The 57,831-nt window shown below is 39.6% G+C and overlaps 1 protein-coding gene across 1 annotated transcript; it reads right to left on the bottom strand.

Annotated features, from left to right (window-relative positions):
- Window positions 1-13,305: 13,305 nt before the first annotated feature.
- Window positions 13,306-36,957, bottom strand: LOC126473325 (ADP-ribosylation factor-like protein 3). The gene is made up of 4 exons (XM_050100310.1): window positions 36,803-36,957; window positions 25,890-26,150; window positions 19,678-19,914; window positions 13,306-14,693 (listed from the first exon to the last, which is right to left on the bottom strand). Exons 1-4 carry the CDS (start codon window positions 36,803-36,805, stop codon window positions 14,652-14,654), a joined length of 543 nt encoding a protein of 180 aa, XP_049956267.1. The 5' UTR covers window positions 36,806-36,957; the 3' UTR covers window positions 13,306-14,651.
- Between the last annotated feature and the right edge of the window lie 20,874 nt (window positions 36,958-57,831).

Genomic DNA, 57,831 nt, shown 5'->3' with positions numbered 1-57,831 from the left:
CAGATGTATGGCAACATATTGTTCAAATTGAAGCATTCTTATGTTTGTGAAAGTGAAATATTGGAACTTCATAACATAAATGATGAAATCGAGCTGTCCATTAAATTATCTCAGGCCAAGGCTGACAAGTGCATGGTAGCAGAAGTAAAGTACATGGTAAAAGACGTGATGGTCGCTACTGGAAAACACTGAAAGACACAGTACAAGATCCCAGGTGTGGAATTCATATTCAAAGCACACCTGTACTGGTAATACCACACAACTTTTTTTTCCAGTTGTTAATTAGTGATACTCTGCTGCAGAATGACATGAAGCATAGGTACGTGGAGGAATTAGAAACCTTTCCTAAGAAGTTTTACATATTATTAATCCAAACATGAATTTTTGTATTCAGAATTAGACTACATTCCTTTTTATTTGGATACACTGTGTCTGATTCATGTAATTTTTTGCATGTGGGATGTCAGGTCCCCATCACACATGCATATGAAACCTTGGTCACCCAATCAAGGAACAAAATATTGCATTATGCATAAAATGAACACTTCTAGAACCGTGATAAAAGGGCATACTACCCACCTCTGCAAAATATAAGGACAATAACTCCTGATTCTATGCACAGGCCAATTTCAATACTACCTGTGCCTTTTGCTTTCAGTAATACTGTAGCAGTCCTACAACTGGAGGAACAAGGAGACCAGAGCTTTCATTTATATTAGTTATTGCGCTGTATGTGTTTGTTGAACTGTTGCATAATTCTGATGGCAGAAGTTTACGTATAGTATTATTTATGTGTAAACTAGAAAAATGTATGTCACTGGTAGAAGTGACTGTTATAGCGTCAACTATGGTATTCTGAATAATTAAGTTAGGTGATCCTGGCCAGGGCCCGTTTGAGAACGTATATCCACACAAGCAACTTATTATTTTACACCCCCTTTGCCCCACTACTTCTTTGTACATTTTCACCCGTGTTAGTTTTCGCTATTGATTGTAAAACATATTGTACACAAATCTTGCAATGGGGCAACCCTCTCAGCTTGGTGCCACAAATGGCCACTACTAATTTTAATGCTTTCTCTATAGAAATCTTATAATTGTGGCACCCTCACAGCTTGGCAACCCCAGAGGTGGCTTGTGTCACTTGGTCCTTAAACCAGTCCTCCTCCTTGACATATTTTTTCTCTCTTCACAGCTTTAGATTTTCGTTATAATTAACTGCAAAGATACATAAAGCCAGAGTCGTAAAGTGTCCCCCCCCCCCCCCTCTCTCTCTTTTGATGGATTAATAGAACGTTTTAAAAATTACCTTATTTTACATTGTTAGCCATCTTCAACAGAAGACACAAATTGTTTATAATCCACAATTTGCGCTATTCTGATGCTGTATTGTTCATCTTTGACATGCTAGTGTACAAGGTGTCACAAATTCATCCTAGTAAAAAATAGGTGAATTCCGCACATTTATTTACAAATATATGCTGACTTCCAGATTATCCTATGTCAGAGACCATATTTACCAGATTAGTATGATTTGAAATTCTAAAATTTCTCATAATCTTTCACTGATTATGTCAAGGCTTGTGTCTTTCATAATTATTGTGCATTTTTAAACATTTGTGAGCCCCATGCAAAATTTGAACTATACTGTGTATTGTTAACTAAATTTCTTTTTATAATATTTTCACAACATTATCCTTGTCCAAAAACAATCTCTTTATAATTTTACTGTATATTTACGTGAAAAAAGTTATATTTCTGAGAATCTTTGGACATTTACAAATGTTTTGTGTAATGTATTCTACAGTAAATTGTGTGCAACAGTTGTGCATTCTGTAAACTGTGACAGCAACGTCATTTTAGAAAATCATTTCCACCTCAGGTACTTATATCATTAGTGTAATGTTTCCATGTTTTTCTGCTCATTGACCTGTTTTTTTTTAAGTCATTGTTTGAAATTTAACGATCCGTAACTTTGGCTCTTACAAATTCAACCACTGTGTTGCAATATTGTGTTTTGCACATATCATATCTGTCATATTGCATCCCATTTAGGTTCCCACTTCAGCAGTAGTTAATACTGTCAATATGTAATAGCAATGTTTTCAACACAGTTAAATGAGCTTGGTAGCGAGCATAACCTCTTCAAAGGTTTCAAGAAATACAGTTATCTTTAAGCAATCTGTAAACTTTATCACAGTTTTTTTCTCTTGTTATTTCCACCAACCAATTGCTTGAATGTTGTAGTACCAGGTATTAAAGAGAAATTGCAGTCAGCATAGTATAACAGTTCCTTAAAATAAAGCAATGACAGTGGGGCTGCTTTGAAGTTACAGTATTTAGTGTTCTGGTAAACACTGTCCCAGTCAGATTGCAGCCCCACTGTGAATGCTGTTTTCAGGCATAAGATGGGTTAGTTGCTGTTCATATGCAGCTGGAAGTCACTCTGACTGCTGACAAGCGATTGGAAGCTGCTTCGAATGTGGCTGTTGGGCAAAATACTATGAATTATGTACAGAAGACACCATAAGTATCTCAAGTACTATGCTCTCACATGGATACAACACTGAAGCGCCAAAGAAACTGGTATAGGCATGCATATTCATATACAGAGATATGTAAACAGGCAGAATACCACACTGCAGTCGACAATGCCTATATAAGACAACAAGTGTTACTCCTGCAGTTGTTAAGTCTGTTACTGCTGTTACAATGGCAGGTTTTCAAGATTTAAGTGAGTTTGAATGTGGTGGTGTAGTCAGCGCAGGAGCGATGGGACACAGTGTCTCCGAAGTAGCGATGAAGTGGGGGGTTTCTCCATATGACCATTTGACGAGTGTACCAAAAAGATCAGGAATCCAGTAAAACATTAAATCTCTGACATCGCCGTAGCTGGAAAAAGATTGTGCAAGAACAGGGCCAACAACAACTGAATAGAATCGTTCATTATGACAGGAGTGCAACCCTTCTGCAAATTGCTGCAGATTTCAATGCTGGGCCATCAACAAGTGTCAGCGTGTGAACCATTCAATGAAACATCATCAATAAGGGGTTTCGGCGCTGAAGGCCCACTTGTGTACTCTCGATGACTGCGCGACACAAAGCTTAATGCTTCGCCTGGACCCATTAGCACCGGCATTGGACAGTTGATGACTAGAAATATGTTGCCTGGTTGGACGAATCTCGTTTCAAATTGTATCGAGCAGATGGACGTGTACGAGTGTGGAGACAAGCTCATGAATCCATGGACCCCGCATATCAGCAGGGGGCTGTTCAAGTTGGTGGAAGCTCTGTAATGGTGTGGAGCATGTGCTGTTGGAGTGATATGGGACCCCTGATATATCTAGATACTCTGACTGGTGACACATACGTAAGCATCCTGTCTGATCACCTGCATCCATTCATGTCCATTGTGCACTCCAGCGGACTTGGGCTCTTCCAGCAGAACCACACAAGTCCCGAATTGCTACAGAGTGTCTCCAGGAACACTGTTTTGAGTTTAAACACTTCTGCTGTCCACCAAACACGAACGTTATTGAGCATATTTGGGATGCCTTGCACCGTGCCGTTCAGAATAGATCTGCACCCCCTCAAACTCTACATATTTATGGACAATCCCGTAAGGATTCATGGTGTCAGTTTTCTCCAGCACTACTTCAGACATTAGTCGAGTCCACGCCACGTCATGTTGTGGCGCTTCTGCGTGTTCTTAGGCCCTACATAATATTAGACAGGTGTACCAGTTTCTTTGGCTCTTCAGTGTATTTCCTCTGTAGCAAGTACAGGGTCTATAACTGATCATCCATTTGACCATGACTGGTGTGTTAGTGGTAGGTCTAGGGACCCTTTACAGTGAAGGCAGGACCCAATGAGAACATGATACATTACTCCTATCCTCCTAACAATGGTATCTAAGGTACTGTTTTGCACTGAAACTGAGCCAGACACACTTCACTACTTGGAAAGCCTGTTGTGACCTCTGTCATGAGGAAGCAAGTGCAGAAGCATAGGGATATGTTTACTATGGTGAGTAATGGCTCCCCTTAGCCAATTGTGTCCTGTGTATGGCTGGGGTCTCATTCAACATGTTGAAGATTGTTCTGGCAGCCACTGAGGGAGCAGGGTGCAACTGACTGCAGATTGATAAGTGGAACCACAGATACCTGACATCTGGGATCTTAGGATCATTCCAATGACTGGAAGGGAGGGTTGAGGAGACCAGCCTCCTTCGTACTATTGGCATTTCAAATGTATGGTGAGTAATGGCTCCCCTTAGGCAATTGTGTCCTGTGTATGGATGGAGGCTCATTCAACATGTTGAAGATTGTTCTGGCAGCCATTGAGAGAGCCGGGTGCAACTGACTGCAGATTGATAAGTGGAACCACAGATACCTGACATCTGGGATCTGAGGATCATTCCAATGACTGGGAGGGAGGATTGATGAGACCAGCCTTCTTCATAAATTTACAACAAAGCTCACAGTATGTAGCATAGCTCTCAAAACTGACTGGGTACCCCTGTTTCAGACCTGAGCAGAAAGCTCGAATCAGAGACTTGAAAGGTTATGTGACAAGCAGGTTGTGACTTCCTGGACTGATGTCATAGGGCTGAGAATTGTAGGCATTGTAGGGTCACCCTAAATGGATCAGGGCTGCACTACACAACAGAAGTTGCTACCCAGGTGGCTGACTATGTGTACAGCATATACAAGGGCGTTTATTTTAGGTGACTCTCCATGCATTACAGATCATGATAGCTTTAAGAGACTGCAAAGTATTAACACAGGATTCAATGAAAAACAGTTAAAATCGTAGTGATCAACTGATGAAACATTCACAACAGAGAACCAGAGTTTGAAGCAGTCATAAACAGTAGTGTAGTTCACACAACACTTGGTACAGAAAAATTGCTAAAACCTAAACTGACAGCAGTGAGAGTTTTGGGCAATATATAAGCATATATTTAAGGGATAGGCTAACGGGAAGTGGTGCATTTGTCACAGCAGACAAGTTACTCAAATCCATGAGGGCAGAATGGAAACCTGCGTGTGAAAGTGTTTAGCCAACACTCACTATCCACAAGGGTGGGCATAAACTTGTAATTGCACCTTTCTATTGTCCACTAGGATCACTCCTACTTGTAATCAAAAAATTTGGAGAAAATCTCAATCCACTATTCCATATGTTCCCCAATCATACTGACATTATTGGATGAGACCTTAACAATCCAACAACCAACTGGTATACTCACAGATTCCTAAGTGGTGGACATGACAAGACATTCTGTAAAACATTACTAAAATTTTCTGAAAATTATCTAGAACAGATATTCCGGGACTCTAATGATGGTAATATATTGAACCTAATAACAATAAGCAGACCTGACCTCTTTGAAAATGTTATCAGGGATCATGGGGTAGTTGTGACAACAATAATTAGTAAATGAGGGCAATATGCAAATCCTTTAATGACTTACATAGAAGAATCTTATCAAAAGACCTCTCACGAAATCTAAAGTAATTCTAGTTATAAGTAAAGCCTGTCAGTGGCACCAAAGTTAGTGCCCAGATACTCACGAAAAAGACAAGAACTGAAATTAAGTGTAGCAAAGCAAAAGAAAAAGTGTTAAACTCTTATTTTCAATCCTTTACTAAGGAAGATACAGATAAACTACCACAGTTTACATTTCACACTACTGCAAAGATGAGTGCTACAGATATCAGTGACACTGAGAAGCAGCCAAAATGAAACAAGGTTCCTGGGTGACGGGATCCCTATCAGATTCTATACAGAATTTGCAGCAGAGTTAGCTCACATTTTAACCACAATTACTGTAGATCCATTAAATAAAAAACTGGACCCAGTGACTGGAAAGAAACTTAGTTCGCAGTGGTCTAGAGGAAGAAATGATACAAAAAACTACTGTCCAGTCTCACTGACTTACATCTGTTGGATTCCATAAACATTGAGCATGTGAAAATGCAAATTGTGCTTTGCTCACGATATCCTGAAAGCCTTGAATCAAGCTGGATGTATTATTTTTTAAGTTCTGAGAAATATTTGACTCAATTTCACACCAATGTATACTAACATAAGTATGATTATGTGGGGCATCAAACAAAATCTGCGATTGGCTTGAGTTGGTTGGTTGGTTTCTGGGATTAAAGGGACCAGACTGCTACGGTCATCGGTCCCTTTTTCCAAAAAACTAAAACCACCCACAGATAATAAAAAACGAACAACAGAAAAGATGGCAGACGGCACAGGACAAGAAATACTTAGAGATCAGACAAAACAAATTAAAATCACACAGAGTGTGACGGTGGTTGGCCGACCATAGAGATAAAAAAGGAAAATCCAACCACCGACAACACATTAAAAAACACAGTTTAAAATCGGAGGCCAAAGGCCAGAATCAACACAATAAAACATAAACACTCAGTTTAAATGATAAAAATGATAATGATTAAATGATAAAAAAACCCTGCCCGAATAAAACGCAAAACTAAGTCCACCAAGGCAGAGTCATCTGTTAAAAGGGCAGGGAGCATGTCAGGCAGTGCGAACGTCTGCCTGAGCACAGCTAAAAGTGGACAGTCCAATAAAATGTGGACCACAGTGACATAAAGGTGGGTCCTCACATCGCAATAGGTGGCTGTGCGTCATCCATGTGTGCCCAACGCGCAGCTGGCAGAGTACAACAGACTCCTTGCGAGAAACCCGCAAGGAGGAGCGCCACACACCTGTAGCCTCCTTGATGGCCCAAAGTTTGTTTCGTGAAGGCAGTGTCCCAAAGTTCCAGAATTTTGCCGTGTAAGAACAATCGCAAATCAGTCTCCGGGAGGCCAATGTCCAGAGATGGTGTACTGGTGGCCTCTTTCGCCAGGCGTCAACATTTTCATTGCCGGGTATCCCAACATGGCCTGGGGTCCACACAAAGACCACAGAGCGGCCGCAACGGGCATGAGTATGCAGGGACTCCTGGATAGCCATCACCAGACGAGAACGAGGGAAACACTGGTCGAGAGCTCGTAAACCGCTCAGGGAATCGCTACAGATAACGAAGGACTCACCTGAGCAGGAGCGGATATACTCTAGGGCTCGAAAGATGGCGACCAGCTCAACAGTGTAAACGCTGCAGCCAGCCGGCAAGGAACGTTGTTTGGAATGGTCCCCTACAGTTAGCGCATAACCGACACGACCAGCAACCATCGAGCCGTCAGTGTAAACAATGCCAGAGGCTTGATACGTTGCGAGGATGGAAAGAAAGCGGCGGCAGAAGGCCTCCGGAGGGACTGAGTCCTTCGGGCCCTGTGCCAATTCCAGCTGAAGGCGAGGGTGAGGCACACACCACGGGGTGTACGCAGAGGTGCCCAGAAAGGAGGTGGAAGAGGTAAAGCCCCAAGTCCGGAGAGAAGCTCTCGGATGCGGACCGCGATCGTACATCCAGCCCTGGGCCGACGTCCTGGAAGATTGACATGCGACTGTGGGAATAGTAGCCGATAGTTAGGATGCCCGGGCAAGCTGAAAACATGGGCACCATAAGCAGCCAGCAAACGTTGGCGCTGTAACCGCAGTGGAGGGACACCTGCCTCCACTAGTATGCTGTCCACAGGGCTGGTACGGAAAGCACCAGTGGCAAGGCGTATCCCGCTGTAGAGGATTGGGTCCAGCACCCGCAATGCAGATGGGGATGCTGAGCCATAAGCCAGGCTCCCATAACCCAGACGGGACTGGATTAACGCCTGGTAGAGCCGTAACAGGGTAGATTGGTCGGCGCCCCAGCGGGTGTGGCTCAAGCATCGCAGAGCATTTAGATGCCGCCAACACATCTGTTTAAGCTGCCGAATATGAGGCAGCCAAGTCAACCGGGCATCAAAAACCACCCCCAAAAACCTATGTGACTCCACCACAGCAAGAAGTTCGCCATCAAGGTAAAGCCGTGGCTCTGGATGAACAGTGCGTCGCCGGCAGAAATGCATAATGCAGGTCTTCGCTGCCGAAAACTGAAAGCCATGTGCTACAGCCCAAGACTGTGCCTTGCGAATAGTGCCCTGCAGCTGACGTTCAGCAGCTGCAATGCCATTTGAGCTGTAGTAAAGGCAGAAGTCGTCAGCATACAAGGACGCTAAGACAGGCGTTCCCACCGCCGCAGCGAGGCCGTTAATTGCTATTAAAAACAGGCAGACACTTAAAACATATCCCTGTGGCACCCCGTTCTCCTGTGCACGGGAGGAACTATGTGAGGCTGCGACTTGCACGTGGAGGGTATGATGCGACAGAAAATTTCGGATGAAAATATCGGCAGTGGACCCTGAAGACCCCATCCATGAAGCATGGAAAGGATGTGATGACGCCATGTCGTGTCGTACGCCTTCCGCATGTCGAAAAAGACAGCGACCAGGTGCTGACGGCGGGCAAAACCAGTACGGATGGCGGACTCAAGGCTCACCAGATTGTCGGCGGCGGAGCGGCCTTTACAGAACCCACCCTGAGATGGAGCCAGTAGGCCCCTCGACTCGAGTACCCAACTCAACTGCCGGCTCACCATCCGCTCAAGCACCTTGCAAAGAACGGTGAGGCTAATGGGGTGGTAACTGTCCACCTCCAAAGGGTTCTTGCCCGGCTTCAAAACGGGGATGACAATGCTTTCCCGCCATTGCGACGGAAACTCACCCTCGACCCAGAGACGGTTGTAAAGGTCGAGGATGCGTCGCTTGCAGTCCACTGAAAGGTGTTTCAGCATCTGACAGTGGATGCGATCTGGCCCAGGAGCAGTATCAGGGCAAGCTGCTAGGGCACTGTGAAATTCCCACTCACTGAATAGAACATTGTACGATTCTGGATGGTGGGTGCGAAACGAAAGGCTCCGATGTTCCATCCGCTCTTTAATGGAGCGGAAGGCCATGGGGTAATTCGCAGAAGCGGAACTCAGAGCAAAATTCTCTGACAAGCGGTTTGCAATGCCGTCGGAGTCAGTAGAAACTGCTCCATTCAGTGAGAGCGCTGAGACACTGACAGGGGTTCGATAGCCATAGAGGCGTCGAATCTTGGCCCAGACCTCCAATGGAGAGACATGGAGGCCAATGGTGGAAACATACCGCTCCCAACACTCCTGCTTGCGTTGGCGGATAAGGCGGTGGGCCCGCGCACATAGCCGTTTGAAGGCGATGAGGTTTTCTATGGATGGATGTTGCTTGTGACGCTGGAGCACCTACCGGCGATCTTTAATCGCTTCAGCGATCTCAGGCGACCACCACGGCACAGTCCTCCGCCGAGGGGACCCAGAAGAACAGGTAATGGCAGATTCTGCGGCAGTAACGATGCTGGTGGTGACTGAATGAACCACCGCATCAATGTCGTCATCAGCGAGAGGCTCAATAGCAGCAATGGAGGAGAACAAGCCCCAGTCAGCCTTATTCATAGCCCATCTGCTGGGGCGCCCAGAAGAGTGACGCCGTGGCAGTGACAGAAAGATCAGAAAGTGGTCACTACCACATAGATCGTCATGCACACTCCACTGGACAGACAGTAAGAGGTTAGGGCTGCAGATCGAAAGGTCCATGGCGGAGTATGTGCCATGCGCCACACTGAAGTGTGTGAAGGCACCACCATTTAAAATCGAAAGATCGAGCTGCGCCAATAAGTGCTCAATGGTGGCGCCTCGACCTGTTGCCACTGACCCACCCCACAGAGGGTTATGGGCGTTGAAGTCACCCAGCAACAAGAAAGGTGGCGGCAATTGGGCTATCAGCGCAGCCAGGACATGCTGTGCGACATTACCATCTGGTGGAAGGTAAAGACTGCAGATGGTAACAGCCTGTGGCGTCCACACCCGAACAGCGACAGCCTCTAAAGCTCTTTGTAGAGGGACAGACTCGCTGTGAAGAGAGTTAAGGACATAGATGCAGACGCCACCAGACACCCTTTCATAAGCTGCCCGGTTCTTATAACAACCCCGATAGCCACGGAGAGCGGGGGTTCGCATTGCGGGAAACCAAGTTTCCTGAAGAGCAATGCAGAAGAAAGGGTGAAGGCTGATAAGTTGTTGGAGCTCAGCTAGATGGTGGAAAAAACAGCTACAGTTCCACTGGAGGATGAATTGTCCATGGCTGAGAAAGGCGTGAAGGGACTGGGAAGGCAGATTACGCAGCTGGGTCACCTGCTGCCTCCAATTGAGTGCCTGTGCTAGTACTATCAATGGTGTCTGAGGGACCGGCGAGATCGAGGTCTTCAGCAGACGCCAGAATCTCGACCTCATCCTCAGACGCGGAGCTTGTAGGAAGCGGTGGGACGGGTGCCACCGCACTGTCGTGATTTTTACGAACCTTTTTCTTTTTCTGTGTCTCTCTCTGTGCCTTTGGTGGTTCCGGCTGGGAGGGCTTCCCTGGTTCAGTCTCAGGGACGGACGACGGCCGTGAGGCCCTACGACCAGCAACCGGTAGGTGTTTGAGCCGTTTGCGGGTGTCCGCTTTTAAACCCGTCGGAACTTGCGAAGGGAGATCCCCAAGGGACCCCCTCCTGGTGAGAGAAGCCGAAGAAGTCTTACGCTTCTCCGGCTGGGAAGGGGGAACTGATATCCCTGATGGTTGGGGGGCGTTGCTCCTGAAGTAGATGGAGCAGGAGCAACAGTGAGTGAAGTGCCCCCCCCCCCCCCCCCACCATCGAGGGGGCAGGTGTGGGTCTCTGGCTCTGAGAGCTAATGATGTGTGGCACAGTTATGGGAACTGTAACAGGAGCGACAGTGGCGGCCTAAGTGGTCGTCATGCGTACTGGATGCAGTCGTTCAAACTTATGCTTAGCCTCAGTGTAGGTCAGCCTATCCAGGGTCTTGTATTCCATTATTTTCCGCTCCTTCTGGAGAATCTTACAGTCTGACGAGCAAGGAGGATGGTGCTCCCTGCAGTTGACACAGATGGGAGGCAGGGTACATGGAGTATCAGGATGGGATGGTCGACCACAATCGTGACAGATGAGAGTGGAAGTACAGCGAGAAGACATATGGTCGAACTTCCAACACTTGAAGCACCGCATCGGGGGAGGGATATAGGGTTTGACATCACAACGGTAGACCATTACCTTGACCTTCTCAGGTAATGTGTCACCCTCGAAGGCCACGGTGAAGGCACCGGTGGCAACTCGATGATCCCTCGGACCCCGGTGGACGTGCCTGACGAAATGGACACCTCGTTGCTCTAAGTTGGCGCGCAGCTCGTCATCGGGCTGTAAAAGAAGATCTCTGTGAAAAATAATGCCCTGGACCATATTTAAGCTTTTATGCGGGGTGATAGTAACAGGAACATCCCCCAGCTTCGTACAAGCGAGCAAGGCTCGTGACTGGGCAGAGGATACTGTTTTTATTAAGACTGACCCTGAGCGCATTTTGGACAAGCCCTCCACCTTCCCGAACTTGTCCTCTAAATGTTCTACAAAGGACTGAGGCTTCACAGACACAAACGATTCCCCGTCAGCTCTGGTACAGACGAGATACCGGGGCGAATACCTTTCACTGTCATTCATAGCCTTTCGTTCCTCCCATGGTGTGGCCAGGGAGGGGAACGGTTTGGGGTCATACACATTAGCCTTAAAGTGAGCTTTGGAACGCTTAGAGACTGCTGACGGCTGGCCGCCAGCGAGAGATAATGTACCACACTTCATTGCGGGTCATCCGCCCTGATGCCACCTACTCCGACCAAGGGCCCTCCCCACGGGCGCCACCCAGCCGCAGCAATAGCCACCTGGCAGGATGGCCATTGCCGGGAGTCCTGATGCCCCAGGGAGACGGGCATCTATTCCTTGGCATATGTGGGGAGTTGATGGCACAGGCATCAGTAGAGCAATCCCTGTGTTGTCAAGGGGCTACAACCAACAGGGTACATGGCAGCCCCACCACAACGGACTGGCTACCGTGCTGGATGTTAGGTGACATGTGGTCCATGGTCATCGTCAGTGCAGAAAGTGGCACTGCACAGCACAAGGTAGAAACTGCACGCAGGAACGTATCCATGCCCAAGAGATGGAGAGAGGGCATGACTGCAATGCAACGACGAATAAGCTGGCGAAAGTTCTCAATGCAAAATGGACACAATGCACCAAGTAAGGCGCCCTTCCCCAATTGGCTCGCTCTTCGGAAGAATTTAGAAAGATGGAGGTCAAACCCGAGAGGGGACCATCACATAAGGCCGAAACGTTTGAGACTCCTTTTAGTCACCTCTTACGACAGGCAGGAATACCGCAGGCCTATTCTTACCCCCGAACCCGCAGGGGGGTGGCTTGAGTTGATTGGGTAAGAAGGGCGCAGTATGTTATCTCGTATTGAGAGTTGTTGACAGAAGTAAAACCAACTTCATGCAAGCCCTATGGAATTGTGTTGAGACTCTTGTAGTTCATGTTGTATGTTAATGATCCGGCAGACTATATTCATAGTAACCTCAGACTTTTTGTCAATGATGCTGTTATCTATAATGAAGTACTGCAGAAATATTCAGTCAGATCAAAGTCATCCAAGAGTGGCAAATTGCTTTAGATGTACAGAAATTTAAAGTTATGCACTTCACAAAACAAAAAAATTTGTATCCTTTGACTAAAATTCTGATAAGTCACAGAGCTCAGCTTTAGGTAAGCAAGGTGGCAGATTTTGATTCGTTGGCAAGACAGCTGGAAAATGCAGTCATTCTACAAGGGAGACTACCTAAAAATCATTTGTGCATCTTATCTTAGAGTATTACCCAGAGCACGATAGACCGAGACCAATTACCTGTAGGACCAATAGCACCTACTGAATGTAAACACAGAACAGTGCCACGAATGGTCACAGGTTTGTATGACTTACAGAAGGAGGTCACAGAAACATTTAAAAAATGTGAATTGGAAGACTCTTGGTAATAAGACATAAATTATCTTGTAAAAGCCAGTTTACAAACTTTCAAGAATAGGTATTAAGAATCTAGAAAAGTTATTCAGCCCTCTATGTATCACTCATATTGGGATCATGAAAATGAGATTGTACAAATTAAAAAAGCTACAGAGGCATGTAAGCAACCACTCTTGTTGCACCACTGAAACTGGATTTATCTCTGTTCTGAACATACCTTTTCATACTATATGTTCACTAACAACAGTCTCAGGTAAGGAAAGTATACTACCAGCCCTCCTAATTGTTACATATAAAGATGCTCAGGACTTTCACAACTTCATCACTACTGATATTACCCTGGCGTTCACCAAAAATTATTTAAGTAAACCTAAGTCTGAATTGTTCCATTAGAACAAAAAATTATGTAAGAATGATAATGAGAACAGATATTCAGCAAAACCGCTTTATTACATCACATGTTCATATATAAATATTTGTATATCATATGAGATCATAGAGCTACTTTACATTTTTACTCATGAGAAAATAAAAAACAATATCACAAGCAGTTTTGGACGGATGACTAGATAGTTTCGTGCTCTAACAACTGCATTGTAAAGCAAATTTCATTCAGGAAAAAGATGCAAGGCACTGACAATATTTCAGCAATAAGCATTTGTCATGTAATACTAGTTTACAGAAGACTGTAAACTGAGATTCTTCACATAAAATGGAAACATTCATAAAAATTAAAACTTCTTAAAAACTCTAATATGTGCAAGTCATAATGATATAGATTCATTAAAAATATCTCTGGATAAAACTATAATGCTCAATAATTTTATCACTTGCTCTTTGATTGAAGACATTTGACCTAATCGTTAAACTACATAAATGTATTTTGTGACGAATAATTCATTAATCATGTGCTCTGACTTTCAAGAATTATCTCACTAAAATTTTAAATAATCAATGTAATGGATATGCTTTGAAGTTTGATTTTTTTTCCTCTCTTATTGTGAGGCACCTAGTCAGTTAAGTGTATTCCGAGTTTAAAACTTGAAAGCATCAGGAGCTATCTTACACAATTAATGAGAACCTCCAATTTAAAATGGCAGACAAGGAAATCTGCATTACATCCACTGAATATGGAACTGTAATTACAAGGAGGACTATTACAATGTCATGAGAGGAGTGGTACACTAGATTAAAATTATGGTTCCCTTTGAAACTAGCACATTATTCAACTTTCACATAGTATGAAATTATTTCTCAGCTTTACTGAACCCACACATAGTGCATTGCAACATAAGATTTGTTCAAGTATAATACTAAGCACAAAAATTTGAAAAGTGAAGTCAACTATTCATCGCATGTCTAATGTTGGTCGATTTACATATTTTAAGCATTTCAATATTTTCGTTACATAACTGACACCCCCCCGGTACAATCATTTTGAAAACAGATCTACAGTTTCTATCAAAATTAAATTATAACTTCCCATTACAACAATGCGCTCTTTTATATCTCAGCACATAACACTACATAATGCCATTTCTTTAACCCTTGCTGAAAAACACAAAAATAAAATTCATTACGGGTACCAACAACTGGCTTACAACTAAAAGAAGGCACCTAAAACCTTTAATGGTCCACAACTCTTGGAACACTAAAACAATTAATCAAAAGTGAGATCTCAATTGCACTGAAGACTCATTCTCATGTGGCTGTTGTACTGACTCAATATTAAAACTGAGTATCAGTGTACCTGATGGATACATTTTAACTGGCAAAATTATTTCCTTTTGATGTTCTTACACACCCAATCCATTCCATCCTGAAAAGAAAAAAGGAGAGTAAGTGCAAAAACATAGTTCCTGGTGATAAAAATGCTTGGTAACCAATACAAATTAAACTGGAGTTTAAACAAAAGTAAATACAGTATGACATGATTTTTTTTCTAAAACTGATTTCAGAAAACCATGAATGTGTCATATATTTATGAGCAATGAACTGAAGCAACCAGCCCTTATTCATGCTATAAAATTTGTGTGTCTGCATATTTTCATGTCAATCTATGGAAGGTGCACATTCAAGTTATTTCATAAAACACATATGTCTAAGGCTGGGTGTACACCTGGCCGTAGGTGGCACAGACAGTGCAGAGCAGAGTGACCTAGTTCTCTGCAGTACGTGCTTTCTAACGGTGAAGTGTCCTACCATATAATCCTGAGCACCAACACTGACTGTGCTAGGGTGTGGCAGTGCTGCAGTTTCCTGTCTCTTGAATGGTGCAGTTGACTTGCTCTACAGCTAGCTGCTTTGACGTTGGATGAATTGATAGGACACGAGTCATCTTGGTTCCATGAAGAAAACACTCAAAGACTAAACAAGCGAAAGAAATACACTACTCACTTATAACAGCTGTGTTTCCTTGTAACTTAATAATGGCCACAATAAATCAAACAGTGCTCGTAAATAACATTAAAAGAAATTTAAATTAATACTGTCATTTTCTGCTACTTGCAACATGCCACAACACGATTCGTACAGGGCTGATGAAATAATTTTTAAAGCTGTTTTTTGCTACAAAGGCATGCATCCTAGCTGCAGTCCGCGTATGCTGCAATGGGCACAGCTGGATTTTAGGCTTTTCTCGAAGTTCTTCATTGTTTCTTTCTCCTTCCAATAACAGCAAATTTAATGACATGCAGTTGAGAAGTACACATGCACCCTTTACCAAGTTGTCTACAGTGTCTACTTTAACTTTGACTCCTGAATAATCTAAACTGATTTGCCAGCAATCCAAAAGCACACTCAACCATTTGTCATGTTCGCAACAATCTATAATTGAAAATGTTGTTGCCCTGGTCTTCAAAACTTGCGGCTTTGTGAAAGATTGCATTAAATCCTTAAACAATGGAAAAGACTCATACCCTCTAGAACAGGGCCAGCCACAGCGTGCCAAACTTCACACCATGTGTGGGCCAAGCCCAAAGCTGTCACACTGCTTTGCTCGGTCCTTCTCATAAGTACACAGAAAAGTGTGACATTTCATTCAGCATTGCAGTGTTGTATTGTTTGCTTGGCACAACACTCCGAGTTCACTATTTGCTCATGGCAAGAAGGACATTCACATGTCCAGTGGTTGTTTGCACAAAAAGAGGCAGCCTAATGATCTATCATTGCAATCCTTTAAAATAAATGGGAATGACAAAGGAGAGGGAGGAGAATCCTCAATTTGCGTAAGAGACAGGTTTGCGCATTTGCTATGAAATGACATTACAATATCATGCAGAAAGAATTTCAAGATTTAATTTATAATGAAAATGTGAAAATTACAATGATCAACAGATATATTCATTGTTTTGAACATCAAAAAGTACTTTGTGCTAAATTTGCATGCCTGGAGGGCGTGAAGAAATTGGCGGTATGAACAGTAAAATTTCTGAAGTCACACGCATTATTTCATTGTCATTTGATTTCAATGGAAATGAATAAAGAGTTTGGAGTCTTCAAATATTACTGTAAAGTATGTTGGTTAAGTTAAGGGGCATGCCTTGAATAATTTTTCGATTTAAAACTGTATATTATTGAATTAATGAAGGAAAAAGGAATGCATTAACGAAAATTAGAACATCTGGAATGGCTTGCAGATTTTAAGTGGATTGACCTCACACTGACTACAGTAAAACATTGCAAGGTAATTTCTTTTCGATTTGATGGTGATACATTTAAAAAAGAAAATCACATTGTAGAAGGGGCAGATTCTGGCAAAGACAGTCCAGTTCCCTAAGCTCACTTGCATTAAAGAAAATGTGTGGTTTGAAGACTTGGCTCTAAGCACTATGGGTCTTAACATCTGAGGTCATCAGTCCCCTAGACTTACAGCTACTTAAACCTAACTAACTTAAGGACATCACACACATCCACGCCTGAGGCAGGATTCAAATCTGTGACCGTTGCGCAGTTCCAGACTGAAGCGCTTGGAACCATTCGGTCGCAGCGGCCGGCGTTTGAAGAATTCATTGTGGCTCTGAAAGAGGTACAAGGATGGTTTTCTAAAGGTTTTGAGGACAATCTTACATCTTTTTTTCTCGAGTTGTTTTTTAGACCACTTGCCATTTCAGTTGAAAGTGCCCCTGTGCATATGCAGGTATAAATGATTGACCTGTAAGGTAATTCCAGTTTTAATAACAAATATTTTTATGTTAAAATTGTCCAGCATGTCTACATTACTATCCTTATGTAAAATTTCCACGTTTCAGTATTTGAAGTCACGATATTGGGGTGAAAGACTTTTTTTTCAATTGTGAAACTACATCAGTTACCATAATGTGGCAGCTTGACTGCAAAAATTTGTGAAATTGTCTTCGTCTGTCCATATGTCGACAGTTTGTACAACATAAAAATTAATTATGTCTTCAGCATGCCAAAAATAATTAAATAATATTAAAAATTTATTTTGTTTGTGATCTATATTGTTGAGAAATGTGAAATATAAAACCAAGTCATATGCAGCTGCCATTTAAATGTGGTGTGTTCACAGTTTTCCCCTCTTCCCCCTTCTTGTGCTCAGACAGTGTGATTTGGTGGTGGGGAAAATGTGAAGCTAGTCTGAGCACTTTGGCACTAGCCAAATTCTTGGCTTCCCCTGCCCTAGAACAAAAAACCAGTGAGTGCAAATTACAACTGTATAGTGAGGCTCCTTTACAGACCAGCAGCTGCCCGTACATGTTGCACGTAAGGGCCTACGGTAGCTGTATTGGCTGTCTGTGCCCCAGTATGTGCTGTGTCGTACTGTGCTGCCCTGCCCTACTGTGTGCTGACCTAGCTTCCTGCTCTGCATCAATACTATATGCCCAGGTTAATACTTGTTCTCAACACTGGCATTTTCTTCTTTCTTTTGAGGCATAGTACCTTACCTATTTAGATGGGACATTACAACAGTGGACAGACATGCAGTACGAGTCATGTGCAGGACTGGTGGAGTCAGATGCTTGAGTATGCATATGCAATCTGGTACAGGTCACAAGCTGACTGACATTCTCTGAGCTGCAGTCAAAATACTGTCATTTTTATTAGCAATTCTGTTTGTTTAATTTTCAAATTGTCTATTAATTAGTACTATTATTGCGCTTAGTTATGAGAGTGAATGAAGATGTGAATGTGAAATAATGTTTTATGTAAAGTTATTATGCTGTACACTGAAGTAATTGGTCATGTGAGGAATGTTCGAGAACAATGTTTGCGTTACTCAATCGTACCGAGGAATTTGTTATAAATTATTTTGTCAGATTATGGTACTGGGGAAATGAGATTATGATGTTGGTATAGTAGTATTCTTAAAAGGGAGTTAATTTTATATTTGTGGGTTTTCAAACTTTATTTATGGTAATTTACTGTCCTGATTCAGTGACACATTTTGATCAGTTCTGTATATATGTGCAGGACTGAGTGGAATTGAAGCTGCTTTCCGAGTGGCTGCACTGTTTCTCTGCCAATCAGAAATAAGCATATTCTTGTGTATTTTGGGGAACTATAAACTTCTTTTGTGGAGAGAGATGAATAGAGTCGGGGCTTGAATCTTATTGTGATCAGACCTACTGATATGTGCTCTGATGAAAATTATTAATATTGTGACATTGTGGTACCAAAATGTTTGAGAAGTGCTGTCAAGTGTTGAAGAGAGTTTGATTTAATGCACAGAGTGAAATTCAGAAGCTTTTGATGACATTTTAAATAATTAAATTCATGTGTGTTGCTCACTTGCGAACATGAACATTTTGTTACATGAGATTGATTATAGCAACCTTTGAGTGAGCTATTCTAAAAGAAACAATCTGTTTGTAAACTTTCTGGGAAATATCATTAATAATTACCATAAACTGGCTACAGTTATGAATTATGTGTGCTTTTCAGACTTTGTACAGCTTAGAATAAGGCTTGGTAGTAACTGGTGTACGCAAGCTTACTGTAATAGAGTGAAATGTTACGCACATAAATAGTTTCATTTAACTATTCCTTCCACTGACAAAACGATTTTTAGTGCGACTTGTGGTTACAAGGTGTAAAGCTGCTTTTTTCCTATAGCCTTTTCTGGCTGAGAACTGCGATTCAGTAACTTTAAGGAGGCATGCATTTGGGAAGAGATTCACCACAAAGTGAGTGGAACTTTGAAAATGCTCTACTCCGCCACACTTTCCATATGTACAGTTACTGAAATATTATGCAATTTACTTGTTTACTAATCATATGTATGCATCTGTTTTGTATTCTCTAATTTATAAAATTAAGTTTATCTATGAACAACATAATACTTTGTGAATGTATAAAGCTGTTTTGTAGCTTGTTGTTTCTAAAATTAAGTTTATTTACAAACAACTTAATACTGCGCAAAATTGAATGCAACCTGTCAGTAAACGTTGTGCAAGTTGATAATGTGAAACAAAACTGGTTGTGGCATCCTGTTCCAATCAGACAAAAGTTACTCCATAGAAATCTCACTTCTAAAAGATGTGCAGACCGTGATTATGATGCATTTTATTAAAATTTTGGCAGCCACACTTCTGAAAAAGGTGCTGAAAATGTGAGAGCTGAGAACAAATATCAGACCTGCTATTTGTTCATAGTAACAATCTAGATGTGCACTTTCCATACACAGACATGAAAACACCTGAAACCTGTAAAGGGTAATAAAATAAATTTGATAACATTAATAAGTGGTTGCTGCAATTCCTTGCTCAGTAAATAGAATATTGACTGAAAGACGCAGATACTGGCCTTGAGCACAAAGAGATGGAAAAACATCATATGCACACCTTTATCCCCTCGCCAGTAGTGGCAGAGCAAGCTTGAATCTGCCAAGGACGATCTTTAATAGTATGCAGTCCTAAGCCTTCAGCAATTTCTGATGCTGGTAATGCATGGAGGAGATCTTGCTTATTGGCATAGACAAGTAATGGTACACCACAAAGCTTTTCTTCCATCAGCAGCTCTTCTAATTCCTGTCCAGTTTCTTCTAGGCGTTTACGATCGGCACTGTCAATGACATATATCTGGAGAGTAGAAAGGTATTAATAATGGTATGTGTTTTTACCAAGTAACAAAGCAGTCAAGTGATAAACAAAATCTTAATATTTTAATAAAGCAATGCCACAGTGCTCTTTCTATTTTGTGCAAGAGGGAACTAGATGTCAACTAATTGTGCACTCCTGGATCTTTACTATAAAGCCAGAGAGAATGGATCTACAATAACTACTGGGAGAAGTAAGGTTCACTACTGATTTTAAAATTGCTATTAAGATGTCTTCTTTCCAGTTGTTAGAAAATACGAGGCTATTCCAAAAGACAGACACAGTTTAATTAATTTGCATTTCACATCATATGAAAAGAACATGAACAGTCTACATACCAAAGGAAAGAGCAAGGTCAAAGATTTGTTTTGTTAACCACTAGCTGCGTAAATGCCTGCAAGAGCTGTGATAGTTGTGTAAACTAGGGTATTCGTGGCAATAGGTAGCTGTGAACAAGAGGCTATAATGCCGCAGGAAGTTTTCTGTGTTCTTAAGTTTGCAAGAAGTGAGTTGGCAGTTGCAGTGGAGTGGGCATTTTTTTCTCCGATTCGGTACTGAACCACCAACTAGGAAATGCATAAGCCATTGATTTAAGCAATTTCAACAAAGCTCTGCAAAGGAAAAAGTCCTGGCTGACAAGGGTGTCTCAGAGTATAACATCAGCTGAATACAAGACAGTTTTGTTCGTAGTCCGTGTAAGTCAATCAATAGAGCTAGTATGGAACTAGGAATACATCAACCAACTGTATGGTGAGTTGTAAAACAGTGTTTACAATACTGTACAAGCCCTATTGCTTACAACTGGGGTACGCCCTCCCTGAGAATGACAAAGAATAGCGTACTAAATTTTGTGGTGATGCTTAAAAAGATGGAGGCTCACACATTAATACTGTCAAGGAGCTGTTTATGTCCCACCTTTACCAACAACACTAGCCAACCCATGGAACCGTGTCACTGTTGCTGGTGAACTCAGTAACATGAGACATTCTTCTTTGCATGGTGGACGAGTCTGGTTACCGCTTAGATATTTGCCCGGCTGCAAAGGCGGAGGGGGGAGGGCGGCATTGAATATTTATAACCTGTGGTTTGTGGGATTTTTTCTTTTTTCTAAAACTTCCTCTTTTGACTGGTATGTGCACTGTTCGTGTACAATTTACACATAATGAAATACAAATCAATTAAACTGGGTCAATCTTTTTCAATAACCCTGAATGCTGGTTAGTCAAATTTAGTAAAACTTCTAAAGGAGAAGTCTCTTTGAATGTTTTTGCATACAATTTGAGCACGGAGAAGCTCACTTAGAGATAAGGAGTGGTTATATTCCTCAGTACCCCTGGAACTGAAATCCCAATCGCAAACACCCCTCTCATGCATCACTTGATATTAATGGGCACCTCAATCCTGGCTGCAGTCAGCCATAATAGCCATATGAAGTCTACAATTGTTCATGCAATACCTCCTGGTGTTGTTACGAGACACCTCAGAACTTTTACAGGTTTTTTTTGTATTCATGAATGGCACCTGGACATTCTCCAATCAGCTTACCATATTGACTTGCGGATGTGAATCCACTGATGGAATTAACAAACTATGTCACCCCTCTTCTTATTATCTTTAGTTGTTCTTCACAAAGTTGAAAAGGTTGAGAACCGCTGCTGCAGAGCATGCTCAGCAGCCAAGGCAGACAGTAAGAAAATGAAACATCTACAGTTGTCCTTATGGTGCCATTTTTTGTGTAGCTACCAGTTTTGGCACTTGAATGCACTATCTTCTGGCTTTAGTTGACGTCAAAGGGGTTATCACGATTCATATATACGATGCATCAGTGGCCAACAACTGGTTTACGCGGACTACCTGTAACTGTGATGTCTGTAGTAGTCTGCGTAAACCAGGTGTTCAATTGTGAAAACCCCTTCAGCATCAACGTAGGCCGAGAATGTTGCATTGAAGTGCTGAAACTGGTAGCTACACAATAAATGACGTCATAACGGCGGCTGTAGGTGTTTCATTTTCTTGAAATAGTGAACAGCCATACTTCCCCACACCTCCAGGCACAAGGACGGACATACAAAAAGGCAGATAGTTGCTCTGCGTCCATTCATGTACTCACTGTTTACTGGTAAATATTACCAAATAAAAAGCCATGTTGTGAACACATTAGTTGGTACACGGAATGTTTAGTTTCAAGTATTATCCTGCCTTTGATGTTATACAATTTGCCTGGGGTGGGGTTGGAGTTTAAGTGGTAGAGGGTGGATGCCTGGAGCAGGTCTTACAGTGGGACTGGTTGGAACAATAGTAGCAGTATGAAATTTGGGGTAGAGAGATAATGGTGTGAGAATGTCATATCGGTTGACAAGAGTGTTATGGAGGTAAGACAGGCAGCTAAAAACAAAAGTGGGATAGATGATCATATTTCAAGGCTTAACTCAAGAAAGTCATAGCCTTGGCAATGTAATGGTCTGAACCATTTGACACCCAAGTGGCAAACAGGGTGCCTCTGAGGTTTTTTAATATCTTCATCTCTCTCTCTCTCCCCTCCCCCCTTTTTGATTTTTTTATTTTCCTTTTTAATTCTTCACAGTACTTTGGATTCTCCTACTCATTCCTCTTCGCTTCAGTCCATCTTCAATTCACATTCTGTTCTGTCATCTCTGGACTGAAGCTGACATAGTGATTACCAACATACTATATTTGACCATCTACTTTCTTGGACACCCCTCTTCATTCACCTTTGTCTCCTCTTGTCCTAACAACAGGTGGGTCCCTCTCAACCTCTAGTCTATGCGACAAACTTCAGTCCCAAACTTCACATATCTATCCAATTTTTGTCCCTGAGGAACGAACTGTGAGGTTTATTCAAAAGTGAAGGTCATTTCTTTAAATTTATATGCTGGCAACATGGAACAAAACTGCACAATTCAGCACCATCTACTGATTGTTTACAAAGAGTCAGAATTCACTGTAATGATTCAGTATTCATTTGACTGTGGATGAACGCAGAAAACAATGGCCTCAAAAATAATTGGTGCTGTAAGTCACTTCTTGTGTCCAAAAGGATCTACAGCTGTTCAAATTATTCAAGAGTTGTACCTAGTTTAGGGACCTCCAATTTGGAATGGCGGAAAGGTTAGATAGTGGTGGCAAGACTTTAAAAATCGCCATATAAATGCGAATGATAAACAGCAGAATGGTAGGCATAACATCCAGATCCCTAAAATTGTGCAGTAAGTGGACAAAAAACGGTGATATAATTGATATCGACATTACAGCTTGCGTTTTGTGGCAAAATACTCGCTAAACTGCATCTCCATCCTAAATCAGCAGCACTGGAAACTGTTGTCCACAATAATCCTCCTCCATGATAATGTGCAGTCACATACTGCTTCACTGCCTGTACCACTGTAACACAGATTTCCATTGGGTAATTTTTGATCATTCATTCTACAGCCCCAGCCTTGTGGCTAGCAACTATTACCTCTTTCTGCACCTCACACAATTGCTCAGTGGACAATGGTTTGAAGATGATGATATCAAGACCACCATTGACAACAAGCTTAATTCCCACATAGGGACTTTGATGCAGACGCTATTACAACACATGGAAAGTGTTAAGAAGTGAATGACGATCATGCAGACATACACATTAGCTTTGTACGTAACTAAAACTACCAATAAGAGCTATTTCTAATGAATATATCTACTTTGGTACTGGACACTTCTTACCTTTCATGTATGCCTCATAACAGTTACAAAAGGTAGGAACAGAAACTTTAAAACTATTACCAATACTTCAGTTTCTGACGATAACTACTTGTAGAAAATTATTTGGTCATGTTCAAATAAGGTGAGAACAGGAGTGGGAGTAAAGGCAGGCTGATGACAGGAGCAAGGTCAACATTGTGTGAGCAGACACAGATCTGTTGGAGGCAAAGTTTCTGTCTGCACAGTTTAGAGAAACTAATGTTATGGAGAAGAACTCATATATCATGGTTGTAAACCAGCTGTAACAATCAACTGCTCATGTTAGGCAGCACACTACATAAGTGGATGATCCAATTGAGTTCCATCAGTTCAAAGTTCTCATTAATATAGAGCTACAAATTCACATCATCAATAAAGCGCATGCAATCTATGAACTAACTCCATTCTCTTGATAAGATATTCTTGCTCTGCCTCAAAATTACTGCAGCCCATCTCCCAAAATGAAGTCTTTGTCCTCCAACAAACACAATGCTACTTGTTTTGCCTCATACTTCTGCTCTGGAATAACTCTTCTCACACTGACTACAAAAGCCTCCAGCAAACACCACCATTGGTTCTCAGCTGTCAAATCTCATCTTGCTAACCTGCTCAAACTGTCAGGCCTAAAAACTCACATGCACAACCTAAGAAAATCCAGAACCCCAACAGATCCATACCACAATCATCAATCCGTTCTCAGAAAATCACACTTGTGCATCAATCTTGCTGAGGCATTTGTAGATCACTATTACCCTCCCCACCTTGATCAAAATGGGATCTCATGTAATAGTCTGTCAGTTTATGTAATAATTTTTTGTTTATTTCATTTATGCAGCTTCTCATATGGTCTCACAAGGATAAGTGGAAATCGGAAGTGGTCACTGGAAATCTAACTGACGATTTCTGCAACAGGACCCATCTATACTAATCACCACCACTGGCATCAAGAACTACCTTCCCCAAAAATGAATCACACATGACAGGAACACAGCATTCCACTATCCCAAATCATCATTCCCCTGGGATGATTCCTCTGCACGAGATTTGAAGGATATGGCCGAACACTTGGCACTCATCATGAAATGACTCTAGAAATTTTGATGCCTGAGGTACCAGCAAGGACAGTAATAATTTATATGTGGGTAGCAGTCCTGTTCCTTTTCAGGAGAGGGGGTATTTACAAAAGTAAGAACCACATCCTCAAAACTGGAAATACCAATGAATGATGTATGTGAGCCCAGGGACTGGTCCAACTTCATGTACCATATTTGAGTTTTCCCCTGAGCTACATTCCACTTCAAAAGCTTTTGCTACATATCATCACGGTCCAGAGAGGTAGTCTGACTCCGAATAACGACAGCTACTTTCAGAGGCATTGAGAAGTTGAGACTCGAAAGACCAATTGACGACAGCAAACTGTCATAATGATTTGGAAGAGGGGAAATAAAAGCACACACGAAGAAGGCTTGAATAATAATAATAATAATAATATGGTGTGAATAGGTAATTCACCATTCCACCTCACAAAGTTTCTCTTAGAATGAAGCAGTCTTCTTATGGAAGAGCTAAATACACAGGAAGTAAGTACTATACAATTCTGATTTCATGCTTGGTAATGGAAATAAGAACAAAGAAAAATCAAGAAATCTACTAGCATAATTTGTTGATCTACAGAATGCCAACACTTGCCTTTAGCCTTCAGTTAACACTGTAAGAATCATAATCACAAAAGATATATATTATGTGACTGTTCATTGTTCACTATACTAAGCAAATCTCAATTCCACCATCTGTTATACGTCTAAGCCACTCAATGAGACACTGTAAGGACAGATATTCCTTTCTTATGTAAAAATCATGGATCAATACACAGGAATTTGTGTGCAGTGTAAATGCTGGAAGACTTCCATAAAGAATGACAGCCTGCAGAGAAATCATACAGCTATGTGTCAGTACTCTGCTATGAGAAATATATTTCATTAAATGTTCAGGACTTTTATTGATTAACTCCCAAGTATGTGTGTTTTCTTACAATAGGAGGGTGTACATCTGGAAGGAACACTGCACTGGTAAGGATAATTTGCTGACGAAAATTTAGCTGAAATTTTAGGCTGAAGTCAATTGCATATTGTGAATGTACATACACTTGTAAGTCTGCACATGCACATTTATATTTCATAGTTTATGTATAAATATCTAAATATGTTACTCACCAAAACATCTGTATTTTCAAAGTAGTTTCGCCAATATGGCCTAATCTTTCGTTGTCCACCAATGTCCCAAACATTTAACTTAAAGCCTTCTGACTGAACGCTCTTTATGTTGAAACCTTGTGTTGGAGTGATGTGTGATATATCTTCAGATGCAAGTTTTTTGAGTAGTGTTGTTTTTCCAGCATTATCAAGGCCTAACAACAATAAGCGGAGTTCCTTCTCAGGAGAGGACTTGAGCTTCCGAAGAATTGAAAGCAAACCCTATATGCAACATGAAAAAACATAACGTATGAATTGTCTGTTCATACTTCATGTGATAAAAAAAAGTAATATAGCTTATCCGACATTACCTATGTGGAAAGGTATTCTGTGAAGCTACTCACGTATTTTATAATAATTTACACTATTTAGTAAGCAATCATACACACACTTACAACAAGTTCAACTAACAAATTTTTGACTCTTTGCTAATTACAGTTCGGCAGTCAATAACCTGCCTTTTCCACTTAACATAACTTCCACATTTGGCAATGCCTTATGCACATAAATATCATCAATTTGCACCCTAGTACAGATTTCGAAAAACTTCCACATATAGGTCTCCTACGGGAGAGTGAGAGAATGGTTGTACCAAATTGGTAATGCATCAGTAAAAATCCTCTCTGCCTTTATGTGACTTAAATTACAAATAATATTACCTACTACTACTACTACTACTACTACTAATAATAATAATAATAATAATAATAATAATACCTGTATTTGTAAGTGACATTAAATTAATATGCTGTTATACTTTAGAGAGCTGCAACCCCAGCTACTGATTTTATTCAGGAAATAACCTATTGTATAAAAATAATTCATCATGTTAACCATACCCTCAATGCCTATTAGTATGCCACATACAGTATTGTGGAGCATGTATTTTACCCTGTGTGAGAGTATGCAATCTAATTTCAGCAAGATTGTTCACTGATCTATACCCGTAAATGTATTATGGCTTTGCATCTTGAGCAAGGTAAAATCAAACTATTTGTTTAGTATGTAAAGACATGCAACTTGAACATCACAGAGGATATCTGAACCAAGACAAAGCAGCTTATTAAGTTCAACTGCACATGTTACTAGCCAAGGTCAGTGAATGTCCTCTGATATTGTATACTCCACACGTGGGCAATTTTCGCACAGAATAGGGTCTGCCACACTGGCTGTAGCTGGGTACAATGCAAACTTTCAGTTTCCAACCCAGCCATGATAAGCAACAATGGTGCAATTCAAACAAAAGCAAAAGGTAGAACACTAGATCACTTGTCATCCATTCATGAGTAGAATACTTTGGTAGAATGAGAAAAAGGAATCTCCTGTCAAGCAGATGAGCATCAATCCTTGTGGTCACATTCGTAATGCACTACACGCAGCACTAGCAGAGATCAACTTGTGCATATGGGTAAGCTGATTAAGCAATGGGCATGAGATACATTGTGCAATAATATACAATTTTCTCTTATATGATACCATTATTGAAGCATCTTCAGTGTTTGCTTGTTTTTAGACAACACTCTAAATGGAGAGATCATAGTATTAAAAATGTGGAGTGTGGTCTTCTTAAATAATACTATACTTTGTTTTTTGTTCAGTTGCACACACTGTTAGCAAGCCAAAGTTTCATAGTAAGGAATTTTAAAAAAATCATTTGCTGAATCTTTGGCTGTTATCTGTGGCTAATCAGGTATACTTTTTCATTTATTTTTATATACATCAAGTTTTTAAACTGTGTCTTCAAATTAGTTGCCAGCTTGTTTGTGCCAGAATAATACTTATTTTCAGCAACCTAGAAAGGAATGAAAAGTCTCAATGAAAACCTTTCTTGTATCCTGGCTACTTCAGTAATTTTTATTTTCACACCAAAACCACCATTCTCAAGTAAATGCACTGGTTATAAATGCACAACAGCGAAGAACACAAAAGGAATTTGTTCATTAAACTCAATATAATGCCACAACTTATTTTTTACTACAGCTGCTTCACAGAACATATTATCTTGCAGCTTATGCTGTACTGTCCTAAAACATTATTCAACATATTAACAAAGACTGGAAGTATGTCATTTATCTATATGCTAGTACTTCTGAAACATAACAAACCAGTGCAGTGGGCATTTAAGTGCAAAATAAGCTGAAGCAGAATTTCATCAATAAAATAGAAATACGAAGAGTCTATCTTAGTTTAAAATCCATCTTTGCACTGTGAAATATTACACACATTTTAGTTTAAAGTCAGTACACAAATAATTCAAACTATACACACACACGGCTTCCTACACACAAAATAATGTTTTTGGGGTATGGAGTAAGTTACTATTAGGACTATAGGGTGGAAGGGAGATGAAAATAATAATAGAAATGTCAATATTGTTGTAGAGTCCAGTTTTAGGTATTGCTAAGCTGATGGATGATAGGACATTTACATGCAAAATTATTCAAGTAGAATGAAAACAAGTTTGTAGAAGCTTCTAGAAATTTACAGTAACAAACAGAACTGTAACTAACAACACTGGCAATTATAAATGAAAGTTGGAGAGGTTGAAAGCTAATATTTTATGGGGCATGTAATTGGTGGACCTAGCGAGGTCTGAGAAAATCATCATCAGAAAAGTTCATACAGTTCATAATGGGATAAAGAGGAATATTTGATACAAGTCATCAGAAACATACGACAAACATCATAAATAATATGGTGGCTATAATGTGATAGCAGTGGTGATTTTTTCAAACAGAAAGCTACATGTCAGTCTGTCACCACAATCAGGCTTTTTTATTACTTTCACATTCATTGATTTACCAACTCACAGCCAAACTGTCACCTTCCAAACTAACCTAGACCTCAGGCTAAGCTACAGATCAGTCCGTCACAACCACGTATCTTTGCTTTCACATTCGTCGGCTTCACCAACTAACAGCAAAACTGTGAATATATGCATTACATCACAGCAGCCATTAACATTATGTCAATAGTCAAAACTGAGATAACTTATGTTCTGTTTTCCTCTTGACCCTTATAACGTACAGTAAGAATTTTGTTGAGTACAATCCAGACAAGATGCTTATCAAGAGTAACAACAATTACATGGGCATAAAATCTGTAAGTGTCAGAATATTCATTCCAAGTAGGGTGTGAATCCTGGCATAAGTGAAATATATCTAAATATTGCATTACATATCTGTTTGAATTTCTGAGGATAACTGATATTATAGAATATATAATTATATTAGGATATATTCAAACATCAATGAGTGGAGACACGCAAGTTCGCACCAGTTTACAGAAAATTTTGCCGCAACAACACATTATTAAGCTAGAATCCCAAAAGTATCAGCTCTGTGTAGCTTTCAGAAAATTTCAGATTACATACTTAATTTTTTGTCAGCCAAATCATGATAAACCCATTTTGCACGAAGCTTTCCTATTCTTTTTTATACACACACAAAGCCTCACAATTACATGTGACTTTATTTTAGTATGCTACAACACAATTAAACATTTGAAACTCCAGGACGGAAACAAAATTAAATTTGATACATTACATAAAGCAACAAAGATAATGGAAAACTTTTGTGATAAAACAACAACTTATTTTGTGAAGAAGCCTGAAATATCTGTCGCTTTCTTTTAAATAAAACGATTTTTAGTAAAATCTGTACAAGTTTAATTTCTGTTAGCCTACTTATGATTTTTACTTTTTTTTTCTTTCTGCAACTGTAATTTCATGGAATGTCCAATATCCCTGCAAAAGTGATCCACAGATGAATAAACTACTACTACTACTGCTGCTACACAAATAATGAGAAGTGGACAGCCGCAAGCCCAATAAATTAAAAAGAAATTTCACTTTGGAAGAATTTGTGAAATATAGACAGGAAAGAAGCACACAATCTGCCAGATGTAAATTAAAAATTTAATGTATATTGGAATGTATATATTCCAAGAAAAAAAAAGTAAAAACAAATCAGGGAGACTAGGAACTCAGATGGACTTAAGTATGCTGTCGTCAAACAATCTCACACAAGGGAGATACAGCAACAGTAAAGGACTACTGATCAATCTCATAACTTATAAAAACTCACTGTTGAAAATATTGTAAGCAATCTCTCAGGTTTTCTTTGCAAATTTTACTGATAGTGCACTTCTGGATTTTATGCATAAAATGGCTGAACATCTGGAAGCTCACCATCAAACACATTAAGTAGCAAACAGTTGGTATTTTTTAAAATTCTGCCCCATGAACAAGCAACTTTCAGATTAATAAATAATGTATGGCAATCAATTATGGTACATTATGTTAGTCTTATTCCCTGGATCAGATGTGGAAGGGTCTCTGGGATGTGTGAAGAATTCGAAGATGTAGACTTGATTGAAGTGTAATACAATAAAACGACATAACATTACAAAATGTCATTGTATTACAGTGTCAATGCTCATAAAATAAATTTTAAGAAGGTTTCTGATGATACTCTTTAATGGAGTAGGGGGGGTTGCCACGAAGTTCTTTAAGTGTTAAAGTCTACCACACTACTTAATTGCCATTCAATATGTTTTGGCAAGATACTCAGCAGGCCTACATGTGTACCCATTTACCCGATTCCTTTCTGCACTAATGTTAACAACCTGAAGTCTTTGTAGAAGATGTTTTGACCCTTGTGTTACATTTACACTTTGGTATTCCAAAAATACTATCCCTATAAGTTGAGTTTCCCATAAAAAATGATTCCATAACCTGTAAGTAATGGAAATGAGCATTACAAACTAGTTCATCCACTGTTTAAATCAGCTATAGCAATAACCACGGGTACTGCGAACATAGCTGAATTACAGCACATCACTGCTTCTCTGCAGGAGGTTTTCCAATTAAGGTAATCTATCAGCAGTCTCAAAACTTAACACTTTTTCCTTCTTGTATATACACTATTTGGCAAAAATGAAAGTTGTGAGTCCACCTGTCTCCTTTGACCCATAACTAAATATATGATGATGAGAATAATACCTTTCCAAAACAAATATTAACCCAAAGATCAAGAACATAAAATTCTCTCTCTCTTTTTAAGGAACACCACTGGCATCATAAATTTTGGATCACCTACATAGATCAGATGAAGACCACAATAGCAGTAACCCCCTCACAACTTAAAAACCAAGTACCGCAAATTTCATTTGTTGTATAGTTCACAAGAAGCCCTCCATACCATGGACACACAAATAGCTCCAAAACCACAAATTTCACTAGCCTATATGGCAGTTAAAATGAAGCCAGTAGCACCAAAACACAACACATTCAAATCTTCAACTCCATTACACATCATCCAAACCTTCACTTATCCTGTCTATCTAAAATGAAGTCCACAGTACAATGAGCCAGGAAGTTCCAAACCAAAACTCATGTACACAACAAATATAAAAAATGTAACCTAATCAACCACAGTTTACCCACAATACCTACCTACCATAATCCAACACAATTACCAAATACTAACAAGAAAAACCCTGAAATTCATGAAAATTTGCATCACAACCAATTTTGGCATACACAAACAATTATAAACATGAACACACATACCGTACATATTAAAATACTTACCAACTACAGGCACCATTACATATACCTGGGTTAGTCAAATACACACGTACACACATGTACACCCCCCCAACCACACCCCCCCCCCCCCAAAAAAAAAAAAAAAATCCCTCAAACACCAAAAAACAAAAGAAAACAAAACTGTTCACAATCATTCCAAATAACTGTAGGAACTTGAACATAGGGAACATATCTTTGCCCATTGGCCTTCTCATAAATGTATAACCGAGCAAGGTAGCGCAGTGGCTAGCACACTGGACTCGCATTTGGGAGGACGTCGGGTCAATCCCGCGTCCGGCCAATCTGATTTAGGTTTTCTGTGATTTCGCTAAATCGCTCCAGGCAAAATTGGGGATGGTTCCTTTGAAAGGGCACGGCCGACTTCCTTCCCCGTCCTTCCCTAATCCAATAAGACCGATGGTCTCCTGCCCCAAACAACACAACCCTTATAAATTTATGTTCATGCCATGACTGACAAAAAGAAATAAACAATATTATATCTCCAACCATAAAATACACGAGGCATTACTAATTCCAAACACGCATATGAATCCAGTAGCCACAATACCCAAAGTCAGAATAACTGATTAGCAAACTGGCACTAACTCCTCCAATGCAAATGCACATTTTATCCTTTTGATACATCCAGGTCCCAACTTTAAATGACTCACTAAATTACCTAACAAGCAACGGAAACATACAACACAAGTGAGGAGCGTTAAATACTACAACACGCCATATCTACAAAAATAACCCAAATCAAAAACACCACACCACAACAGAGTACAACACACTTACATCAAGGGTCAAAGTGGATGGGTGGAATCACAACTTTCAGCTGACACTACTATTTTCAAAGCTTGTATAGTTCTTTGTAAGAACTACATTTTAAGTACTGATGCTTGTCAAAATTCATTCCCCTTGCTTTGAACAATTTGATAATGATTCTCAATTAAGTCTATAACCTATCTGAAGTGTCAAAAGTGTAACATGTTTTACTTCTTGTATTTCATTCTAGGAGTAAGCTATTTTTCTGGCTTGTGGAGTTAGTTCTGTGAAAAATCTGCATTTTATACACCATGGCTTGTCAAAATTCAGTCCCTTTTGTCTTGAACCAACTGCTGATTTTCCAAATATTTTACTAGCTGCCATTTCGGTAAGGGGATTTATTTTTATTCCCATACTTGTATAATCAGCAAAAGGGGCAAAACCTTCATATTAAATGACAAAACTTTCATATTCTGACAGAGCAGTTGGAATATCATTTATGTATATTTGAAACAGTAGAGTATTCAAAATAGAACCATGGAAGAGTATGTCTAAATATGTCAAACGCTTAAATGCTTATACTTAAGTGACTGACATGGACCCTATACACACTGGTATCTGCACACAGGATAAAAATCATGACCAACTGAGTCTACTGTTCCATTATATTTAACTTTTGTGTGAGGACATTATACACTACTGGCCATTAAAATTGCTACACCATGAAGATGACATGCTACAGACATGAAATTTAACCAACAGAAAGAAGATGCTGTGATATGCAAATGATTAGCTTTTCAGAGCATTCACACAAGGTTGGCGCCGGTGGCGACACCTACAACGTACTAACATGAGGAAAGTTTCCAACCGATTTTTCACACACAAACGGCAGTTGACCGGTGTTGCCTGGTGAAACGTTGTTGTGATGCCTCGCCTAAAGAGGAGATATGCGTGCCAACACGTTTCCGACTTTGATAAAGGTCAGATTGTAGCCTATCGCGATTGGGGTTTATCGTATCACGACATTGCTGCTCGGTTGGTCGAGATCCAATGACTGTTAGCAGAACATGGAATCGGTGAGTTCATGAGGGTAATACGGAACACAGTGCTGGATCCCAACGGCCTCTTATCACTAGCAGTCGAGATGATAGGCATCTTATCTGCATGGCTGTAACGGATTGTGCAGCCACATCTCGATCCCTGAGTCAATAGATGGGTACGTTTGCAAGACAACAACCATCTGCAGCAACAGTTCGACATTTGCTGCAGCATGGACTATCAGCTCGGAGACCATGGCTGCGGTTACCCTTGATGCTGCCTCACAGACAGGAGTGCCTGCGATGGTGTACTCAATGACGAACATGGGTGAATAAATGGCAAAAGTCATTTCTTCAGATGGATCCAGGTTCTGTTTACAGCATCATGATGGTCGCATCCGTGTTTGTCAACATCGCGGTGAACGCACATTGGAAGCGTGTATTCGTCATCGCCATACTGGCATATCACCTGGCGTGATGGTATGGGGTGCCATTGGTTACACGTCTCTGTAACCTCTTGTTCGCACTGACGGCACACTGAACAGTGGACGTTACATTTCACATGTGTTACGACCCATGGCTCTACCCTTCATTCAATCCCTTCAAAACTCTACAATTCAGCAGAATAACGCACGACCGCATGTTGCAGGTCCTGTACGGGTATTTCTGGATACAGAAAATGTTCAACTGCTGCCCTGTCCAGCACATTCTCCATATGTCTCACCAACTGCAAACGTCTGGTCAATGGTGGCCAAGCAACTGGCTCGTCACAATACGCCAGTCTTGATGAACTGTGGTATCGTGTTGAAGCTGCATGGGCAACTGTACCTGTACATGCCATCCAAGCTCTGACTCAATGCCCAAGCGTATCAAGGCCGTTATTACTGCCAGAGGTGGTTGTTCTGGGTACTAATTTCTCAGGATCTATGCACCCAAACTGTGTGAAAATGTAATCACATGTCAGTTCTAGTATAATATATGTGTCCAATGAATACCCATTTATCTTCTGCATTTCTTCTTGGTGTAGCAATTTTAATGGCCAGTAGTGTAGTTTACAAATCAGAAATTACTCCAAAAGATAAGGATTCTTGGTTTATTGGGTTTTTCTGCACTACACGCCTTTACAAAAGAACTGGCATGGTGAGGGGCACTGGTAATCCTTTACTAATATCTTGTATTCTTTATTGTGGACCTGCATGACAACAGCATGTTTAACTCTTCATGAGAAAGCACTACTGAGAAAAGATTCATTTCTTAAGTAACTCAACATGTCACTAAGTTCGGCTGAAAAACATTTTGTTATTTGACTGCTTGAAAATTTATTCTTAAAGGAGATTATTATAATGAAAACTACTTCTGGAGATAGAGGGCTAACTTGATTTTTACCAGACTTGTTTAGGTAGGCTTTCCTTAGAAACTGTACGCTATCTACCAAGGAAGTGTACAAACCAACTTACCAGCTAATGACAAAGATGTGTCTGCAACTTTGGGACACTGTATTCATCTTCTGCCTTTACTGACATTTCACTTTTCTGATTTCTTTTTTCTGTTACATTTTTGATTATGTTCTGAATATTTATTTACTTACTGGAAACAAAGTCTTCTTCATAATACACTTAATATTTAAAAAATGAATTCATTTGAGCATACAAACATCAGCTTTTGATATTGTGAGCCACAGTACCCTCATTATGATGGTTATATAACATTATGAAGGAGTCAACACAGCAGATTACTTCAATTTACATTATGCAAAATTTTGTCCTCCTTGCAGATGTCAGAAGTACAAAACTAAAAAGCAGTAATAGTCCTCTTACAGAATGAGCAGCCCCTGAAATATCTGATATCAACTGTGTCAAGGTAAATAGTGAAGTGTTATACCATGAAGAGACTAATACACACAGTGCAACACTTCTCATACGATACCAGACTGTCTAACTTACCTATTCAAACAATGAAATAAAAGAAACATTTCTTTTACTGAGCTCAGTTTAGGGACTATTAACAGATCATTCATTACCTCATCTATAAATCCATTGCCCAAGACTTAATGAAGCATCTCAGTCCAGTTATATTTGCAATATCCATGACAACAACTACAGGTGATTAAAAAGGAAGAAATCAATGAACACTCCACATATATTTCTAGTCACTAGTTAGATACAGAATTACTATTTGGGGAAACTTAACTGACGGAGACACCAGTTTAGGAATACAGAAGAATGTTACAAGAATCCTACCTTGTGTCAAAAATCTTGCAGATTTCTCTTTAAATAGCTTAGCATTTTGACAATTGTTCTGTAATCTTTTGGAAAAATGTCGTTTCATCAGTGGAGGAGAAGCAGGAGGAGGAGGAGGAGGAGGAGGAGGAGGAGGAGATTAGGGTTTAACATCCCATCAATAACTAGCCATTAGAGGTAGCATATGCTCAGATTAGAGAAGGATGTGGAGGGAAATAGGCTGTACCCTTCCAAAGGAACCATCCCAGCATTTGTTTGGGGCGATTTAAAGAAATCACAGAAAACGATAATCAGGGTGCGGGTTTGAACCATTATCCTCCTGAATTCGGGTCCAGTGTGCTTAATCACTGTGCCTCTGCACTCGGAGGAGATCAGTGATTGACATATAGTGAACTTACTCTTATTTCATACACATAGTTGGTTGTGACTGCAACATAAAATGTGACCGTGTCTGGGAAAAAAAGTTTCATAATAAATGGTACTTTTAGGACGAAAGAAAATCTCTAGAAAGACTTTGAGAGTTTAACTTTAGTACAGAGAGAAGTCACATAAATGAAATCCACGATCTCCCAGAGCATATGCAATGTCTTGAGTAATATAGTGGAGTTAAAGAGTGAATTACTTATCACCTACAAGCAACAGCTTCAATCCACTTAGATAGGCCTGATGAAATCAGAAAGTGGAGGAAGCATGAGAAATGAGGATTAAAACATTAAGCAATAAAATCTATGTAAAACTTCAGTGTCGTGTAAACATTTGATAACTGTATGGACACATCTCATATGTAGTCCGCAAAAATAAAGTCAGTAGAAGAAATTAGCGCTCTGTTAACAGCTAGGTAGGTCTGCTTTGTGGCGGAGCACAATCTCGGTTGACAAGGGCAGAAGAATTAGCTATGGTCTTACTGTAAAAACCATATCGCCATTAGTCTGCAAATCAAAGAAATCCAACTGGCTGAGCGTGAGTGTAGTACGTCAGACACTGCGCTACCTTTATCGAAGATCAAAAAATTGGGCTACTAAGGTCCATTATTATGCGTCCTTAACAAAAAATGTCGAGCAGAACATTCACATTACCGCTATCACGAATCCTGTTGCCTCTATTACACAAAACAATACACATAAATGGGTAACAACTAATAACACGTACTAACTTCGTTTCGCGCTGTAAAAACTAAAACATTATATTTTCATATGGCTACGAAAAATATGATAATGTGGTACCATAACGAATACTTGCCATTTGTTTTTCTTTTATAATAATTTGTTAATATATTACATTTCCTTCTCCCACTCGCATAAATAAACACAGCTCTGGCGAAAACAAATTCTTCCCGGCGCTACAGTTGATAATCACAAGTGTAAACAACTAAGATAATATTCTCAACTACGATAATAATCGTGTCTACCCCGAAGTGGTATATCTTTGGTTTTTGTACATACATCGTTGGTATAGTCTTGGTTACGGATCCCGTCAAAGTTGGGCGGGCCATTTGAAGTAACGCACGAATTTCCATTGGTGACTACTGCTGTTAGCACTACCACCGCCACTGACCTTTTTGAGATACAGACCACACTGATTCAATAATATTCAAATCTGGTGGCAGCGTTATTTCATTGCAGTATAAACATGCTTTGTAATTTTCATTCATATAATTTGGAACATTATCATTTTGGAAAGCACAATCCATTGCTTACACTTATTCGTCTTTCGTCATTGATGAACATGGTGAACTAACTATCTATGTAAGCGTAGGACCTAGTGGACACCATGTCATGACTGCGAAAACACTTACAAATAAAGAGAGTGAGTGATGAGAGTAGTACCTCATGACTTTAAATCTGTAACACTAGAAGAAAAGAATCCTTCATTAGGTATCATTGAAGTTTCACACGTTTCAGAAAGGTGTGCAGCATGCATATTACATGCACTACACAACATAAAATGTCTGACACACAACCAGGCCAGCAGATGTTCGAGTATTCTAAAAGATTAGTATGTTCACTCTTCCTATTAACTTTAAATATTATGCTATTTACTATTCTCCAAAAGGCTACCAATCATGAATACACACAAAAAAATCATATCAGCTAGCATTTAAACCTGTTTTGTTACATAACATTTTCATACATATTATGAAAATGGAGTATGAAACATTAAACTAACTAGATAGCTACAAAATTTTCAACATGCTTCACAGTGACAAGTTCACTGCTTGTGTTCTATATTTTCCCAGTATTCTCTTGCATAAAGTTCTACAGGAAAAAACAAAGTAATCAGAGGCCTACTGAATCAAATTATATTTTTCAGGTGGTTTGTAATCCAGGTTTTATGCTACTTTTATCATCAAAGCTTTTTGTTTGCATTCATATGACTTTGGAGACAGTGGTAGTATCCTTACTACAAATATTTTCATTCCATAATTTCCATCACTCAGTCCGTGCTGACTGTGACTGACTGACTGTCACAATAAATGGAAATTTGTGCCAGATTCAGATTTGAAGCTGGATTTCCTCTTTACTGCAGGCAACTTAACCAATTGACCAATTATGTCACCCAAGAATGTATTACAATGTGTTATAAGAGGCGACGGAACATTATGTCTCTTAAGAACTGAACATTTGGTGGATCCACACCTGATGGAAACAATGGAGAGAAGGGCAGCGACACAAAATGTTATTGGTAGATCCTTGCAAAAATGCTGAATCTGTAACGTGGTGAATATTTCACATCAAATACAACTCATCTGAAATTTAATTAGAGTGTGAAACTACCAATACAGTTGTATTAAGGTCACTGTGATATTAAATGTGGCTTGTTGATGTATGTGATGTTAGTTGCAAGTATAAATTTGTTCAAACCAAGAATGTCAATTACCTTATTCAGATTCCTCAGTTAGATTCAGTGTTATTTAGTTTCTATCAAACAAGATAGTCCAACCCACAGCACTGGAGTTACCCTATTGCTGCTAGACAGAGTCACTGCCATCACCCAAAACTGATGTACAAAGTGTGGATCAGTGGAAGGGACTGATCATTCCTCAATCTCTGCCCACTTGCGTGCTGGTGCTTCTTCACAATTGTCATTGGGAAACGACCAGAATGAAAGCTATAGCCACACTTCATGCTTCTTGGAAAGGGACTGATGTCAATCAAAAGTGTCATCAGAGGAGCACTTGGGCTTCAGTTTTCCAAGGCATAAATGTGGTTTGCTGTGGTGAATACATTGTTAGATTTTGCTTTTGGTATCTTTGTTTGTCCTAGCTGGATAAGGTTGTTGATGCAAGTCTTTGTAATTTAGAACCTCTCATACTTGTCAGCTATAGTTTGTCACATCATTTCCCTGGATTCTACATAAAAAACAGTGGTCACCACATTATTAATGCTCTTTTTCCATCCACAGTCCAATAGTTCAAGATGCAGATGCACTGCAAGATTCCACATCAGAGCTTGCTGTTTTTGAATAGTACACATGGTATTATGCTGGGAGACTGAAAGTTTGTGGAAATCCTCCCTGAGTACTCTTATCACACTATTCCTAATCTGGAACATGTGACAGATCAAGACCTCATCCAGTGCTACCATGTACACTATAATCTGGGTCTGCACATTTGGGTTCATATGTCTGCTGTTGTATTTTAGCCTTTCAGCTTCTGCTTGTTAGTGGCCTATGATGAAGGTGGAGATCTTTGATGCTTCTGTGGAATGACTTGCCTATTTGTTCCACTGCAATGTCACCATGCCTTGAACTCTACTAGCATTTACTATCTTGACGCCACTGTAAGCTTGCAGAATGTGACACAAACTGTTGAAGACCAACATGGACAGGACCTCTCTTCATATGTCATTCTTAAGCCATGTATTTCAGCTGAACGTCATAGACAACTCCATCGTAGTCACCAGTTCAAGAATATAAGGATCACTGATGTTATCCCTGCTGGACACTGAGAAGAAGGTTTAGACACACCCTTATCTAATGGATTATCCACAGTTGACTAGAACACCTTTCTAGCTCCTCCATTCACATGCACATAAAACATATTCTAGTCGGAGAGCAAAATTACAGAGCCACTACAGATGGTGGAAGTGTTTCAGCTTCAGGCTGCATTTACAGTGACATTGCACCCAATATGAAATGTGAAAATCACATTCAATTAGGTTAGCACACCAGAGAAGTATTCCAAGCAGATTACACCAAGGTAATAGAAGAACACTGCAAGCAGCTGCTCACTTATGTATGTGTCACTGTACATTTAAAATGCCACTTATATTATGCTGACCAGTTATAATTTATCTGTTACTGATCATCATAGACATTACATGGTCTTTTGTTGCTCACTTATTTGACAGTACTTGGCTATAAATACCGACCCACCTCAGTTGTTTCTCGTGCAGCTCTTAGATCATATAATGATGGCCTGGCACTATTAGCTCTTTATCCTCCATTCTGAGAAACTGCCTGTGTTTGAATCTTACAGATACCCCATATTGATGGAATACCTGAAGAGTCTGGTGTGTTAACTCTGTCTTGAGTTTGAAATATTAACCAGCAACATTACTGCACATCTTATACCACTGGTTATTCAGTATATGCTGTATGTAACAGCACATCATAATTAGTCTCAAGCCTCCACACCATAGTGTAAGGTGAGTTCTGAAATCAATGTGCAGTAATTGTTAGTGTCGTAAGTTGTCATGAGGACATGTTTTGTTTTGTACTGTATGTGTAATGAATAAAGATGTATTTGATAGCATATCTAGTTGTTTATTATTGATCTTCGCAGTACTACATACTTTCACAAGTCTATTCAACTTAGTATTTTGAACAATGTATTCTGTCAAACCTCTGTAATTTGTCTGGAATTATTTATTGGCTGAAAATAGCACTTACACATTTCTCAGATCCACTTTGTCTTGTCCACAGTCTTGTCTAAGTAGGAAAATATGTTGAGTTTAGAGCCATTTGTGCAAATCTCTATGCATTTAGCCCTCATACATCTTTAAGCAGTGTAATTTTACTGCACTCAGTCCTCGAGCTTCAGTCAGATCAAATACAACAAAGAGAAAACTTCTCAAACTTTAAAGATTCGTGCACTGTTGTGGAAAAAACCACATCATGTACAACATTTAGTAGTAGATGTCTTCTACAACTTTCTCTTCTGTAGCATTTTTGTACGTAGTTGTGATGTTATAACAATGTTACATAGTAGTGATGACACATCTAAAAAAATCATGGGACAGCGAAAAGCAGCCTCGTTACAACCTTATAGGCAGATTGAAATGTGACTTTTATTGATTTACTTAATTCCAGAAATCTTATACTGTGTTTCCACAAAGACATGGGACTGATGAGAACAAAATGTTAAATACAGAAAAAAGCATTTTTTCATAAAAATATAATGTTTCCAACAACAGAAAATGTCTAGTGTTTGCAAACATAAAGTATCATTTACCCTAAGCAGGTAAATAAATGAAAATAGACATTAAAATTCAGCACATATGTTGTGGCAAAATTAACAGCAGCTGTGTGATAAAGAAATGACAAAACACATTGTGGCTATGTTAATACACAAAGGTATATACACACATCAAAAAAAGTTTTGCATCACCCAGAACTCCTGAAGATAGACAATGACTGTGGATATTGTATCACAGACACAGTCTCTTTGACTGTTCAGAGATGTCACTAAACCTGCCCAACGATGTAAACAACCGTGCATGAGCAGTGCCTATTAGAGGGAGTCCAACAGCCGATCAGTTCCAGTCATTCCACCAGGAAGGAGGTACACGGCTTGTGTTGTCTGCAGTTCAACTATGCCTAGACAGTTAGTACCATGGTTCGATCACATCCACATTGTTACTTTGTGCCAGGAAGGGCTCTCAACAAGGGCAGTGTCCAGGCGTCTCGGAGTGAACCAAAGTGATGATGTTCAGACACAGAGGGGATACAGAGAGACAGGAACTGTCAATGACATGCCTCGCTCAGGCCATCAAAAGGCTACTGCAGTGGATGACTGCTACCTAGGGATTATGGCCAAGAGGAACCCTGACAGCAATGCCACATTGTTGAGTAATGCTTTTCGTGCAGCCACAGGACGTTGTGTTATGACTCAAACTGTGTGAAATAGGCTGCATGATGTGCAGCTTCACTCCCAACATCCATGGTGAGGTCCATTTTTGCAACCACAACACCAGGCAAGTACAAATGGGCCCAACAACATGCCAAATGGGCCGCTCAGGATTGGCATAACGTTCTCTTCGCCGATGAGTATCACATGTGCCTTCAATCAGACAATCGTTGGAGATGTGTTTATAGGCAACCCGGTCAGGCTGAACGCCTTAGACACAATGTCCAGCGAGTGCAGCAAGGCGGAGGTTCCGTGCTGTTTTGGGAACGCTGCTGGTGGTCCTGGAATGTGCCGTAGCAGCTGTACAATACGTCAATGCCATCCTCAGACCAATAGTGCAACCATACAGGCAGCATATTGGCGAGGCATTCATCTTCATGCCCCCCCCCCCCCCCCCCCCTTCATGCATACCTTATGAATGACTTCCCTCTGAATAATGACATCGCTCAACTAGGGTGGCAAGCATGTTCTCCAGACATGAACCCTATCGAACATGCCTGGGATAGACTGAAAAGGGCTGTTTATGGATGATGTGACCTACCAACCACTCTGAGGGATCTACACTGGATCGCCGTTGAGGAGTGGGACAATCTGAATCAGCAATGCCTTGATGAACTTGTGGATAGTATGCCACGATGAATACAGGCATGCATCAATGCAACAGGACGTGCTACTGGGCATTAGAGGTACTGGAGTGTACAGCAATCTAGACCACCATTCTTGAAGGTCTTGCTGTATGGTGGTACAACATGCAGTGTGTAGTTTTCATGAGCAATAGAAAGGGCACAAATGATGTTTATGTTGATCTCTATTCCAATTTTCTGTACAGGTTCTGCAACTCTTAGAACCAAGGTGATGCAAAACTTTTTTGATGTGTGCACCATACATGCTAATACATCCATACTGAATTGAACTGAATTTTATTTGATATGGTAGGATTCCATGGTGTACAGTACATGGGTGTGTAATATGTAAAATAGGACAAGTGAAAAACAAAACAAAAATGTCATAATGCTAGACACAAACACTAGTGCAGCCAAAAAGAAAAAAAGCTTTTTTCATCCACTTTCAAGTAAATGACAAACATAGAAATGGTGCACTAAGCTGTAGAACACAATCTGAGGATGGGCACATGCCGCACCCATGGTGCTACCTGTAGCACATTGAGAACAGGCCGCGACAAGATACACAATGTCACTGTCAGTTCCAGACCAAAACAGGTGTTAGCAGGCCAATGACTTGTCTCAGATATAGGAGCTAAAGCACATCCCACCATAGGTCAGCTGGGATCACAACCCTGGGCGACAGCCCATCCCCAACTAAAGGAACAACACCATAAAACACCAAAAGGTGGTGACAGAGGGCAAAACAGTTGCGCAGAGGATCAGAAGCCCTGCCCAGAGGCCTGTCTGGCCAACCATGCTGAACTAGGTGAAACAAGATCAGCAGTAACAGTAGCTGTGATCTGGGAGCCGATAACATGTGAATTTGATTTATTTATTTACACATCAAGTTCCATAGGACCAAATTGAGGAGCAAATCTCCAAGTTTATGGAACGTGTCAGTACTTGAAATTACAACATAAAAGTAATAACAGATAAAAATAAATCTTCATGAACCCAAAGAAAGTCCGTCCATAAGTTTAAGTAAATGCAATCAAAAATACAATAAGAATCAGCTTTAGTTTTCGAGGAACTCCTCGACAAAATAGAAGGAGTGACCCATCAGGAAACTCTTCAGTTTTGATTTGAAAGTGTGTGGATCACTGCTAAGATTTTTTAATTTGAGTGGTCACTTATTGAAAATGAATGCAGCAGTATACTGCACACCTTTCTGCACAAGAGTTAAGGAAGTCCAATCCAAATGCAGGTTTGATTTCTGCCAAGTATTAACTGAGTGAAAACTGCTTATTCTTGGGAATAAGTTAATATTGTTAACAAGAAATGACAGTAAGGAATATGTATATATATATTGAGAGGCCAATGTCAATATACCCAGACTTGTGAAAAGGGGTCGGCAAGAGGTTCGTGAACTTACACCACTTGTTGCCCGAACCTCCCATTTCTGAGCCAAAAATATCATTTTAGAATGGGAAGAGTTACCCCAAAATATAATACCAGAAGACATAAGTGAATGAAAATGACCAGAGTAGACTAATTTCCATGTCGAACGATCACTCACTTCTGATACCGTTCGAATAGTAAAAATGGCAGTATTAAGTCTTTGAACAAGATCCTGAGTGTGGGCTTTCCATAACAGCTTAATATCTATCTGAACACCTAGGAATTTGAACTGTTAAATTTCACTAATAATATACCTGTTCTGTGAAATTAAAACGTTAGGTTTTGTTGAATTGTGTGTTAGAAATTGTAAAAACTGAGTCTTACTGTGATTTAGTGTTAGTTCATTTTCTACAAGCCAAGAACTTCGGTCATGTACCGCACTTTTTGAAACCAAGCCAGTGTTGTACACAACATCCTTTACTACCAAGCTAGTGTCATCAGCAAACAGAAATATTTTAGAGTTACCCTTAATACTACAGGGCATATAATTCATATAAATAAGGAGTGGCCCCAACACTGATCCCTGGGGCACCCTCCACTTGACAGTACCCCACTCAGACCCAACATAACAGCCGTTATTAACATTGTGAATAATGAATCTTTCACTGTACGTTGCACCTCAACATCTAAGTGAGAAAAAGGAGCTCATCTGATCAAAACTAGGATCCGGCCACATCAGAAGCTGAGGCAGTGCACCGGCATTGGCATGCCGCACGGTCTGTCAAAAATGTGTCTCACAGTTGGGTGTGTGCTCAGTAATGAGTTGGAACTTAGACCCATACAAGAAGACATGAAACTTTTTGAGGGTGTAGATGATAGCAAACACTTCCTTTTCAACTTGGGAGAAGCACTGCTGAGTGGAGTTGAGCATTTTTGAGGCATAAGCTATTGGATGTTCGAACCATCCCCACAGTGATGTGTGAGAATGGCCCAAGGTCATACTGGAGGCCATCTGTAGCCAAGACAAAGTGGTGGCCATGATGGAAGGTAGCCAAACAAGGAGCAGAATATAATTTACCTTTCAAAAGCATGAACGTGCACTCGCAGGCTGGCATCCACTGACAAAGAGAGTCCTTCTAGAGCAATTTGTGGAGAGGATGGGCCACACCTGGAATGAATTTGTGATAGTGGCAATTTTCCTTAAAAATGTTTGGAGTTCTTTGACATTTGAAGGGCAAGGCAGAGCTGTGATAGTGACAACATCATGATGTAAAGGCTTTACACCTCCCTGAGAAACCTCAAACCCCAAATACGTAAAGGACAGGTGATAAAACTGGGACTTGGTCAAGTTGCATTTCAACCCTGCACTTGCAGGATCTTGAACAAGGAGTGTAAGTTGCATAAATACTCTTCCATGGATGAATCCATCACAGTGATATCATCAAGGCAGTTGATGAACAACAGAACAGACATCATCAGTTGTTCCAGAAAATGCTAAAATATCATGCGGGCACTTGCCACACCAAACAGGAGATGCTGATATGGGTACAAGCCAAAGAGGATATTAACCACAAGGAGCCTCATCCAACGGAAACCGTAAATAGGCTCCAGATAAATCAGTTTTAGAGAAAAACTGGACCCCTGTGAGTCTGACCAACGACTTGTCCTGATGGGGCAAAGGGTAGGTGTCAATTATAAATTGAGCATTAACGGAAAGTTTAAAGTCACCATAGAGGCAAAGCTGACAGTTCAGTTTTTTAACAATCACAAGGGTAGTGGACTGTTCATTTGATGTAATATGCTGTATGACCCACAACAATGTCTGCCTGCCCAATTCTGATTTCACTTGTATGTGCAAAGCCATGGGAATAAGGTGCACACGGGTAAAGAATGGCTACACTGTAGTTTGCATGATAATGCAGGCAATAAAATTAATGGCACAACCTAACACACAAAAAAAGAGATGAGAACTTAGAACACAGATGATCTAACTGCTGGTAAGGGACCTGACAGGAAACGAGATGCACCGGATCCACAATGGAAAAACCAAAAACATTGAAAGCATCCAGACCAAACAAATTGTCAGCGCCAACATCATCCAGTACCAGAAATGATAAGGACTGAATCACAGATTTATACACTGTTCAAGCTGTAAATTGCCTCAAAACTGGAATATATTGCTTGTTGCAACTCACCAAACGTTGAGTAACTGGAGGCAATGCTGGATATCCCAAGTACACACAGGTTAGTGAGGTTAGCAATATCAAAGCTGCACCAGAGTCCACATGTAGTTTGACCTCCTTGTCCACCACCTGCACTTCAATAAACAGTTTTTTTGTTATTTGTTAACATTGGAGGCATACAATTAACATCCATATCTGCAGGAGAAGGCTGGGAATGACACACAGATGCTGTAGGTACTTTTTCCTACAGTTGTTGCAAGTCACCCAGCACTTAGGGCATGCAGCCGTGTATTGTTGCACAAAACAGTATGGACAAGATGGGAGCACCGAGCACTGCTGCTGCTACGGTTGTTGTTTGACATGTTGCTGTCCGGCACGGTGTGGAGGCCATGTTCGTACAGCTGCCATGTCATCCTCCTCCTGGGAACTAACTGATATGTGATGACCAGGAACAGGAATCACTGCACCAACACCAATCCTCAATCTGATCACCAGCAGCACGAGATACATCAAAAGATTGAGCAATATTCAACACTTCAGCCAAAGATGGATTCTTGCACTGTAGTGTTGATGCACTTACCTGTCCAGAGCCAACTGAATGATAGCAGCACAGACCATAGAATCAGCATAGAAATCCTGATGAGCTTCTATTACAAACTGTCATTTGTGACTGAGCCGATGGAGTTTGGCCGCCCAAGCCTGGTAACAATGGTAGGGCTGTTTATAACAACAATAGAACTCAACAAGCAGTGCACTGCCATATGTGCACTTACTGTGATAATTGGACAACACATTTCATGAAATGAAAGCGATGCTGGTTCTTGGAGCAGTGCTAACTGATTATTTCCTGTTGAATGAGCATGAGTCTATCCGCTCCCATGCTTGCCCTCAAATGTCATAGTTATCCAATTTTCAAATCAGTATTTCATGGTCACTGGTGTTGAATGTTTTGGAGAGATCCAGAAATGTTTCAGATACAACTTTTTTTCCATCTAAGAACTGTATAATATATTCTGTCAGACTCACAGTTGCTGTTTCTGTGGATTTACCATTTCCAAAACCATGTTGTAATGGTACAAAGTGTTATGTTTGTCCACACAACCAACTAACGAATTATACACAAGCATTTACAGGATTCCTGAGAAACCTAATATCAGTGAAGGTGGCCTGTAATTTTTGGAGTCATCCTCATCCCCTTTATTGATCACTACTCCACTCTGCTATCTTGCTATCATCAGTTTTTCTGGAAAAATCCCATCTCTGCAAGTGCTGTTCACTATATCTAGCAATGGTGTAATTATTTGCTCACTTACTAGCATTAATATGTGATTCAGTGTTTCATCACCACGAGCTGATATCTAGGACTGCAGTTTCTGTACATTTGTCCTCAGTTTGTGTTCAAAGACTGGTTTCAAAAACATGGTTCTGCCCAATTTTTTGATACCTTAGTAAACCTCTTTTCTGAACTATTTCTTTCCAATTTTAAATTCTCTACCACATTTATATGGTTATTATTGAGTATGTTTGCTATTTCTCTAACATATCTAATTCCCATGTTGTAAAATTTAAAATTTTCACAGCAAATCAACTATTCAAAAAAAATTTGGGATTGCAGCCGGTCGTCATAAAATTCATTCCATGATGTTTTGGCTGGATAACTGCCAGCCATCTTTAGGTGAGCCAAATGAGGACTGACGAAGACGTTCTCTGCTCCGTCTTATATAGTGCACTGATGGTACTGCCACGCATGTGTTGAAGTCTCGGAGACAGAAGGACCACACCGCTCAGCAGCAGTGCCCTCGCTGGTGGATCTGCAAGACTCAGCTGCCATTAGTATTGTCAGTGGCTGCAGCTATCGAAGTCTTCTGGTGTCTTCGTCTCAAGCAAATTACGATGACGGGGTTCATGTGTTATTCAGTTGGTAACCAGTGTCACGGTTCATTAGATTTTCCGCAATGTGTATTTCAATGGATTCTTTGATAATGGAGTCCCAAAAGGTTGTTGCTGTAGCAAAAATCGAAGATTTGTCATACTCCACTGGATGTCTGTTGGAAATACAATGTTCTGCTACTGCAGACTTATTGGGTTGAAGTAGGCGAGTTCAACATTGATGTTCTGTACAACACTCTTCCACTGTAAGTGTTGTCTGTCCTATATAGGCCATACCACATTGACACAGTATTTTACAAATTCCCGCCTTCCGCACTAACAAATCATCCTTCACCAATCTGAACAGATCTGAAATCTTAGAAGGTGGATGAAAAACCACTTTCACATGAAAATTATTAAGAATCCTCGCTATTTTGAAGGAAACATTTCCAACGAAGGGAAGAAAAGCTAGGGACTTGGTTGGTGTGTTCTCTTCTTTATCCCCTTCCCAGTTCCTGGCTTTAGTTGAGAAGGCCCTATTAATTTGCCAGGTTGAGTATCCATTGTCTCTGAGCACCATCCTTAAATGTGCAAGTTCCTTAGGCAAATTCTCTGCATCCTACACTGTATGTGTCCTGTGAACAAGGGTTTTAAGAACACTCATGGTTTGGGATGGGTGGTGGCAACTTGAAGAATGCAAGTACAAATCAGTGTGAGTGGGATTACGATAAACAGAATATCCCACCAAGCCATCACTCTTCTGTCTCTATGACTTCAACACATGTGTGGCAGTACCATCAGCGCACTATATAATACGGAGCAGAGAATGTCTTCATCAGTCCTCATTCTGCTCACCTGAAGATGGCTGGCAGTTGTCCAGCCAGAACATCATGGAATGAAGTTTACGATGACCAGCTGCAATCCTGAAATCTCTTTGAACAATCACTGTATTGTCTATTTTCATTGATCTGATTTCTATTTCTTTGTTTGGTCCATCTTTTTCCTTTCTTTCACTATTAACTGCATTCCAAGGGGCCTTCATTTATTATTGTCTTTTTTAGTTCATTATGGTGGTGTTAATTGCTCTTGCTTTTGTCTCTTTTATTATTTTTCTGCACTTGTTTTGTAATATTTTGTAGTTTTCAGCTTCACCCATCCATCTCAGAGTCTGGAGCTTCCTACACAGCTCTATTATTTCTCTCTTAATCCACTGAGTTTGATGCTGGAGGTTTTCTTATCTCTTTACTCTAGGGAATGATGCATTAAAATGGTAGTTAATTATTGTAATAAATGAACCATACTTCTCACTTACATTCTGCACCTGTAGAGTTTCATTCCAGATTTCTCTACTTAATACTGTTCTAAAGATGATTTTTGCTCATTAATGACCCCGAATTCTTTGTTTGTTGGTTTTGATTCGGATGTTATGCCGTTACTTCTGCAGTAGCAGATCAGCTGTCCATGACAATGAAACATTTCTGTTTGTACTACATGCGACTCATAGAACCCAAACAAATTCTGGTCGTATATAAAGGCCGTTAGCAGCACCAAAGTTAGTGTCCAGTCCCTAGTGAAAGAGACAGGAATTGAAATCAAGGGTAGCAAAGAAAAAGCTGAAATGCTTAACTCTGTTTTCAAATGTTCCTTTACAAAGGAAAACCCCAGAGAATTGCCTCAATTTAATCCTCATACCACTGAAAAGGTTAATGATATAAGTATTAGTGGCAGTGATGTTCAGAAACAGCTGAAACTATTAAAATTGGGCAAAACTCCACGCCCCGATGGAATCCCTGTCAGATTCTATACTGAATTCGTGGCTGAGTTAGCCCCTCTTCTAACTACATTCTATTGTAGATTCCTCGAACAAACATCTGTACCCAGTTCTTGGAAAAAGGCACAGGTCACACCCACCTACAGGAAGGGTAGTAGAAGTGATCCACAAAACTACTGACCAATATCCTTGACATCAATTTGTTGTAGAATCTTAGAATACATTCCGAGCTCAAATATAATGAAATATCCTGAACAGAATGCCAACCTGCATGGATTTTGAAAACATCTATCATGTAAAAACCAACTCACACTTTTTTTGCATGACATACTGAAAGCTTTGGATCAAAGGAACCAGATAGATGCAGAGTTTCTTGATTTCCAAAAAGTGCTGCACCTATGCTTATTCTCGAAAGTATGATCATATGGAGTATATAGTGAGATTTGTGACTGGATTGAGGACTTTTGGTAGGGAGGACACAGCATGTTATCTTTAATGGAGAGTCATTGGCAGATGTAGAAGTAATTTTTGGTGTGCCTCAGGGAAGTGCATTGGGGCCCTCAATGTTTTTTATATTAATGACCTTGCAGACAATATTAATAGTAAAATCAGCCTTTTTGCAGATGATGCAGTTATCTATAATGATGTGCAATCTGAAAGAAGCTGCATAAATATTCAGTCAGATCTTGATAAGATTTCAACGTGGTGGAGATATTGCCAACTTGCTCTGAATATTCAAAAATGTAAAATTTTACTCTTCACAAAACAAAAAAATGTAGTATCCTATTACTATAATATCTATGAGTCACTATTGGAATTGGCCAACTCACACAAATACCTGGATGTAACACTTTGTAGGAATATGAAATGAGATGACCACATAGGTTCAGTCATGTGTAAAGTGGACGGTAGACTTCAGTTTATTAGTAGAATACTGGGGAAGTGCAATCAGTCTACAAAGGAGATTGCTTACAAACCACTCGTGTGACTGGTTCCTGAATATTGTCCAAGTATGTGAAACCCGTACCAGATAGGACTAACAGGGGGTATTGAACATATATAGAGAAGGGCAACACAAATAGTCACAGGTTTGTTTGATCTGGGGAAGGGTGTCACAGAGATACTGAAGGAACTGAACTGGAAGACTCTTGAAGGTAGACATAAACTATCCCAAGAAAATCTATTAACGATGTCTCAAGAACTGGCTTTAAATGATGGCTCTAGGAATATACTACAGCCCCCCATGTATCGCTCAGATAGGGATTGTGAGGATAAGATTAAAATAATTGTTGCATGCACAGAGGCATCCAAACAATCATTCTTCCTGCACTCCATGTGTGAATGGAACAGGAAGAAACCCCAATAATTGGTGCAACGGGACGTACCCTCTACCATACATCTCACAGTGGTTTGCAGAGTGTAGACGTAGATAGTTACACCTACTAATGTTAGTAATTATGTAGTCTGTAACTCTCTGACTTTGTGAAGTCACTGTTGTTGGTGCAGATAGTTGTTGGTTCCATATTACACTGCATTAACAGTACTTCAAAATCTTGTTTTGTTTTTGATTCTTTTCACATGTCAATATTGAAGTCTCCACAAATAACGTTTTTCTTCATATTCATTCATAGTAAGTTTGCAATTTTTTTCAGAAAGCTGCTAAAGTTGTTACCTGGTGATCTATACACACTAAACACTTTAAAAGTACTTGTCACTACACCAGTAATTTCAAAGTCTTTTTCTCTAGAGCTATGGGTACTCTCACACCTTTACTGTTTACAGTCATTAAAGGCTTTCCTCTTTTAATGTATGCAGAAACCCCACCATGTTTATATCTAGGGATGTAACTGGATAAGATATTGACCTTTATTGTTAGGTTAGCTATTTGACTTTCAGTTAGCCCATTTCCACTGATTCGTACTATGTCTGGTTGTGTTTCATTTAGGAGTTTAGTTCTAGTTTAGTTACCAGTGCATTGAATATTCTGATGTAGTACTTTTATGTAATTTTTCTTCTGCTGATTTACGTGTTGTGGGTTGTATTGCGACAGCATATTCTCTAGTCCCTTCTTTTTGTGTGATGCTTAAAATTTTGCCTTTTCTGCTATAACATCTGATTTTTCCTTCCAATCAGGCCATATTACTTTATCTTGCATCTAATAATGTTCCAGATATTTGTAAACATTCTGCTGAGTATTACAGACCTCAATCTATTTAAATCGATATATAATGTTACATATACATACATGCATATTGTTTCTTTATTTTGTCTATGAATCTTATAGTGAAATAGTTGTACAAGATATGGGGCAACTAGAATGTTACCAGTATGCTTAGAGCATTAATCGGTGTGCTTAGAGCAAGATCCAAAAATAAAAAGAAATTATATGGACTACTGATAACTGTGTACATAATATAAACATGGTACATGGTCTCCTTAAGATTTAAATTATCTGGGGAAGAGAATGAGGTCTTACATTTAATATAAATTTGCTGTCAGGTGCTCGTCAACAGAAGAGAAAGAATCTTTCATTAGCAATTCCTCTATTTTCATCCTAAAGGTACTGTTTTTATTTCTAACCATTAGGGATAATTTTTTGAAGAATAGGCTACCCATATTTCTCAATTTGTCTTCAACCTAGGTTTTGCCACATAATGATGTAAAGTTCTTGCAAGGAATCACATGAAGTCTGGATTTCGCTTTAGACTGTGGTCCCCTTTCCCCAGTAGGACTACAGGGATAGGTTAGAGACACAAAAGTAATTGAAGTGGCATAGGAAGATGTTACTAGGGTCTCTGTACAAGATTTTGAGTGACCATCAGGCAGAAAACATGGAGGAAGTCTCTTCAAGGGAGTTCATCTGCTGCATGAGAACTTGCCAGAACACTTTTTATTAATAAAGATTCCAGGTACAAGTTTGGGTTCATACTGCACTTCACTGAATGCTTCCTGTCTAGACTACTCAAAAGATTTTTAGTTATTTCAGATACCATTATACTTTCTGTATCTGAAGATGGATATGCCAAAACATGTACTAAATAAAAATGTCTTTAACAACCTAAACAGAAAACATTCATTGCAGCAAGTTATTTCCAATAAACAGTGGCTGCATACAGATGCTTTGGGAAATGAAATTTGTAGTGTACCATGCTTCACATAGAAGGTGCATTCAAAAAGTAAGGTGACTTTATATTTTTATGAAAAAATATATATTTATTCATCACTATTCATGTCGTCCCCTTCAAAGTAATCCCCCTCAGATACAATACACTTGTGCCAAAGCTTTTTCCAAACATCGAAGCACTTTTTGGTACAGCCTTGAGTACTTCCAGTGATGCAGTTTTTATTTCATCAATTGTTGAAAATCTTTGTCCTTTCACAGGTCTTTTCAGTTTTGGGAACAGGAAAAAGTCATAGAGGGCCAAATCCAGTGAATATGGTGGCTGAAGCATGATTGTCATGTTGTTTTTGGCCAAAAACAAGCAACAATGAATGAGCAGGTGCATTGTTATGATACAAAAGCCATGAATTGTTTTTCCACAATTTCGGACGTTTTTAGGGTATTGCATCTTGCAAATGGCGCATAACATCAAGGTAATACTGCTTATTGACAGTACGATCTTGAGGAAAAAATTCACGATGAACTGCGCCAAGGTAATTGAAAAAAGCAATGAGCAAAACTTTGACATTTAATTGAACTTGGCATGCTTTTTTCAGTCTTGTCTCTCTGGGATGCTTTCATTGGAATGATTGAGCTTTGGTTTTGACGTCATAAATGTAAACCCAAGTGTTGTCACCAGTTATGACCCTTTGGAGCAAATCAGGATCATCACTGATATCATTCAAGAGCTCCTGGGCAATGCTCCTGCGACGGTTCTTCTGATCAAAATTGAGAAGTTTTGGAACAAATTTTGCTGGCACACGTCTCATGCCCAAAACATCCAAAAAAATTGCATGACACGAGCCGACCAATTTGCCAACATCCTCAGCAACTTCTTTTATGGTAATTCAATGATTACCCAAAACAATTTTCTTCACAACTTCCATGTTATCATCTGTTGTTGATGTGTTGGGGCATCAAGAGCGAGGCTTGTCATTGCCAATTTGGCATCTTCTCGGCCATCTTGGAAGAGCTTCTACTACTTGTAAACTTACTTTTTTTTTTTTTTTTTTTTTTTTTTTTTTTTTTTTTTTTTTTTTTTTTTTGAGCACTCACCATATGCCATTGTTATCATTGTTATCATCTCAAGTGTTTCAGAGAAATTCATTCCATTTTCATACAAAATTTAACGTGGATTCTTTGCTCTTTTTATTACAATAATTGAAAATCGCCGAGCACACTAAAACAGGTCTAACAAAGTATGCTGCACCTGTATACTTGAAACTGAACATATGTTCAGGATATGTGTATCAATATAACAAAACAAAAACAAAAAGATTGATAACTGAATATATGTTGCCCTCACAATTTAAAAAGTCACCTTACTTTTTGAATAGCCCTCATACACGTGACCTGGCACCCAATGACTTCTTCATCTTTTCTTGCATGAGATACCAGCTTTGGGATGGGTATTTTCAGGATGACACTGAAGTGATATTAAAGGTGGAGCAGTTCTTTGGTAGCCAACATTATCTTAATCAGGGCAAATGTAAGATAACATACCAAAGTAGCGCTGACCCAAAGCAGAAAATCTTGGTATCCTGGTATGCATGAAATGTTACAACTTAGCCAAACAAAGATGGCATCAACGAGATCATTGCTGTATTAATTTATGAGGTCTTCTATCTAAAGCATAAATATGAAGTGATGCCTAGGCAATAAGAAGATAGTGAAGAGAAACTGGATGCCATGTGTCACATACAAAAGAAGAGTGTGGACAGTGCACCGATTGGAAATATTGTTTTGGGAACTGGACTTTGTAACAAAAACTGGAAAGCTGTAAAATCTGGAATTAGGTGTAGGCAGTGCAACAGAAGACTTCATTTTTGCTGTGGGAAGGCAGATCCCTAGGTGAAGGATAATGAGAACTTTGCTCTGAAATGGAAATGTGATGATCTTAAGTACAAATCTCCAACTAAACTATCTCATACTAAACAGTTAGCTAAACCATCCACTATACCAGAAACAAATAGGGCAGTACCTCATATACATTGTGATAAAATGAACAACATTGTTGTGAAGTGGTCCAAAGGTAATAATTACTTTCAGGAACTTAGCACTGAGAGGAAGCGTCATGAAGAATCACAGAATATTGAGGATGATCAGATGCTGCCTCATAAATTTGTGAACAAAAGTGCAAGGCAAGCAAGTAGTCAATATAACCAAAACTGTCCTTGCACTTGGCAGTAGTCGTGGTAGTTACTGATCTAAGTCAAAAGCTTGACTCAGTCATATTACAAGTGATGCAGGCTCCTTGAGGGAGGATCTTGACTAACAAGGCTATATAACAATAATGATAGATTAGAGTAGATTAGATTAATACTATTTACATGGATCATGAATACGATATTTTGTAATGATGTGGAACGAGTCAAATTTTCCAATACATGACATAATTAAGTTAATTTAACAACATAAATTAAGTTAATATAACAGCTTTATATATATATATATATATATATATATATATATATATATATATATATATATATATATATAATTTTTTTGTTTGGTTTTTTCTTTTTTTTCTTAATTTATATCTAAAAATTCCTCTATGGAGTAGAAGGAGTTGTCATTCAGAACATGAATATAGAATGGCAAGTCATTAATATATATTAAGAACAACAAAGGACCCAAGACCGACCCTTGTGGAATCCCATTCTTGATAGTTCCCCAGTTTGAGGAGTGTGCTGATCTTTGCGTATTATGAGAACTGCTTATTTCAACTTTCCGCACTCTTCCAGTTAGGTACGAATTAAACCATTTGTGCACTGTCCCACTCATGCCACAATACTTGAGCTTGTCTAGCAGAATTTCATGATTTACACAATCAAAAGCCTTTGAGAGATCACAAAAAAAAAACCAGTGGGTGGTGTTCAGTTATTCATATCATTCAAAATTTGATTGGTGAAAGCATATATGGCATTTTCTGTTGAAAAACCTTTCTGGAAACCAAACTGAAATTTTGTTAGTACTTGATTTTTACAGATATGTGAAGCTACTCTTGAATACATTACTTTCTCAAAAATTTTGGATAAAGCTGTTAGAAGGGAGATTGGACGGTAATTGTTGACATCAGATCTATCCCCTTTTTTATGCAAAGGCATAACAATAGCACATTTCAGTGTATCAGGGAAAATGCCCTGTTCCAGAGAGCTATTACACATGTGGCTGAGAATCTTACTTATCTGTTGAGAACAAGCTTTTAGTATTTTGCTGGAAATTCCATCAATTCCATGTGAGTTTTTGCTTTTAAGGAAGTTTATTATTTTCCTAATTTCAGAGGGAGAAGTGGGTGAGATTTAAATTGTATCAAATTACATTGGTATGGCCTCTTCCATTAACAGCCTAGCATCTTCTAATGAACACGTGGATCCTACTAAATCCACAACATTTAGAAAATGATTATTAAAAATATTTTCAACTTCTGACTTTTTGTTCATAAAGTTTTCATTCAATTTGATGGTAATACTGTCTTCCTGTGCTCTTGGTTGACCTGGGTGGTGCTGGGAACAGTTTGGGCTACAATTACAACTACAGAGTTGAGGAAGATATGTCTAACATGGCTGGTGAAACGACATACACCAATGTGTAGGTAGTTTTGCTCTTCCAGCATTTTGATAAGCCATTGATGAAACATTCCATGAAACATGTCAATGAGGAGCTCAGCAGAGCTTTGTGACAACCAGGCCAATCACACATTGAAATGACTGATGCAATACCAATAAGCCAGCACCATCACACACACCATAGCTTGCATCTAAATAGAGCAGAAAAAAATTATTACACATATCACCACCAATAGCATTAGATAAAATCAAGACGGCATCCATCCGATGCCAATATTTTCTAACATTCAACATAGATCTTTTTTAGGAAAAATGAAAGAGACAGTCTAAAAGTAGTTCTAGTTGATGACAACCTGTCAGGTACCAACAATGAAAGTAAGGGCTCTTATGATCATCACTGCTTACAAATATTCCATCAGAATATAGGACGCCTGGTAAATAAAAAGAAAGAGCTGCTTCTTTCAACTCAGAATACAACAGATTTAGATGAAACAGCTGTTCATGTGCTTTGCTTAACAGAGCCTCATCTAAGAGCTGCTGAAACTGAGCAGATTAGACTTAGAAAATTACAAAATTTGATCTAAGTATTGCAGAACCAACTTAAGAAAAGGAGGTGTTGAAATTTTTATTCACAACACTCTTAGATTACAGGTACGTGTATGTCAATACTGCAATGAAGAAGATTTTGAAGAGTATGCTGTCAAACTAGAAAAGCAATCTATTACATTTATAACTATCTATAGGGCACCAGTAGGAAATATCTCAAAATGCCTTGCTCAGTTAGAAACTATCCTTATAAAACTTTACAAGAGAAACAGTAAAATTATTTTGTGTGGGGATTTTAACATTGACCAAACAGAAACCCTAGACAGTTAGAACCATTGATGTCTTTCTTTGACTTATACCCCAGTGATCTCTTTCCCAACAATGGTAGATGACTACAGCAAGATGCAGTTGACAATGTTTTCCTGGACTCGCACATATTAATACAATGTAAAAATACAGGCTGTAGTAAATAGCCTATCCGATCATGATGATCAAATAGCAGTCCTATAACTCAGCGACATAACAATAGTTAATGTACACATCCAAGTTAGGCATGTCAGAATACTAAACAATGATGCCACCAACATGTTTAAAAATACTCTGCAACAGGAACTACGGGAAGAAGTCTACTATGAAGACACTATGGATATGAAATTTCACTCATTTTTAAAGCTACTTCTGAAACACTTTGAAGTCAGCTCCCCACAAAGACAAACAAAATCTAAATCAAATGTAAGCAAGCAGGAAGACTGGCTAAAATCTGGGATTAGACTATCATGTGTCAGAAAAAAGGAACTTTACATAGAACAGACGAATAGTAGACACAAAGCAGTGAAAATACACTGGAAGAGATATTGTAAAATCTTAAACTGCGTAATTAGGAAGGCTAAACACATTCAACATGCACATCAAATTAAGAGCTCAAAAAATAAAACAAAATCCATATGGTAAATCATAAAATTGGAAACAAACGGAAACAAAATATCAGAAGAATCAGGGGTAGCACAGTTAATAGAAAATGGGACAGATCTCAGTAATCT

The sequence above is a fragment of the Schistocerca serialis genome, chromosome 4, assembly GCF_023864345.2.
Source record: "Schistocerca serialis cubense isolate TAMUIC-IGC-003099 chromosome 4, iqSchSeri2.2, whole genome shotgun sequence".
In the NCBI taxonomy this organism is placed as follows: Eukaryota; Metazoa; Arthropoda; class Insecta; order Orthoptera; family Acrididae; genus Schistocerca; species Schistocerca serialis.
Note: the sequence above shows the minus strand (reverse complement) of the source record. Positions and strands in the feature narration are given on the sequence as shown.

What these genes read in the sequence shown, in the direction of transcription:
- LOC126473325 (XM_050100310.1), bottom strand. An exon ending in TTGAAAATACAGATGTTTTG is followed by an intron (nt 19,915 to 25,889) that starts GTGAGTAACATA and finishes TCTACTCTCCAG; the next exon opens with ATATATGTCATTGACAGTGC. An exon ending in CTACTGGCGAGGGGATAAAG is followed by an intron (nt 14,694 to 19,677) that starts GTGTGCATATGA and finishes TTTTCTTTTCAG; the next exon opens with GATGGAATGGATTGGGTGTG.